The following is a 72,089-nucleotide window of genomic DNA, read 5'->3' as shown; positions in this document are numbered from 1 at the left end:
ATACAGTGGTATCCTATGATGTGACCATCTACAGGAACATACAGTGGTATCCCATGATGTGACCATCTACAGGAACATACAGTGGTATCCCATGATGTGACCATCTACAGGAACATACAGTGGTATCCTATGATGTGACATCTACAGGAACATACAGTGGTATCCCATGATATGACAATCTACAGGAACATACAGTGGTATCCTATGATGTGACATCTACAGGAACATACAGTGGTATCCTATGATGTGACCATCTACAGGAACATACAGTGGTATCCCATGATATGACAATCTACAGGAACATACAGTGGTATCCCATGATGTGACCATCTACAGGAACATACAGTGGTATCCTATGATGTGACTATCTACAGGAACATACAGTGGTATCCCATGATGTGACCATCTACAGGAACATACAGTGGTATCCTATGATGTGACATCTACAGGAACATACAGTGGTATCCTATGATGTGACCATCTACAGGAACATACAGTGGTATCCTATGATATGACAATCTACAGGAACATACAGTGGTATCCCATGATGTGACATCTACAGGAACATACAGTGGTATCCTATGATGTGACCATCTACAGGAACATACAGTGGTATCCCATGATGTGACATCTACAGGAACATACAGTGGTATCCTATGATGTGACCATCTACAGGAACATACAGTGGTATCCCATGATGTGACCATCTACAGGAACATACACTGGTATCCTATGATGTGACCATCTACAGGAACATACAGTGTTCCTGTACTAATTACCTCACATGTATAGGTGTAATGGCGGACAGTCACCAAAGTGAGAGGTTAGATTTGTAGATACCGTAAACAGGAAATAGTTCTCAAAAGACAGAAGAAATTCCTATGAACTCTAAAACTACATTACATTGCCTTATACCTAAACATCGGAATGAATGTGACTTGGTGATATTAAGTCAAGTTTGCATACCACCCTGTACTGGGAACAAAGCATACATACCCCATGACTGGACTCCGTTATGGATCGTACAATGTGTTTTCAGGGAACGAAATTTCAGCTTTAGATACCACAGTGCGGCATGCTTAAAGGATTATCCATTGCCACATGCAAGCTTAACCAACAGTAAGATCGATGAAGGCAACTAGTACAACCTGGAAAAGAAAAAATCATACATAACCAGTGAACATGATTCAATTGAGAGAAAAAAAAGCCTTCACGTTATCTGCCTCGGTGGTGTCGACTTAGGCCGTCAACCGGGGATTACCAGGAGAGCCACACTATCAACGACAGTAACATAACATGTTTCAGAATGCCATGACACTCTTCTGATAACGTCTGTCATTGTTTAAATGTATTTTGTATTTCATACCATAACACATGCCATTATATAACACTTGTTCCAGGTGTGGTGAGGCAGCCTAGTGAGTAAATTGTGTGAAGCCCCTGTGTGGCCCTCCCGCCGTGAACTTGCTGGAATGTTGCTAAAGGCGGCGTTAATTCATATTCATTAACGTGTGTTCGAAATAGTAATACGAGAGGTAGGCAAACATTCCTAATTGTCCAATGGAGTTAACTGAAATGAAACAACCATGGCTTTTCCCGTTACTGTAAGCGTCATATGTACGCCAGGGCGACATTCAGTTTCTGAAGCGTATTGGGTATAGGTTGTATGAAACCACGTGGGATATCCAGGCCAGCGAGGCAATATTCCAGCTGTATGACGGCGGCCTGTAAATAATCGAGTCTGGACCAGACAATCCAGTGATTGACGTCAAACACATCGATCCACGCAATTGGGATCGATGACATGCATCAACCAAGTCAGGTAACCTGACCACCCGATCCCGATAGTCGCCTCTTACGACAAGCAGAGTCGCTTTTACAGCAAGCATAGGTTGCTGAAGAGCTATTCTACCCCGGATGTATTCACGGGTAGGTCTAAAACATCACTTTCCTCCCACATCGAACTTATATGTCACGATATAACTATATAACATGTGAAGGGAACTATCACGACATATGAGGGGAAAATAGGGTGATTTTTAACGCCACACTCAGCAATGTTCCAGCTATATGACACTGATCTGTGAATAATCGATTCTGGACCAGATAAACTAGTGATTGACATCATGAGCATAGATCCACGCTTTTGGGATACGATGAAATGCATCAACTAAGTCAGCGAGCTTGACCACTCGATCCCATTAGTCGCCTTTTACGGAAAGAATGGGTTGTTCACGGGTCTCGAGAGATGTTAATAGGAATATAGCGGCATGTGAAGAGAAATATGGGGACGTTTGAAGGGAAATATAGGAACGTGTGAAGGGAAATATAGGGTCACGTGAAGCGAAATATAGGGACATGTGAAGGGGAATATAGGGACATGTGACGGGGGATAAAGTAACATGTGAGGGGGAAATATGGTCAACTAAATGGGAAATATACGAACATATGAAGGGAAATATAGGGACATGTGAAGGGGAATATAGAATCACATAAAGGGGAATATAAAGACAGGTGAAGGTTAATGTAAGGACATGTGAAGAGAAATATAGGGACATGTGAAGGGGAGTAGAAGGACATGTGAAGGGGAATATAGGTACATGTAAAGTGGAAATATGGACATCTAAATTGGAAATATAAGGACATGTAATGGGAAATATACGGACATGTGAAGGGGAATATAGGAACATGTGAAGGGAAATATAGGGACATGTGAAGGGGAATATAGGAACATGTGAAGGGAAATATAGGGACATGTGAAAAGGAATATAGGGACATGTGAAGGGGGATATAGACAGGTCAGCCTGACAAGCACCATGACGTCGTACAATACCGGTTGACGTTAGTTACACAATCCCGTCAACTCCACCTGCAGTTCAGTGAGGGGATTGTGGGCGAGATTACGTTGTTGGTAATCCAGTCTTTCAATTGACACGTACAACTTGTTATAACTAAGTTATATGGAAGAATATGTTCTCTACCTACAGTGAAATGTATTCATTTGTTGTAAACGTTATTGTCACATGTATCGAACATTGGCCTCAGCTTGTGTCTCTGGGTGAAAGTAGATTCTTTATTGAAGACATAAATGACGAATGGGAGTTTTTTTATCGAACATTAAAACACTGCGCAGCTCCGAGTGTTTTTTCTCCCTGCTGTGTTTTATTTGCGATAAACAACGATCACGAGCCGATTGCCTTATATGAGATGACCAACATTATGTACAGCCTCTTTCAGGATGTTGATAAAATGTACAAGCTCTAAAATTATTACCCAAATTCTACTAGTGATGACTCCCTGATTAGAATCCTACATCGACAATGTCGGACAAGTCAATTTTACGAACTGGTGGGTTAAGTTTGTTATTTTTCGCATATTCTCACAATCCTCACGTCGATTATCTGTACCTTGTCTCCTAACATCGATATCTCTCCCACTTTGGGATGCGATCGTTCAGCCATTGCGTTTATCTGCGCAGCCCAGGTACATCTATGGGGAACAATTTAGTTGCCACTTCCCTCTAAGAAAATAACGCCGTCCAATATATGACGTCATGTGGGCGTGTCGAGGAAGTGGCTGAAACATTCCACGATTTGCTACTGTCATGTTCAAAGGACTTCAAGAAATCGTCAGTATCCACAGTCAACAAGGGACATAACTGTTGGGATGCGGAATGCTACCAAGCCAGGTGTGACGCACGCCGTAAACTTCGTGCATTTCATGCAACTAACTGTACACGTGACCGCCTCACCTATATCGAAGCATGGAAATCATACAAACATTTATGTCACCTGAAATGTACACGTGCTCTCAATATGAAAAAGGAAAAACTTCAGGAGAGCCTTCTTAATAGGGACAACAAACTATTTTGGTCAATTCTAAAGGGAAAACGACAATTCACTAACCCAGTTATTACACCTGCTGAGTGGATAAGACATTTTGAAAGCCACTTTAATAGTATAAGCACTTCACCCGATGAACAATCCTTTATTGAAAGCATAATGGACTTTATTGACTCAATCACCGATGATTTGATAGATACAACTGTAAATACGAATGATTTAGATAGAGATATTAGTTATGATGAAATTACTGCTGCTATTTCAGGTATGAAAAAGGGCAAAGCTCCAGGATATAGTGGTATTGACTTTTACAAAAAGGCTCCATTTGCTTGCGTTAACCTATTACTGACTTTATACAATGCAGTATTGAGAACTGGCATCTATCCAAAACAGTGGTCACTTGGTGCAATACTTCCAATTCATAAAAAAGGAAATGTTAACAATCCTAAAAATTATCGCCCCATAACTTTATTGGAAGTTTCTGGTAAAATATTTGCTAAAATTATGTGTGAAAGACTGACCAAATTTGTTGAAACTAATGATATTCTTATCCCTGAACAAGCTGGTTTTAGACATGGATTTCAAACACTGGACAACATCTTTGTTTTAGATACATTGATCGCTTAATACTTTGCTTTGTATAAAGGTCGATTATATTGTTGTTTTATTGACCTTAAAGCTGCATTTGATTCAATTAATAGAAAAAGTATGTTATATAAGATTTGGTTGTACAACATAAAAGGAAGTGTTTTTCGCCTTATTAGAAATATGTATTCCAATGTTCAGTCATGTATTTCACTGCAGGATGGTTTTACAGATTTTTTCAACTGCTTAAACGGTGTGAAACAGTGATGCCAACTATCTCCACTACTTTTTTCATTGTATATTAATGATGTTATAGATTCTTTGAATGTAGATGAGGACAGATGTATAGAACTGGGTATTTGTAATATTTTTATGTTACTGTTTGCAGATGACATGGCACTCTTCGATAGTACAGTAAAGGGTCTACAAAAAAGACTTGACAAATTATCTGTTTATTGTAAAAAATGGAGCCTCTGTGTTAATGTAGAGAAAACAAAAGTAGTTGTTTTTAGAAAAGGTGGTAGACTTAGGAACTATGAAAAGTTTTATCTTGACAATAGAGCATTAGAAATAGTTCCTTCCTATAAATATTTAGGTGTTCAGTTCTCTAGCAGTGGTTCCTGGTATAAAACACAGAAAACTCTGTCTTTTCAAATGTCCAAGGTTTTGAATACAATGCACTCCCAATGTAATAATTTTAGAAATTTATCATTGCCAGTATTACTGTATATTTTTTATGTTAAATTGTTTCCAGTGTTGACTTATGGATCTGAAATTTGGGGTTTTCATCCATCGCCAGACGCAACGCGTGTTTATGATACTTACTTTAAGCAATTACTCTGTCTTGGTAGAAACACACCAAATGTTGTTGATAGAGGTGAAGTTGGATATTGTTCATTAAAAGCTTAGATGTACATCAAAATAATTAAGTATTGGCTGAGATTAATTTATCAACAAGATAATGTGATTTTACAGCAGGCATATTCTTTTCAATATAGGTTAGCTGAATTATACAAGAGTTGTTGGGCATATAATGTTAAAATGCTTTTATTTAAGTACGGTTTCGGATTTGTTTGGAAAAACTGAAACGTTAATTGTATCACTTCCTTTTTGTCAGAGTTTGAAGAACGTTGTAAAGAGATTGATTACCAAATGTGGTTTGAGGATTTGTCAAAATATTCTAAGTTGAAAATGTACCAGTCTGTTAAGACTTGTCACTTGTCATTGTACATCCTTATAGAAATGCTCTGATTAAATTTAGATGTTCAAACCATAAACTTATGATTGAATACGGACGTACACATGGTATAAGTGCGAATGAAAGATTCTGTCCATTGTGTATCGTACCTTGTGTCGAAACTGAATACCATTTTTGTATGATATGCCCATTCTATAATGATATAAGAAGTATATTACCGAAATACTATGTACAAAACCGAACTCTTTTTAAATTCCAACAACTTCTGTCATCACAAAATGCCTACACTGTAAATGTCTTAGCGAAATATATTTTCCTGTCAATGAAAAAAAGATGTAAACAACTCAATATTAATTAATTGTCACTTTGATTGACCAATGTATAATATTGTATGGCGCTCAATTGAATTGAAAAAAATCAATGAAATATGTATTGTATAATGGGCCGGTGGCCCCTTTACTGCAATAAACTCTCTCTCGCTGTCTATATGACGTCATGAAATTGCAAGCGCATATTCGAATGACCAGAAATGACGTCTTGAAAGAACAATGTTTTATCTTAAAATAATCCACGCTTCGTTCTTCATAACAAGCTATCCTCCACGTTGGTATTCCGGGTTAGATTAGACCCCTAGCAACCTCTGTTTGTCGTAACGCAATGAGTTGGGTGCTACAACACTTTATAATTACACCTTACACAAGCTGATTCTATTCCACTTATAGACATGTGGTTTCGAGGTTTCTCGTGGTTGGTGTTGTCAAATAGTTGAGACAGTGAGACCTAGGCCTGAATCGTCAACGTCGCTTGCGTAATTCCATTTACTGCTTGTGCAAGGTCAAACCTCCGTAGAAATTTAACATATTCACACAAAAGTGTTACCCCCCGCCTTCCATTAAATCCCATGCAACTCTCATGCCTTCTTGTTTCCGAACGGGTTATCAGGCTCGCTGACTTGATTGATACATGTCAATTGTGTGGATCGATGGTCATGATATCAATCACGGGATTGTCTAGTCAAGACTCGATTATTTACAGACCACCGTCATATAGCTGTAATATTGCTGAGTGCGGCGTTCAATAACAACAACAACAAACAAAAATCCTAACGTTAACTGTCCTGAAGGTGTTGCCCTGATGATGCTCTGCAGGTGTTGCCCTGATGATGCTCTGCAGGTGTTGCCCTGATTGTGCTCTGCAGGTGTTGCCATGATGATGCTCTGCAGGTGTTGCCATGATGATGCTCTGAAGGTGTTGCCCTGATGATGCTCTGAAGGTGTTGCCCTGATGATGCTCTGAAGGTGTTGGCCTGATGATGCTCTGCAGGTGTTGCCCTGGTGATGCTCTGAAGATGTGGCCCTGATGATGCTCTGAAGGTGTTGCCCTGATGATGTTCTGAAGGTGTAATCCTGATGATGCTCTGCAGGCGTTGCCCTGATGATGCTCTGAATGTGTTGCCCTGAAGGAGTCTCTAATTGAATACTTCATGGAATGAAACTTCATTGGCAACAATGAGCATAACTTACATGGCAACTGGGAGTCATTACGTTATCAAATGCACCATTTTTCAGAAGCAATTAACAGGCATGCGGCTAAAACCTGAACTAATGTCATATCTGTTTGCTAACATTTTGTTTGAGATAAAACTGAAGCCATACAACGTTACTAACATCGCTTCAAAGGTTTAGACCCAGGAAGTATATGTAGCAGCAACGCTAGAATGTATATAACGTTTGTATTACTACGAATGTCGAATGTAGGTCAGTGTCCTTCATTTTCAGGTCTGTTGATTTGCCTGCCAGGGTTACCGCCTGGGCTCCCGCCTGGGTTACAGTCTGGGTTACAGCCTGGGCTCCCGCCTGGGTTACAGTCTGGGTTACAGTCTGGGTTACAGTCTGGGTTACAGTCTGGGTTACAGTCTGGGTAACAGTCTGGGTAACAGTCTGGGTTACCGCTTGGGTTACCGCCTGGGTTACAGTCTGGGTTACAATCTGGGTTACAGTCTGGGTTACAGTCGGGGTTACAGTCGGGGTTACCGCCTGGGTTACAGTCTGGGTTACAGTCTGGGTTACAGTCTGGGTTACCGCCTGGGTTACAGTCAGGGTTACCGCCTGGGTTACAGTCTGGGTTACAGTCTGGGTTACAGTCTGGGTTACCGCCTGGGTTACAGTCTGGGTTACCGCCTGGGTTACCGTCTGGGTTACCGCCTGGGTTACAGTCTGGGTTACAGTCTGGGTTACCGCTAGGGTTACAGTCTGGGTTTCCGTCTGGGTTACAGTCTGGGTTACAGTCTGGGTTACCGCCTGGGTTACAGTCTGGGTTTCCGTCTGGGTTACAGTCTGGGTTTCCGTCTGGGTTACCGCCTGGGTTACAGTCTGAGTTACCGCCTGGGTTACCGTCTGGGTTACCGCCTGGGTTACAGTCTGGGTTACCGTCTGGGTTACCGCCTGGGTTACCGCCTGGGTTACAGTCTGGGTTACCGTCTGGGTTACCGCCTGGGTTACCGCCTGGGTTACCGTCTGGGTTACCGTCTGGGTTACCGTCTGGCTTACATCCTGGGTTGAAATATATTGGGGAGCGGAGAAGGGGATAAGTATGAATTTATAAAGTTGTGTTCGACACCGCACATAGTTGAGTTCCCGAAATGAAGTGATGTGAAATTTTTAACATATATAAGTCTCCTAAATTACTGACTTCTAGAGACGAGGATGGGACGAGTATAGACTTGTAAAGCGGAAAAAGGGATCAGCATAAAATTATAGAGCGGAGAAGGGGATGAGTATTGATTTGTAGAGCGGTGAATGGGGTGAGTATTGATTTGTAGAGCGGAGAAGGTGATGAGTATTGATTTGTAGAGCGGAGAAGGTGATGAGTATTGATTTGAGAGCGGAGAAATGGGATGAGTATTGATTTGTAGGGCGGTGAATGGGATGAGTATTGATTTGTAGAGCGGAGAATGGGATGAGTATTGATTTGTAGAGCGGTGAATGGGGTGAGTATTGATTTGTAGAGCGGAGAAGGTGATGAGTATTGATTTGTAGAGCGGAGAAGGTGATGAGTATTGATTTGAGAGCGGAGAAATGGGATGAGTATTGATTTGTAGGGCGGTGAATGGGATGAGTATTGATTTGTAGAGCGGAGAAGGGGATGAGTATTGATTTGTAGAGCGGAGAATGGGATGAGTATTGACTTGTAGAGCGGAGAATGGGATGAGTATTGATTTGTAGAGCGGAGAAGGTGATGAGTATTGATTTGTAGAGCGGAGAAATGGGATGAGTATTGATTTGTAGAGCGGAGAATGGGATGAGTATTGATTTGTAGAGCGGAGAATGGGATGAGTATTGATTTGTAGAGCGGAGAATGGGATGAGTATTGACTTTTAGAGCGGAGAATGGGATGAGTATTAATTTGTAGAGCGGAGAAGGTGATGAGTATTGATTTGTAGGGCGGTGAATGGGATGAGTATTGATTTGTAGAGCGGAGAAGGGGATGAGTATTGATTTGTAGAGCGGAGAATGGGATGAGTATTGACTTGTAGAGCGGAGAATGGGATGAGTATTGATTTGTAGAGCGGAGAAGGTGATGAGTATTGATTTGTAGAGCGGAGAAATGGGATGAGTATTGATTTGTAGAGCGGAGAATGGGATGAGTATTGATTTGTAGAGCGGAGAATGGGATGAGTATTGATTTGTAGAGCGGAGAATGGGATGAGTATTGACTTTTAGAGCGGAGAATGGGATGAGTATTGATTTGTAGAGCGGAGAATGGGATGAGTATTGATTTGTAGAGCGGAGAAATGGGATGAGTATTGATTTGTAGAGCGGAGAAGGGGATGAGTATTGACTTGTAGAGCGGGGGAGTAGGATGAGTATTGACTTGTATAGCGGAGAAGGTGATGAGTATTGACTTGTAGAGCGGGGAGTGGGATGAGTATTGACTTGTAGAGCGGGGGAGTGGGATGTGTATTGACTTGTAGAGCGGGGAGTGGGGTGAGTATTGACTTGTAGAGCGGGGGAGTGGGATGAGTATTGACTTTTAGAGCAGAGAATGGGATGAGTATTGAATGTAGAGCGGGGAGTGGGATGAGTATTGACTTGTAGAGCGGGGAATTGATGCGTATTGAGTTGTAGAGCGGAGAATGGGATGAGTATTGACTTGTAGAGCGGGGGAGTGGGATGAGTATTGACTTGTAGAACGGGGAATGGGATGGGTATTGACTTGTAGAGCAGGGAATGGGATGAGTATTGACTTGTAGAACGGGGAATGGGATGGGTATTGACTTGTAGAGCGGGGAATGGAATGAGTATTGACTTGTAGAGCGGGGAGTGGGATGAGTATTGACTTGTAGAGCGGGGGAGTGGGATGAGTATTGACTTGTAGAGCGGGGGAGTGGGATGAGTATTGACTTGTAGAGCGGGGAATGGGATGAGTATTGACTTGTAGAGCGGGGGAGTGGGATGAGTATTGACTTGTAGAGCGGGGAATGGGATGAGTATTGACTTGTAGAGCGGGGAGTGGGATGAGTATTGACTTGTAGAGCGGGGGAGTGGGATGAGTATTGACTTGTAGAGCGGGGAATGGGATGGGTATTGACTTGTAGAGCAGGGAATGGGATGAGTATTGAATGTAGAGCGGGGAGTGGGATGAGTATTGATTTGTAGAGCGGGGGAGTGGGATGAGTATTGACTTGTAGAGCGGGGAGTGGGATGAGTATTGACTTGTAGAGCGGGATAGTGGGATGAGTATTGACTTTTAGAGCGGAGAATGGGATGAGTATTGACTTGTATAGCTGGGAGTGGGATGAGTATTGACTTGTAGAGCGGGGGAGTGGGATGGGTATTGACTTGTAGAGCGGGGAGTGGGATGGGTATTGACTTGTAGAGCGGAGAATGGGATGAGTATTGACTTGTAGAGCAGGGAAGGGGATGAGTATTGACTTGTAGAGCGGGGAGTGGGATGAGTATTGACTTGTAGAGTGGGGAGTGGGATGAGTATTGACTTGTAGAGTGGGGAGTGGGATGAGTATTGACTGGTAGAGCGGGGAATGGGATGAGTATTGACTTGTAGAGCAGGGAAGGGGATGAGTATTGACTTGTAGAGCGGGGAGTGGGATGAGTATTGACTTGTAGAGTGGGGAGTGGGATGAGTATTGACTTGTAGAGCGGGGAGTGGGATGAGTACAGATTAAAGCGGAGAAGGGTGAGTGAGTGAGTGAGTTGGGTTTAACACTGCTTCTTGCAATATTCCACCAGTCTCAGGGTGCTTCATACATTGTGCCCCTTTGGGGAATCGATGACAACGTAGCCAAACCAGTCACCGAGTCCGACACCCCGATTCATGCCGGGGAACGTTTCTAACCCGGGATTCTTTTGCATACTAATATACTTAATAACAACTTCTTGGTGATAACGAACAGACGAACTCACTTTCCTGATCCTGAGCATGTAAAGCATATACAAGGGAGACTACTCCGAATGCCTAGTTCGTGAAATGTATAAATAGTGCACTAACCAAGTTTTCCATAGCCAGTCCATGTACATTTATACCTGGCTTTAAAGCTGCAATAAAATCACTAAATTTATCAACCTCAGCCAGCGCCATTTCCGAGTACAGGAAGCTAAACACACCAGCCTCAATTCTCCACCAAATGTCACCTGCAACAACATATTTGTGGTCACATTCAGCATAAGTCATCATGTTTAATAAGACAGGACTAAATATATAAAATCATTTTAATTTCTGCTTGGATGTACATTTAAAAAAATGTAATTCTTAAGACACAATGTCATCCACCCACAACTATCTCACTGCACGTTCTGGAAAACGGATTCTACTTTGGTGTAGAAGACCGCTCGCTACACTTGCTGGCGCCTTGTTACAGTTCTGTGATATAATAATGCACCTGCATAGCCTAGCCTCCCAGTGCACACAGCGGCGCTTACAGAAAGACATGGAAAATACAGGCACTGAAAAGTCACTGAGAAAAAGATTAAAGTTGACGTCAGAAGGTATCAGGAGGATGTCCTTGCTTCAGCTCGAGTGGTATACAGTTCCTGGACTGGTGGTGGCAACAGAGACAGAGCGTTCAGCCAATGTGTTTGGTAGGTGTCTGGCATGGCCAGTTGCTGTTCCTGTGCTGATCGTAACCGTCTCACGATGGCGGTTGACACATTTGAATCAGTAGACTGGTGAGCAGTCTGCATTTAAAGCTGAAATGACAGAATCTTGATCTGAATTCTCTTGTTGATCAGTAACCAGTGCAGCTGATATAACACAGATCATATGTGTTCGTATTTCCTCTTTAGTGTCCCTATATTCCCCTACACATGTCCCAATATTCCCCTTTAAATGTCCCTAAATTCCCCTTCACATGTCTCTATATTCCCCTTCACATGTTCCTATATTCCCCTTCACATGTTCCTATATTCCCCTTCACATGTTCCTATATTCCCCTTCATATATTCCAATATTCCCCTTCAAATGTCCCTAAATTCCCCTTCACATGACCCTATATCCCCCTTCACATGTCTCTATATTCCCCTTCACATGTTCCTATATTCCCCTTCACATGTTCCTATATCCCCCTTCACATGACCCTATATCCCCCTTCACATGTCTCTATATTCCCCTTCACATGTTCCTATATTCCCCTTCACATGACTCTATATCCCCCTTCACATGTCTCTATATTCCCCTTCACATGTCTCTATATCCCCCTTCACATGTTCCTATATTCCCCTTCACATGTTCCTATATTCCCCTTCACATGTTCCTATATTCCCCTTCACATGTTCCTATATTCCCCTTCACATGTTCCTATATTCCCCTTCATATATTCCAATATTCCCCTTCAAATGTCCCTAAATTCCCCTTCACATGTTCCTATATCCCCCTTCACATGACCCTATATCCCCCTTCACATGTCTCTATATTCCCCTTCACATGTTCCTATATCCCCCTTCACATGACCCTATATCCCCCTTCACATGTCTCTATATTCCCCTTCACATGTTCCTATATTCCCCTTCACATGACCCTATATCCCCCTTCACATGTCTCTATATTCCCCTTCACATGTTCCTATATTCCCCTTCACATGACCCTATATCCCCCTTCACATGTCTCTATATTCCCCTTCACATGTTCCTATATTCCCCTTTACATGACTCTATATTCCCCTTCACATGTTCCTATATTCCCCTTCACATGTTCCTATATTCCCCTTCATATATTCCTACAATCCCCTTCACATGTCCTTATAATCCCCTTCACATGTCCCTTTATTCCTTTTCACATGTCCCGTAAAACCCTTTCGCATGTCCCTATAATCCCCTTCAAATGTCAATATATTTCCTTTCACATGTCCCAATATTCCCGTTTATATGTAGCTATATTCCCCTTATATTCTCCTTCACGTGTCCCTGTATTCCCTTTCACATGTCCCTGTAGTTCCCTTCACATGTCCCTGTAGTTCCCTTCACATGTCCCTGTAGTTCCCTTCTCATGTTCCTATATTCCCCTTCACACGTCCCTATATTCCCTTTTACATGTCGCTATGTTCCCCTTCACATGTCCCTATATCTCCCTTCACATGACCCCATATTCCTCTTCATATGTTGCTATATTCCTATTCACATGTCCCTAGACCGTGAAGATCCGGGATAGAATAGGTTTTTTAGCAACCCATTCTTTCCGTAAAAGGTAACTAATGGGGTCGAGTGGTCAGGCTCGCTGACTTAGTTGATGCATGTCATCGTATCCCAATTGCGTGGTTCGATGCTCATGATGTCAATCACTAGATATCTGGTCAAGATTCGATTATTCACAGACCGCCGTCATATAGCTGGAATATTGTTGAGTAATATATAGCTTTAAACAACAAGGAAACAAACAAAACATACCCCTATATTCCCCTCCTATGTCGCAATAGTTCTGAAAAATGGTGCATTTGTTAACGTAATTACTCCCAGTTGCCATGTAAGTGATGCTCATTGTTGCCAATGGAGTTCCTTTCCATGAAGTATTTAATAAGAGATCAGGACAGTTAGGATTTTTGTTTGTTTGTTGTTTTTTAACGCCGCACTCAGCAATATTACAGCTATATGAAGGTGGTCTGTAAATAATCGAGTCTGGACCAGACAATCCAGTGATTGACATCGTGAGCATGGATCCACACAATTGGGATACGATGACATGTGTCAACCAAGTCAGCGAGCCTGATCACCCGATCAAAAACAACAAGGCATGGAAGGCAGAAGTAATACTTTTTTATGAATTTGTTAAATTTCTACGGTTTCAAGGTTTGACCTTGCTCAAGCAGTAAATGGAATTACGCCAGCGACTTTGACGATTCAAGCCTAGATATCGCTGTCTCCACTATTTGACAACACCAACCACAAGAAACTTCGAAACCGAATGTCTATGTCTATGTCTAAGTGGAATAGAATCAGCTTGTGTAAGGTATAATTATAAAGTGTAAAACTCATTTGTTTCTATTACAAGCTGGCAATCAATCAAGTCACCGAGTTGTGCCACCCAACTCATTGAGTTGCGACAAACAGAGGTTGCTAGGGGTCTAATCTAACCCGGAATACCAACATGGACGATAGTTTGCTGTGAAGAACGAAGCGTGGTTTATTTCACGATAAAACATTGTTCTATCAAGGCGTCATTTCTGGTCATTCGAATATGCGCTTGCAACTTCATGACGTCATATATTGGACGACGTTATTTTTTGAGAGGGAAGTGGCAACTAAGATGTTCCCCATCTAGGTGTAGCTGGGCTGCGCAGATAAACGCAATGGCTGAACGATCGCATCCCAAAGTGGGAGAGATATCGATATTAGGAGACAAGGTACAGGTAATCGACGTGAGGATTGTGAGAATATGCGAAAAATAACAAACTTAACCCACCAGTTCGTAAAATTGACTTGTCCGACATTGTCGATGTAGGATTCTATTCAGGGAGCCATCATTATTAAAATTTGGGTAATATATTTAAGGCTTGTACATTTTAACATGTACATCCTGAAAGAGGCTGTACATAATGTTGATCATCTTATATAAGACATAATCGGCTCGTGGTCGTTGTTTATCGTATCGCTGCGCCCCTCATGGTTTATTCTCTCCGCAGTGTTTTATTGTTCGATAAACAACTCCCATTCGTCATTTATGTCTTCAATAAAGAACATACTTTCACCCAGAGATACAAGCTGAGGCCAATGTTCGATACATGTGACAATACAGTTTACAACACATTTATGCATGTCACAGTTACTAAGAACATAATCATTGTTTGCCGATGTGGGTAGAGAACATATTCGTTCATATACCTTGGTTTGTAGTATCAGCACCATGCAAATGTATCGCACATGATTGTAGTACCTATATAGTTTCATGTCAGTATATGTTAAAAGTAGCGAGACAAGTTGTACGTGTAGATTGAGACACTGGATTACCAACAACGTAATCAGGCCCACAATTCTCTCACTGATCTGCAGGTGGAGTTGACGGGATTGTGTAAGTAACGTCAACAGGTATTGCACGACGTCATGATGCTTGTCAGGCTGACCCGTCTTGTTCCGCCCATAATGTCCAAGCAGCCTCGCCGGCCGGGATATCCCACGTGGTTTAATACAACTTCTACCCTATATACTTAATGTCGCCCTGACGTACATACAATGTACGACTCTTTTGGCAATAACCGTCACCAGTTATTGGAGAGTGTGATCACGACAATCTGATCCAGCGTGTCTGTCGAAAGTAAACCGAACGCTTGCACTTGCGGAAAAATCCATGGTTGTTTAATTTCAGTGACTCCATTGTAAAATTAGGAATGTTTACCTACCTCTCGTATTACTATTACGAACATAAAAATGAACACTCGTGACTGAGTATGGTTTTACGCCGCTTTCAACAACATTCCAGCAAGTTCATAGCAGGCGACACCACACATGGCACACAATATACCCACAAGGGGAATCGACCCCGGATTTTCGGACGCTTTTACCACTAGGCTACCTCACCGCACCTGGAACTATTGTTGTATATGTGAAATGTGTTATAGTATGTAATACAACATGCATTTAAACAATGTCAAATGTTATCAGACTGGTGTCTTGGCATTCTGAAACATGTTATGTTACTGTCGTTGATAGCGTTGCTCTGCTGGTAATCGCATGTGTAGTTGACATCTATTGTAGCCGCCAAGGTTGACGGCCTAAGTCGACACCACCGAGGAAGATAACATAGAGGCGTTTTTTTTCTCTCTCAATTGAATCATGTTCACTGTTTATTTATGTTTTTCTTAATCAGGTTGTAATAGTTGCTTTCATCGATTTTACTGTCGGTTAAGCTTGCATGTGTTAATGAATAGTCCTTTAAGCATGCCGTACTGCGTTATCAAAAGCCCTGTAATTTCGTTCCCTGAAAACACATAGTACGATCCATAACGGAGTCCAGTCATGGGGTATGTATGCTTTGTTCCCAGTACAGGGTGGTATGCAAACTTGACTGAATATCACCAAGTCACATTCATTCTGATGGTTAAGTTAAAGGCAGTGTAATGTATAGTTTTAGAGTTCATAGGAAATTCTTCTGTCTTTTGAGAAATACGTCCTGTCTACGATATCTGCCACATCTGACTTTGGTAGCTGTCCGCCATAAACCCTGTACGTCTGAGACAATTGGTACATGTCATCAAATAATCTATTTCTGTTTCTGTTTCTCAAAATGATTATGACACTTTGTAAACAAAAATAAGTGTGCTTTGATTTTAAATGAAAAAAGAGGAATATTTTCAATGGTATTATCTGTCTTTCTTTCTGTATGCTTTTAGACCGTAAGCAGTGCTTAATTTTTCTCATGGTGTATATTTCATGAAAGCAATCAAGAAATATCTTTGTGACCGATTGTATAAGATATGCTGTTTCCTCCGGGTATATTTGAAACCAATGTGTCCCGCACTGTACCAATCAGTTGCGCCCTTGCGCCACCACCACTGGCTGTATATTTACAATGGTCTCCTCAGACAGGTCATGTGTTCTGTCCCCCAGGGTCATGTCTTCAGCAGCCGTGCTGATTGCCCTCCTGCTTCTCCAACTCTCCCCGACTGGAAGCACCCTCCTCAACATCCACAACAACAAATATGACAACCTCGTTGTAGCCATTCACGACAGCGTGCCAGAGAACCTCACCCTCATCTCCGAGATGAAGGTAAGCAAGGTGTTTCTTTTAAGAAAATATTTCGAACATGTCCCGAGGCTAGTGTTTGTCTTGGTTGTCTATTTCCTCAATCCATGCCCATCTGTACGCCTATCTGTACGCCTATCTGTACGCTCACCTCTCTCAGTGTGGCCTTGTTTGTTTGCCTGTCCGTCATCCTACACAGATGCTCATCTGTGCGCCCACCTCTCTCAGGGTGACCTTGTTTATTCTTTTCCGTGGACATATAATCTCTCTGTGTCTGTATTTGTCTATATGCCTACCTACTCGTCTTGATGCCTCCCCGTGTTAGAATCGATCTTCAGCAACCAATTCTTGTCGTAAAAGGCAACTAACGGGATCGGGTGGTGAGGTTCGCTGATTTGGTTAATGCTTATCATCGGATCCCAATTACGTAGATCCATGCGCATGACGGCAATCACTGGATTGTCTGGTCCAAATTTGGTCCACCGTCATACAGTTGACTGCATCGATAAACAAAAAAAACAAGTCTTGATGCCTAATTCCACATTTAAACTCCATCATCCGATCCTTGGTTGATGGGCCAGTAGTCCCCGAACATTGCAATCATCTTGAAAACCAACCAACAGGAAATCAAACAGACTAGCGCCAGTGTCATACGGGCCTGAAAACAAACAATTCCTCTTGGGGGTAAAGGTCACTTAATAAAGACAAATGTCCAGTTGAAAACATAAAACCAACGGGTGGGAGGGTGGGTAAAACCAGTAGACTAAGCGTATTTCTGACCAACTTCGGCATGTCATGAGTCGTGCCCAGGGCGTGTCCCTTGCAACAATAAACTGCTTACAGCATTGTCAGTCTGAGTTGGTTCACCTTGACTGTTACATGGACACTAGAACAGATGGCAGGGCAATGCCTTTTGAATTTAAATAAAATATGGTTTATTTCTTACGTTGTACGAGCTGAACTAGTCTTGTCTGCGGAGAAACATATCCTTATTTTGTCAAAGCTTAACATCTGCAGCTGTCATGCACCGTTCTATGTGTACAGAACGCAGAATAAAATCAAGAACATTTGCAACTTGCAATTTGCACAGTAGAAAAACAAAGTTGGAAGGCACTTCCTATGATATGATCGTCATGTATTTCTTACAGAGCATTATCAGCGATGCGTCCTCCGCGTTGTACCAGGCAACTAGGAAGCGCTCCTACATAGGTAGTGTCACGTTCCTTATCCCGGGCACGTGGTCTAAACAGCCAGCTTGGGCCAATGCGAAGGATGGGACATTTGAAGAGGCAGATATCCGAATCGACCAGGCGTCTCCAGTGTATGGGAACAACCCCTACACGGAGCAGCCCGCTGGGTGTGGCGACCCCGGGAAGTACATCCACCTCACCCCGGAGTATATCCTAAACCCTCACTACAGGCTCACCAACTGGGGCGAGGGAGGTAGGTGGCCATCGGTCTTCATCTCGCGACATTGTCAAAGTTCAAAGTTTAACACTCAATGATGGGCAGAATCTGTTGTATGGATTGATGCTGTTGTTTGGGCGGATGCTGTTGTTTGGGCGGATGCTGTTGTTTGGGCGGATGGTGTTGTATGGACGGATGCTGTTGTTTGGGAGGATGTTGTTGTATGGGCGGATACTGTTGTATGGACGGATGCTGTGTGATGGGCAGATGTTGTTTTATGGACGGATGCTGTTGTTTGCGACTTCATCTCACGACATTGTCGTGGCAAAATTGAACATCAACACTCAATGATGGAAGATGGGCAAGGGCTGTTGTATGGACGGATGCTGTTGTTTGGGCGGATGCTGTTGTTTGGGCAAACGCTGTTTGATGGGCAAACGCTGCTGTATTGCGGATGCTGTTTGGTGGGTGGAAGCTGTTATATGGACGGATGCTGTTGTATTGACGAATGCTGTTGTTTTGGACGAATGCTGTTGTATGGACGAATGCTGTTGTTTTGGACGAATGCTGTTGTAAAGGCGGGTGATGTTGTATGGGCGGATGCTATTGTATGGGCGGATGCTGTTGTTGTGGTCGGTGGCTGTTGTAAAGGCGGGTGCTGTTACATGGGCAAACGTTAATGTATTGCGGATGCTTTTTGGGTGGGCGGATGCTGTAGTATGGACGTATGCTGTTGTATGGACAAATGCTGTTGTATGGACGAATGCTGTTGTTTTGGACGAATGCTATTGTAAAGGCGGGTGATGTTGTATGGGCGGATGCTATTGTATGGGCGGATGCTGTTGTTGTGGTCGGTGGCTGTTGTAAAGGCGGGTGCTGTTACATGGGCAAACGTTAATGTATTGCGGATGCTTTTTGGGTGGGCGGATGCTGTAGTATGGACGTATGCTGCTGTATGGACAAATGCTGTTTTCAGGACGGATGCTGATTTTGGGCGGATACTGTTGATGGATGGATGCTGTTGTTTTGGGCGAATGCTGTTGTTTGGGCTGATGCTGATGGGTGGGCGGATGCTGTTGTGTGGGCGGATGATGTTGTATGGGCGGATACTGTTGGGTGGGCGGATGCTGTTGTTTGGGCGGATGCTGTTGTATGGGCGGATACTGTTGGGTGGGCGGATGATGTTGTATGGGCGGACACTGTTGTATGCACGGATGCCGTTGTATGGACGGACACTGTTGTATGGGCGGATGCTGTTGTTTGGGCGGATGCTGTTGTATGGACGGATGCTGTTGTATGGACGGACACTATTGTATGGGCGGATGCTGTTGTTTGGGCTGATGCTGTTGTATGGGCGGAAGCTGTTGGGTGGGCGGATGCTGTTGTATGGGCGGATGCTGTTGTTTGCGCGGATGCTGTTGTGTGGACGGATGTTGTTGTGTGGACGGATGTTGTTGTGTGGACTGATGTTGTTGAATGGGCGGATGCTGTTTGGGGGGCAAATGCTGTTGATGGGCATATTATGTAGCGTGTAAAATGTTATTACGTACAGGGGGCGGTCGCGTAGCCTAGTGGTTAAAGCTTTCGCTCGTCACGCCGAAGACCCGGGTTCGATTCCCCACATGGGTACAATGTGTGAAGCCCATTTCTGATGTCCCTCGCCGTGATATTGCTGGAATATTGATAAAAGCCGCGTAAAACCATCCTCATTATTACGTACAATTTCTCTTATGCCATGCTGTTTACCATATGGCCAAGTAGACATGTGAATTTGATTGGATAATTAAGGAAATAATGTATTCATAAAATAACAAACAAACACTTGGAATACGTTCTGCAGGTCGGACGCTTGTCCACGAGTTCGCGCATCTCCGTTACGGAGTGTTTGATGAGTATGGACTGAACGCCGCGGAATTCCCCAACTTCTACTTGGATGACGACACCTTGATGGCAACTGGGTGTACAAACTCCATCAAAGGTCACCCTCAAGGGAACTGCACCCTCGATCCGGCGACGCACCTGCCGGGGAGCGACTGCTACTTCCTGGCGGACATAGACGGGAACTCCGCCAGGGCGTCCATCATGAATGACCTCTTTGTCAAATCGGTAAGCGGTAACAAGGCCGGATCCAACAAATTTAAAAGGGAGGGTTCCAAAATTTCAAAATACTCTCTCAAAATACTACATTCTACATACTGTTCTTTGAGTTTCATTATTCAAATGCAAATATAAGTTTTCGTTGCAAGAAAATAACTAGTCTAGATTATTCGCCAAAACAGATTAATATTTGGCGTAAGGGCAAAATAGGTATGAAAATGATATGAATGGATCACTGAAAATCAGAGATGACACCTGCTGTTAGTTGGCTGTTACTGCATACTGTTGATCTTTACATTTCTACTGATGTAATTTATGTCCCAGTGAACGACTGTAGGTATCAGTACCTTCGAGTTGTAAAGGGAAGTCTGTGCTTTACAAATGTCGTGAATTTGTGTACATGTAATAAGCAGCATGCCTGGAAACTGGGTGTCTGGAATCTCTGTGGGTTTATTGCTGCAAGTAATTGGATTGGATACAAGTAGAAACGTCATTCTTATTAACAATCAATGTGTTAGTTTTCATAAGTGTGTTATGGATCGGAACTTTCCAAAATAAACCCTATCTGGCTCTTTAATGTGCAGGTAACTACATTTTGTGAGAGTAATTCCAATGACCCGGATTACCTCCACAACGACCTGGCCCCGAACCAGCATAACAAGATGTGTAGGGGGAGGGGCACCTGGGACATCATCTTGGAGAACCCAGACTTCGCGGGAGGAGCCAACCCGCCCGTCAACAGGACAGAGGCGGAGATAAGACCTACATTCAATGTCCTGTTCAACGATAAGACCACCGCACACATTGGAGGGGAGGTCTGTGGGAGACCCGTTATCCTGGTCCTGGACCTTTCCGGCTCAATGGTATCGGTAAGTTTTAGGTTGAGACGTCAATGCTACAGAGGTGGCTGAACAGTTCGGATGGCGTATAGTACACCCTAACAGTTTACTTGTGTTAAGTACACCACTTTCTATGCTTACAAGATACACTGGGACTACATACATCTGGCTGTACAATTCTGCAGGCATCAAAGCGAATAGGTATTCTCTGTTGATGAAAATGGAGAAAATTGGCTACCGTACTGTCATCAAGTCAGTGAAAGGACTATCTCCAACGGCCATCCATGCAGACATGATGTCAACTTTCGGGGTTGATGCTCTTTCCTTTACCACTCACCATATGTCACATAGCAATTAGAGTAGGCATCTCTCATGAGAGGAGAGTTGAGGAATGAACTGGGCATTCAAAGGTTTCAGCACACTGGGTTCCACGGCTTCTGACTCCTGATTAGAAACATTCCAGCTTTTCTCTCGTGAAAATTGAAGCAGAGACTCTTGATCTTTCCACCTCTTCCCAAACTTGAAGAAAGAACAATCTGTCTTGCATTATGCAGATGATGATGATGATGTCATCAGTGGGGCGTCTAACAGTGGATCTAAAGCCGTCTCTGCTTTCAGCACATATTTTCTCTGACCGTGGAAAGGGTTTTGTTCTACAGAGTAAGATCCTGACATTCCAGCATCGTTGACAGAAATGTGTGGATCTTGGAGTCGATAATGTTGAAAAATTATTAACAACCAACTCTATCAATGCACATGCAGTCCATCATAGTTCGGCTCAGAATGTTTCAGCCACCCCTCTTGGTCTTAACGTACGGTTCGTCAAATATCAATGTTAAAAATACCAGAATCCAAGCTCTGGTACTTGCAGTATCTGTTTCTGGTACGATTGACGCCATAGGCATATGTAGTTCACTGCCATTGTTGTCTTGTATTTATCAATTTTTTTTATGTGAATTACTGTATGGAGATTGTGTTGTCTTTCAGAACAACCGCTACTTCAAACAAAGTCAGACAGCGGACAAACTCATCAGAGACATCCTTCCCGTGGGAACAAAGGTCGGTGTGGTAACGTTTTCTTTCACGGCGTCTACAAAAATATCTCTGACGTCGTTGTTGACAACCTCTGACAGAGACCGAGTGTCCAATCACCTGCCGAAACGGCAGGACTACGGGGGTGGTACCGGGATTGGAAAAGGACTCCTTCTTGCTAAACAGGTAGACAGAACATACGATTATGAAAGTACATGTATGTTTTATCTTATATAGAATTCGTATTCGTCAAACTATTTCTAATAAAAGACGTACCAAATGTTACATTTACTGTTATTGTAAATACGGTTTCGTACATATGGAAAACTAACTGTTACCTCCAGATGCTGCAAGGTATAGGTGCATTAAAGGAAGGCAGGATAGTGCTGATCACAGATGGAGAGGAGAATGTATCCCCTTATGTAGCTGATGTGAAAGGAGAACTGATCCAAGCAGGAGTCCGGGTACATGCAGTGGCATACAGTAGTGCGGCTGCCGTGGCTATAGGGAAACTAGCTAATGAAACAGGTCAGTCAAGTACACCGGGGCAAGTCTGTCTGTCTGTCTGTCTCTCTCTAACTGTCTGTCTGTCTGTCTGTCTGTCTGTCTCCATTGATTGGAAGTTGTTGCTAAGGGATATTTCATTAAGCAACGAAAGGTCTTCTTACTGGCCTGCTTCTGTTTGTCAGGTGGTCAGTACGCCTACTACTCCGAGGGCGCCACCTCCACCGTCCTGGACAGCGTCATCGAGACGTTGATGAAAGACATATCTATCTGTAACCACAGGGTCCGTATTGAGGTACGTTGATGACATCGTTTCAAATCAAGTCATGTAAGTAGTCATACATTCCTCGTCGGTAAATGTCATCCATGATGACAGCATGTCAAGACCACTGTTGGGTCGAATGGTGAAATATAATAAGAAAGTTTACATATAAAGTTTACACAGTTGACTTTTACTAGTCCTGTGTGTTTGTCAGACCGATAGCCTTAAGCAACCCTAATTCCTTTTCGACTTTCTTGCGCTTGGATTGTGTAAGATGCCTAGCTTGGTCGGAGGAAAATTATGCCATGCACTGCATTGACTCACTTGTTTCCTCAAACTCAAGGGGACAGAAACTTAGAATACCCGGATTTTGTTCCTATGGCCTTAACTATGACAGTGTCCCCCTTTCCATTACCTGTTCATTGTGAAGATGTCTGTGTCCAGACACGGGGAGTATATGGAATGGACCGTAATATGTATGATTCATTTTGTAACGATTTAATCCTGTTCTGTCGAGTAAACTAATATAGATTTCTTCGACTTCTTCGACCTCTGCATTCAAGGTACACTTGGAGGATAAGGTTCAAGGCAATGTCCTATGGTTTCCGAACCAGCGTAATTTCAGGTTTATTTTCAGATAATGAGAGTAGCTAAGCCTTTAATTCCCACGACACCCGTTGAAGACGTCATCACTATGGACGCTACAGTTGGGAGTGACACTATGTTTGTCTTTACACTCCCACGTGGAGCATCAGTGATGGTGAGTATGTTTCCTCCTTTGCGGCTTCATACTTCAAGTTATTTAACAAAGCTTGGTTGCCACGAGAAGCTACATGTAGATTGTTGTATTCATTTCCTTATTGTGTTTAGGTAACCTTGACGTCCCCTACTGGCATCAAGTATACCTCAGCTAGTCCTGAATATTCCCTCGACAGCAAACTCAACATTGTCAGATTCAACTTCCAGAAAGCGCAGGTATCATACTTCATTACTTATATAATCATGAGCCGTTTCAGTAATCACCAAGCCAAGCATGACAGCTGCATTTGTTTCTGTATTAAGACAGGAGTATGGCACTATTCGCTGTTGAGCCCGACGCCTGGCACAGTGACACTTGTGGTGAAGGCGCTACCTGGGGATCACACACAACCCTATGAGATCACTTCCTGGTTGTCCTCCACGGGCGCCGACCTCTCCGGACCTAACCCCACTAAACCCGTCGTCTACGTCAGTGTACGAAAAGGATACTCCCCCGTCGTTGATGCTGACGTAACAGTGACGGTGGAACGACCATCTGGGCCTCCCGTGACGTTAAAGCCTAAGGACAAGGGGACGTGTAAGTATAACATAGGTCTTTGTAACAGATTGTGGGTAATAGGGTATGTAAACTGTAGTGTATATGTAATCCGTAGTTATTGAGAGGGTGTGGGTAATATGTTGTTTATGTACTCTGTAGTTGTTGAGAGGGTGTGGGTAATATGTTGTTTATGTACTCTGTAATTATTGAGAGGATGTGGGTAATAGGGTGTGTATGTACAGCATTTGCTTGAAGTTGCACAACGTTCCTATGTGTGTTTCTAACATGGCCGTGTTGTATAGGGCTGTGTTGGGGACCTCAGGGACCTGGCAACATATTCTGACCATGAGGCTTCTGGAGGTGATACAAGTAATAGACACACAGACTCGAGGTGCCTGTATTATTTATACTTTTTATTGCTTTTGTCTTTCCGATGCCATGGAAAATGTTAAGTTACTGCCTATAACAGGACCAGGTTCGATCCGGAGTTCATGAAAGTGTAAGTACATGTTCAGACATGACTCTTGTTTACTGCTTTGGTGGTGTGTACATGGAATGAGTTGCAGATCCTCCAGCTTCATTAATAAACAAGTGAGGCAATGTCACTGCGTACATTTGCTGGCACGGACGTACATATGTCTCTGCATTACTTTATTCACTTGTTCTATCCACAAAATATACATTTCTATAATACATATTAACATATTCCATGCAATCCTATGTCCCTACATTGAGAGAGGCCGTCACATGCTTGTGTTCCAGTGCCGGACAACAAGGCTGATGACGGGGTGTATTCTGTGTACTTCACCCAGTTCACTGGCAACGAGAGGTACTCCCTGGATGTGGACGTGAGAACTATCGCCCACAAAACACGCTACTTCCTTCAGGGGGGTCCTGCCTTCGGGAGAGCCAAATCCAGATACCCCAGTATGTTTGATTCTGTGCCACAATAAGGGCATCATTTCTACATACATTGCGCCTCAATGATCACTTAAATACCCGAGGCGTAAACATTAACATTGAATCCAATGATTTCAGGCATCTACGAGTATCTATTTCGTACACAATACTCACCGCCAAAAGAAATGAGAACTATACAAACATATGGGGAAGTTTGTAAGTTAAGAAGCGATGTTTCCACAGTGTACCAATCAATAACAAAACCAACAGATGTTACAATGGAGTGTCTTTATTCTTATCACGGTATGCTGCATGTGATTTCCAAACTTTACACAGTAATCCTGCACGAGACACATGGGACATCTCGAGTCACGGATCTCTGACGTCACACGTGATGCTTTCATGAGCGTCGGTTTACACAACATACCAGTATGTTCGTTTGTGCGTCAAACCAATCTAATATCTCTTTCATATGGGAAATTCTTCATATATTAACCAATATATGTGGTATTCGCTTTTCTTTTGTCGGTGAGATCTCACAGCATGTCATGGTTCAAATAGAGCATAATGTGTGCACCAATTAATAAGCGCTGAAAGATTGTAACCGAATCAATTGAACTTTGAATATAATGGTAAATTGTCCTTATATCTCAAGGCGTCCTCTGTAAACTTGTAGCCTTGTTGTCTGTGTTTACCAGATACCACAGCCACTGTAAAAACTGTGGAGGCCGGCATCTTCACACGCACCACGTCTCCTGGTGCCATGGACGTTACTGGCTTTGTACCTGGAAAAGACGTGTATGCCCCTGGTATAGTCACCGATCTCAAGGTCGTCACTTTCAATGCAAATATTGGAACAGTGACCTTGACCTGGACTGCCCCCGGGGACGATCTCGACGTTGGCACTGGTGAATATTTTGGTTTGTTGAGTTGACGAAAGGGGAGTGTGTGGGTTAATAGCTTCAGTTACAGCTGCAAAGCCAGCTATGTATTTACTTAAGACTGTGAGCTCAGAAAACCAGCTTTCAGCAATGTTCTTTTTGCGACTGACAATATAATCTTTCAGTCAGGAGCACAGTTATTGCAATTGATGTTGGCGTAGTGTGATTATTATGTGATAACAAGTTCCCCGTCATATATGGTGTTAAAAAACAAATGGATCAACGCTTTATTAGTACTTTTCTAACGTTTGACCCACTATTTCTGTCATAGTGATTGCAATAGGAGGGACCACATTTTACTACATACTTACTGATAACCATTTTCTGAAATATGGGTTTACTATAGATATAGGGATCTGAACCGCTGGGCCCACATTTGTGAATCGCTAGGCTTAGGTTCACCTAGTAGGCCCACATCTTCCCCAGTCAACTGTTAATACAGGTCAACTTTTATAGTCAGTTAACTCCCTTGCTTCGAGAAGATGGTTGACCCACATTTATAGATAATTTACATTGATAAAAAGTAACAAAAGCAAGTTCGTAATACTGTGTTTTTGGACGTAGTTCATACTTCAGGTGCAGTTTGTTTGGAATGTGTGCCCACCTCGAATTTTCGATTAGGCAAACAGAGTTAGCTGCCTTCTCGAACCAACGACATTTCTATATTATATTGTCATTCTTGCAGATATAATTCTTTTCGTAAATAAGTATTCTTAATATAATTTTCAGCTTCCAGATACGAAATACGAATCGCAGAAACTGCTAAAGAACTGAGCACAAAATTCTCGACGTGCAAAAAGGTGACACAACCTATGGTATCCGGACTTATGGCGCCTAAACCGGCCAACAGCAGAGAGGAGATGACGATCACGATCCCAGTGGGTTGGACGACCGTCTGTTTTGCCCTGGTGACTTTTGATGAACACAATCACACATCTGATAAATCCAACATAGCTGTGGCAACTTTCAAACAAGTAACGATGAATAGCCTAAAAACTGCCGAAACCACACGTCCAACACGCCTAATGACTGGACAGTCGGTGACGCCACGACCTAAGACAACGAAGGGCGGCACGTTAGGCGGTGTGGCTCCGGCTCCGGCTCCGGCTCCGGCTCCGGCTCCAAGCGCAAGTATGATCGTCGCCATTGTGGGCGGCACGTTAGGCGGTGTTGCTATTGCTGCTGTAACTGCTGTTGTTATAGCTAAGATGTTCATCAGCAAGAAGGTTCTCCATATGCCGTCAGACCCGCTGGATGCCCCAATGACCGAGCCAGCTGTTCCTAACGAGTCGGTTTTCTTACAAATGAAATATTGAAATACTGAACGATGACTGCAGGGGAAATTGACATGTAATCACGATCAGTTCGTGGTTAAAACTTCGTGTTTATCAACTGACCACAAATGACATTATCTGACAAAGCTTATACAGAGATCATCGCTGAACCAGAACAGAGACAGAAAATACACTGACACAATGGTGTTTCTGACAGTGAATATAGATTGTTGTCGTAAGTCTAGACTAGGCATATGATCAATGACGTATACAAAACAAAGACATTTCTTCGTACTTCTAATTCACAATGATATGTATAGATGAAGTAAAATACATTTTCACGATGTCAATTATTAATGTATCATATATGTATGTGTCTTTGTGTGTGATTTATAAGCAATACATACATTTATAACTTCACCCTGTGGCGAAAAATACCACTTAGGTCCTCGTCACCCGGTGGCGAACATTACCACTAAGGTCCACGTCACCTGGTGGCGAACAATACCACTTAGGGCCTCGTCACCCTGTAGTGAACAATACCACTTAGGTCCTCGTCACCCGGTGGCGAAAAATAGCACTTACGTCCTCGTCACCCTTTGGCAAACAATACTACATAGATCCTCTTCACCCGGTGGCGAAAAATTCCACTTAGGTCCACGTCAGCCGGTGGCGAACAATACCACTTAGGTCCACGTCCCCTTGTGGTGAACAATACCACATACGTCCTCGTCATGTAGTGGCGAAAAATACCACTTAGGTCCACGTCACCTGATGGTGAACAATACCACTTAGGTCCTCGTCACCCGGTGGCGAAAATACTACTTTGATAACCGTCACCCTGTGGCGAACAATACCACTTAGGTCCTCGTCACCCGGTGGCGAACAATACCACTTAGGTCCTCTTACCCCTGCGGCGAAAAATACCACTTAGGTCCTCTTCTTGTGATGGCGAACAATACCACTTAGGTCCTCGTCACCCTGTGGCGAACAATACCACTTAGGTCATCGTCACCTGGTTGCGAAAAATACATTTAGGTCCTCGTCACCTAGTGGCGAACAATACCACTTAGGTCCTCGTCACCCTGTGGCGAACAATACCACTTAGGTCATCGTCACCTGGTGGCGAACAATACCACGTTGGTCCTCTTACCCCTGCGGCGAACAATACCACTTAGGTCCTCGTCTCCTAGTGGCGAACAATACCACTTAGGTCATCGTCACCTGGTGGCGAACAATACCACTTTGGTCCTCGTCTTCCTGTGGCGAACAATACCACTTAGGTCATCGTCACCTGGTGGCGAACAATACCACTTAGGTCCTCGTCTCCCTGTGGCGAACAATACCACTTAGGTCATCGTCACCTGGTGGCGAACAATACCACTTTGGTCCTCGTCTCCCTGTGGCGAACAATACCACTTAGGTCCTCGTTAGCCTGTGGCGAACAATACCACTTAAGTCCTCGTCACCTGGTGTCGAACAATACCACTTAGGTCATCGTCACCTGGTGGCGAACAATACCACTTTGGTCCTCGTCTTCCTGTGGCGAACAATACCACTTAGGTCATCGTCACCTGGTGGCGAACAATACCACTTAGGTCCTCGTCTCCCTATGGCGAACAATACCACTTAGGTCATCGTCACCTGGTGGCGAACAATACCACTTTGGTCCTCGTCTCCCTGTGGCGAACAATACCACTTAGGTCCTCGTTAGCCTGTGGCGAACAATACCACTTAAGTCCTCGTCACCTGGTGTCGAACAATACCACTTAGGTCCTCGTCACCCGGTGGCGACCAACACAACTTAGGTCCTCATCACCCTGTGGCGAACAATGCTACTTAGGTCCTCTTCACCCTGTGGTGATCAATACCACTTAGGTCCTCTTCACCCGGTGGCGAACAATACCACTTAGGTCCTCGTCACCCGGTGGCGAACAGAGTGAGTGAGTTAATATTTAAGTCACATCGGCAATATTTCAGCCATATCGTGACTATCAAGGGTTACTTTTTTATAAATACAATTAAACTTATATAAAAACCTGCCAACGAAGGACTGTAAAAAGTACTAGACTTATCACAGAAAAAGATTTTAAAAGCAGTATGGGATCATAAAAAAGGATAACACGTATACATAGCAATAACATGATAAAAACGGGCTATAGATCGCCAGGCCCTGAAGGTAGATCACCATACTGGGGACCATCGGGACTTACGGTACCTTAGCTATCTGCATGGACCCCAGCAGGATTTACATCATCCCTTCAAGTGTTGGCGATTATTGTCAGAGTTAGCCTAACATCTTAAAATGACACATATTCCACGATTAAAAACACGGTAGTTCTAAATTTACCTTGAAAGAAGTGGAACTTATGTACCCTCTCAGGAGGACAATAATTTTACAGTACTTTAACCCCCCTCGAGGATACAGCCACTAACATTCCCAGTTGCTAATTTAATATACCAATCATAAAACATTTATATTTCACAAAACACAATCAAAACTTTGCAAACAACTCTATTTCCTTTAAAAAAACAATGATTAAACGAGAATTGATACTGCTAAAAAGATCCTTAATAGATGACGATTTGAAATATTTATCCCTTGTGATGGAAAAATCAAAGCAATCAAGCAGGACATGCTTGACTGATTCTCTCATCACAAGGGATGCAAAATAGAGGATCCTCACCTTTCAATAAATATTCGTGGGTATATCTGCTGTGGCCAATACGACATCGTCGTATAATGACCTCTTCAAATCTGGACTGACAGCCCAAGTAGGTGTAACCGATAGTTGGTTTAATTTCATGTAATTTATTGATACCTACTTGGGTGTCCCACTTCTTCTGCATGAGATCCCTGATGTAACATCTAATAACAGGCCTATAATCAGTGTATGGGATAAGAAGTGGTGTCACAGATTTGTTGAGTGCTGCCTTTGCAGCAGCATCGGCCATTGTGTTACCAATAAAACCAACATGGCTTGGTAATAAAACAAAAGACGATGTCATATTGGCCAGTAGCAAGATCATTATGTAATTCTATTATTTCAAGTAAAAGTGGATGATCACAGGAAATATTCTTAATGGCCTGAAGACAGGAAAGGGAATCAGAAAATATGATGAACTGTTTATGTTTAGATTGTGAATGTATATATTGGAGAGCTGTTAAAATTGCCTTAGATTCTGCAGTAAAAATTGAACTGGTGTCTGGTATTCTTGATGATATGGTGTTGGATCCAATGACAGTGGCACTAGCAACTGCACCACCGTCCTTGGATCCATCGGTGAAAATAGATTTGTAAGTGTTATAGGTGCCTCTTAGTTCATTATAATTTTGTTGATAAAGTAACTGATTTGTATCTGATTTCTTTAGGTTGGTTAACGTCAGATCGACCTGTGGCTTTATAAACTGCCACGGAGGAGAAGACAAAATCTGAGTAGGAGATATAACTGTAAGGTTAATGATAGCATCAGAAATGGCAGGTTTTATTTTTATTCCAAGTGGAGGAATAAGCGCTGTTTTTTCCCCATATAAATCATCATAAGATGGCTGAAAAACACATTCAAATGCAGGATTAGTTGGATTGGAATAAAGTTTTGTAACATATTGCAACGCTAATTTTAAGCGACGGTGTTTCAGGGGTGGCTCGTCAGCCTCCACGTACAGACTACTAATGGGAGAAGTTCTGAAGGCACCAAGGCAAAGCCTCAGACCTTGATGAGAACAATAAGTATTCGGAGATATCAAACCCCGCCCCGGGATCTTTTAAACCGATTGCCTTCCATGGCCAAACGACGACCGCTACTTCAACACCGACTACTACTCCAACATCGACAACTACTCCAACATCGACTACAACTCCAACACCGACTACTACTCCAACACCGACAACTACTCCAACACCGACCACTACTGCAACACCGACTACTACTCCAACACCGACTACTACTCCAACACCGACCACTACTGCAACACCTACTACTACTCCAACACCGACCACTACTGCAACACCGACCACTACTGCAACACCGACTACTACTCCAACACCGACTACTACTCCAACACCGACAACTACTCCAACATCGACTACAACTCCAACACCGACTACTACTCCAAAAACGACAACTACTCCAACACCGACCACTACTGCAACACCTACTACTACTCCAACACCGACCACTACTGCAACACCGACCACTACTGCAACACCGACTACTACTCCAACACCGACTACGTACTCCAACACCGACAACTACTCCAACATCGACTACAACTCCAACACCGACTACTACTCCAACACCGACAACTACTCCAGCACCGACCACTACTGCAACACCGACTACTACTCCAACACCGACTACTACTCCGACACCAACCACTACTGCAACACTTACTACTACTCCAACACCGACCACTACTGCAACACCGACCACTACTGCAACACCGACTACTACTCCAACACCGACTACGTACTCCAACACCGACCACTACTCCAACATCGACTACAACTCCAACACCGACTACTACTCCAACACCGACAACTACTCCAACACCGACCACTACTGCAACACCGACTACTACTGCAACACCGACTACTACTCCAACACCGACCACTACTGCAACACTTACTACTACTCCAACACCAACCACTACTCCAAAAACGACAACTACTGCAACACCGACTACAACTCCAACACCGACCACTACTCCAACACCGACCACTACTGCAACACCGATTACTACTGTTACACCGACTACTACTCCAACACCGACAACTACTCCAACACCTACTACTACTGTTACACCGACAACTACTGCAACACCGACTACTACTGTTACACCGACTACTACTCCAACACCGACCACTACTGCAACACCGACTACTACTCCAACACCGACTACGTACTCCAACACCGACAACTACTCCAACACCTACTACTACTCCAACACCGACCACTACTGCAACATCAACAACTTCTGCAACACTGACAACTACTCCAACACCGACTACTACTCCAACACCGACTACTACTCCAACACCGACTACTCCAACACCGCCGACCACTACTGGAACACCGACAACTTCTCCAACACCGACAACTACTGCAACATCGACTACAACTCCAACACCGACTACTACTGCAATACTGACAAATAATCCAACACCGACTACAACTGCAACACTGACTACTACTGTAACAGCGACTTCACAACCATCAACACCTGCATCCCCAGTGACATCGTTTAGCCTCAAAGAAAAGTTTGTCCCAGTGGTGATATCCGTCAGTGTTGTGGGGACATGTGCTCTTGTTGCTGTTGGTGTTGGTATTGGTTTCTGTGGGAGGAGAATCTTGATTCGGAGGAATTCATCATGCTGATGCGTCGATTCCAGTCATGACATAACCTGTTGACCTATATTAACCTTTGAAGGTTTGTTTGGTCCAGGAAGATTGTTATACCAAGAATTGGATTTGTGGTCGGGGAATTAGCTTAGTTAAAATAACTAAGAGCATCACCTAGTCTTGGCCAATCTTTATGCGCTTTGTCTAATCAATCATTTACATATCATAATAAAACATAACCACAATTAGAACCTAAGTCAATTACTATTTTCAGAGACTTATGAATTAACAGTTACAGCATAAATCTTACAACCAAATGTATACTCAACAACAAAAGTTCCTGTGACACCAATATTTTAGTGTGTTTTTTCAAACAAGTAAAGTTCGGTTTTCAATATTGTAGTACATGTATGGAATCAAGTCACAAAAACGCTACAGAAAAGCATGCAAAGTTTACTTTTATGCAAGCCCCATGGATTTCACTACCCAAGAATGAGTATAAAACATGTCTGTCAAAGGGATTCCATATGCACTACCACTCAAAAAAAAAATTACGTAATAATTCAACGAAATGCTACACCTGTCCGAAAATGAGCGTCTGCGAGCCTTTGGTATACTTGAAGCAGGATCGAGTCAACGTGATGTTGTAAGACAATTTAACGTCCACAGAAATACCATTTGGTGTTTATGGCAACGTTGTCAATAGACGAATGCTGTCAGAGACCATCCTCGGAGTGACAGGCCTATGCGTAACCAATAATCGACAAGACAACTGGATTCGAACAACACACCTACGAAATCGATTCCAGTCAGCAATAGTGAATGCAAGAAGCATCCCTGGCCTTCGACGAATATCTTCACAAACCGTACGTCGTCGCCTCAGATATGCAGGGATTGTCACCAGAAGACCCTCCAGACGTCCCATTTTGACAGGAAACCACCGTCAAGCACGTCTACAGTGGTGCAGACAGCGTCTACGCTGGACGGCCATGCAGTGGGGACAAGTTCTATTCAATGGCGAGTCTCGTTTTCACCTCAGCCACAGCGATGGACGGATTCGAGTGTACCGACGTAGAGGTGAACGTTACGTCAATCGTTGTGTCATGGAAGAAGATCGGTTCGAGGGCGGCAGCGTTATGGTATGGGGTGGGATTACAGCAAGACAGAGGGGACCCGTTTGATAGTGGTAGAGGGAAATCTCAATGGACAGCGCTACCGCGACGAGATCATCGGCCCTGTTGTTCAACCGTTTTTGCGTCGTTATGTCCAAGGCATTACGTATACCTTTCAACATGACAACGCCCTTATATTGCTCGACTTGTTCAGGATCTCATCAACAAAACAACGTAAATGTCATCCCCTGGCCGGCTCGCTCCCCTGATCTCTCACCAATCGAGATCATGTGGGATGAGATGGATCGGCGCCTTCGACGTCAACCACATGTTCCACGGACACTCCAGGAACTTCGAAACATGTTCCAGCAGATATCGACAGATATCCCACAGGACGTTGTGCGACGCCTGGTCCATTCCATGAGACGAAGATGTGTTGTTTGCATCGCAACCAGAGATGGACACACACGACATTTTGGCATGTTCATGTTTTTTTAATGAAATTACGCATTTTCTGAAGTCAGTATGGCAAATTAAACCATTTGAACACTAACAGGATTCTTTTATCTGTTGCAAACCGAAATATTTTCAGATTTGGTAAAAAACACAACTTTGCACTAAATCTTATTCAATGTCACAGGAACTTTTGTTGTTCAGTATGTTATACACTGAACAATTGTATTTCTAGACAATAACGTGAAGATACTTACATTTGGAAACGTAATGAAATGCTTTACTTTAATTCAATATAACAGAATATAACATAAACCGAATAATAATACTAATAATAATAATAATAATAATAATAATAATAATAATAATAATGAATTTAATGAGACTGTCCAACACATTGTCAGTGGATGCCAAGCTGTGGCACATACACAGTATCTTAAGCGAAATGATGGAGTGGCTCGGTCATTTTAATTGCCGTCTTCGCCATGCTTGTGGTTTTGACACAGAGGTCCATCCATGGTATGACCCGGAATATGTACAGGGCGTCATGGAAAATGATACATACAAAAGTCTTATGAATAGGCCCGTTTACAGCCTCAGTCGTATCCAGGCCAACAAACCTGATCTTGTCCTTTTTGATAAATCCAATGAAATCATTTATATCATTGAATTTTCTGTCCCTTTTGACAGTTATCTGATTGACAAGATTGAGGAAAAAGATGGCAAATATGCAGACCTCGCTTTCGAAATGTCACGCTTGAATCCCAAGTCACCAAGTTGTCCGACACCCCATTGTTCTTGGTGCCTTAGGTTTGGTACCTCCCAATCTGTTGACAGACATTGGGAGACTACCTGGGTTTTCTACCAGGAATACAGCCTTTCTGATAATCTGGGTAATGCAGAAGGTTGCAGTGTTTGGGAGTCTTCACATTCTCCGAAAAGTTCTAGGTGGTTTTGACGAGGCAGCGCTTCTTGGGAGAAGTCCCATTCGCTGTCTGGGCTGCTTGAAGAGGGGGGAAGAGCCCTGAGCTGATGATGAGCCTAACCAGGCTGACTGTGCCAGGATAACCCAAACCCTCTTTGCAGCATTTTTTATTTTTATCTGTACTTAAAAATAATATTATTGATAATTCACCACAACGACACAGTGCCTTAAAGTGGCATTCGCGTTTCTCGAACAACTAGTTACTCGATTTGTCTATGCCGATATTACAAGAGTTAACCCCATGACACACAATATTAGTTTCACTGTGGAAATACCAGGCGGTAGGTCGTAGTCCAAATGCTCCAGTGAAGTGGGTAGTGTATATGGTGACGTGGTAGATGTTCCATTTATACGACACTCTTCTCCTTTTGCACTAAAACCGCTCTTTACGACTAAGAACATTGAAACGTCGGCAAACAGGTCCTTCGGTGCAGTTCTTTTCATGGCAACATTCTCAAAGCAGCCGACGATGTAGCCTCGCTCAGCGGATCACATCAACGTCCAAAACAAACTATATGTCATGTGTTTGACAGTTTACGCACGATCTTAACCATGCCTGTATTCTGAATCATGCTACATTTTTATTGAATGTTGTATCTCTACCAGCTCCGCCTTGAAATCATATGCGGATTATTAATACAGGGGAATCTCGTTTATTCGACATTCCGGGAACATGCAAATACTCGAATTATCGAGTTACTGAATTAGCAGTGTAGTGATATGAGACTATATTGATGACAGAAATTTGCTGGTTGCACAAAGTCACGTCGTCTCAGAAGACAACGTATAAACAGCGTTCGAGTAAGCGAGGTTTCGCAAATCTGAAGGGGGTAATTAGGACGGATGAGTAGCTATGCATGTACCTATGGATGTACTGAAACAAGCAAACAGATAAACTGTGCCAAATGTCGGATGTGGGTCGCCGACGTCGAGGATAGAACAAGCGTATGAATGTTGCCATACGCCCAAGGCGCGAGCCGCCCTATGTAACCCATCGAGACGAACCGGTTAAGCGTAGCACGGGCAACGAGCCACACAGTCCAGGCAGCCTGACACACAACCAGGCAGGCTAGCCAGGCACTTCAGTCAGGTGGCATGGCAAGGGGTCTCCAAGTGGAGTAAGGGGTCTGTCTGTGGAGTAGGGGTGTATGGCTGTGTAGTAAGGGGGTATGTCTGTGGAGTAAGGGCGTCTGTTTGTGGAGTAAGGGGGTATGTCTGTGGAGTAAGGGCGTCTGGTGTGGAGTAAGGGGGTCTGTTTGTGGAGTAAGGGCGTCTTTCTGTGGAGTAAGGGCGTCTGTTTGTGGAGTAAGAGCGTCTGTCTGTTGAGTAAGGACGTCTGTCTGTGGAGTAAGGGTGACTGTTTGTGGAGTAAGGGTGTCTGTTTGTGGAGTAAGGGCGTCTGTTTGTGGAGTAAGGTGTCTGTTTGTGGAGTAAGGGTATATGGCTGTGGAGTTAGGGGGTATGTCTGTGGAGTAAGGGGTATGTCTGGGGAGTAAGGGTGTCTGTTTGTGGAGTAAGGGGCCTGTCGGTTGAGTGAGGGTCTGTCTGTTGTGCATGGAGCCTGTCCGTTGAGTAAGGGATCTGTCCACTAATTTCAGTATAGGTTTACTTAGCATGCCTCTGTTTTGCCAGAAATGATGAAACCACACTGCGACATAGAACAGCGAGACTGTATTCGTTTAAACGAAAAGTTTATTGAAATCATTTAAATATACCCAATTGAACAGCACATATCCAAACAGACGACTCGCATTTCAATTTATGTTATCACACAATATGCCATCTTTCCATCTATACACAACGGTACAGTCGTACTACCATGGTAAAAACACTTGGAGATATCAACAGACAGGTTTATTACAAACAAATGAAATCACAATACATTAATGGGTTTAATCCATCAATCTGAGTCGATATGTACATGATATTTACAAGACCTGGAAATCTGTCTCCAAAGCAAGATGGACTTTCCAGTGCTTTCCAGGCAGAATGTATATACAACATACACAGTTTATGAGGTTACACGTGCACATTTTAATCCGGAAGTTACTGTTGGCATTGTCATTGCCCGGTAATTTATGAATCATCACTATGGAGTTACGTCCCTTTGTATATATGATCTGTTCTTTGGCGGAAGGTTTAACCTCCGCAATGGCGAATTCAGAGGGAAGGTCCAGGGGGTACGCTTTCCCCTTGACAAACAGTATGTTGTAGATCACCCCCACCAACTGGGAGGCGATTTTGATATTTTGAACCCCTCCCTTTTAAAAATGCTTGAACCGCCCTTGCTCTTGAGAGTGGAATATGGCGGGGTGTCACTGTGCGGGTATCTTCCGCCTATCACCGTCGATTGGTGTGAGACAACGAGTTCCATACCGCGAGTATGTGGGAACACTTTGTAACGTTTGTCTTCCTTGTACACTGTCTGCGAGCATGCGCACTAGCTAGTGGTGGGAGGGTTACTTCCGGTCGTTCCGATATTGAGACACTGACAGTGGGAGGGTACTTCATGTGCTATCAGCTGAGCCCCGACCCCCGGGGTCCACGCAAGGCTCCAGTGAGCCCGGGTCACCTGCTTACAGCGTGCCCGACCCCCTCCCCCACATGGTGCGTTCTCGTTCCTGAAAGGTGCAAACAACACGATGAACCAGCACTGTTACTGCCATTCTGATCAGTCAGAGTAGGATTAAAATTCGGTATCTAATTCTAAATGCCTCGGATCTAAATTAATATAAGAAGTATCAAATCTACTGTTAGACAACGTCACAGTAGGTTTATCTCCTGATTGTTTTATTGGTAAATTGGCAGAACCAGTGCCACCAGTGTGATACACGCCAACAGGCAGTCTGGTTACAAGTTCAACACATATCAATATCACATTGGCTAGGATATAATGTTAGATTTATATTACTATTAAATATCGTCTGAAAGTATTTATGTTACATGCCTGAATGCGAATAAAAAATATGCGTCAGGTACAGAATTAAATGGTAATGTAGCTAAGATTCAATCATAATTATAATAATAATGATAATAAATGTACATCATCATCATCATCAAAATAATAATAATACCCTGATTGAACATTCTTAATTATACAGTGCATTGTGCATTCTATAAAGATAAGTATCATTCGAAGCTCTGCTATCATCGCATCGCTTGGGAAATGACGTCCTCATCTCCATCTCTCACTCACACAGCTTGGGTCAGCCCAGGGTATGTGGAACAAACAGCCTGGCGATACAGTGCACTTGGTAATCGAGGATGTAATACTGCAGCTTCATTATCCCGCCGCTACATTAGACTACTTACGAGCATCTGCCAGTTGGGATGAACTGGAAGTTATTGTTGAAGTTGATGAGGGTGTGGTTCCTGCCCTGGAAATCAGTCACCGTCTCTATCACCTCGTAACCGATTTCACTGTCAACGTAAGACAAACAGTCTCAGCTAAACAATCACATCTAAAATCATATTAATATAATCTTAACTATGTTTAACCATAGACCAGTGTAGCTTCACAGCTTATAGGAGCGGTAGAGCATTTCCCATTTAGGTAAAATGTGTGAAGCCCATTTCTTGTGTACCTATCGTGATATTACTGTAAAATTGATAAAGAAGAAGTTCATCCCCACTCACTCGATCACTCACTCACTCACTCACTCAGTGGGTACGTACGTTAGACAACAGCCGCAGAGTCCGTCATTGATGTAGCTGACGTTGCCCGTCTTGAAGGGGGAGTTGGAGCTGAACGACCCCACAATCACCCGCCTCAGAGCGGTGAATGTCGGTCTGCGACTGCGTGACAGGATATGAGGTTCCGGCACCATACTCAGCAGGTCATCGTCTGACAGGAAGCGACCTGGGAGCATGCGCAGAACATCACTAGGCCGCTGCATAGAGCACATGTTGTTGAGGTTCATCATTGATTGGCTGAACGGTTGAAATGGTGACCTCATGACCTGCGGGCGCAGAGGTTGCCAGTTGTAGTACATGGAGGCTGCCCCGGGGACGTGTGCAGTGATGCAGAGTAGTGTGGCGAGGAACGAGCATTGTGGTGGCATCTGCAATTGAAATTGTACTCATTTAACACATAGTTGCTTCGAAGAGGGTGTGTTCAGTTCAGCGCCTTGCCAATGACGTGATCAACCTGACAAGTACTCTTCTATAAAAATGGTTATTCCCGGACATTCTAATAACGTGTAATAGTACACTAGATACAGTAACCCAGAAACTAGATACCAGTTATTTGTTTGTAAACTTATTTACATTTATTGTTTCACTATATGTCGAAATACAGAAGCAGCCACAAAGCAGCGGAGATAGTGTATGGGCTGGACAATGACTCTATGGTACCATTAACAGCAAACTGACGACCTCCTTTAAATACTTCTACTTTACTCTAGATCTACTACTTCAAAAGAGAATGAGTCGTTCAACAAGCAGTTTTCTTCAGTGCCGGTTGAATCCTCTGGAAGCTATGATTGGATGATTTTGTGTAAGATTTTGATGTTTATTAAATGTACATCCATCCAGTAATTAAAACTGACCTCGTTTAGAGTTGTCTTTTTTATAACATGATGACTTATGCTGAATATGACCACAGATATTTTCAAGCAAGTGGCATTTGGTGCGGAACTGGGGGTGGTGTGTGAGATTCCTGTACTCGGAAAAGAGCTGTCTAAGCTATTTTCATTATTTTGGTTATTATTGTTGCTCTAAGGCCAAACTGTGCACACACGTACAGGTAATGTCTGTTAGATGCTTAGTTATTTTTAAAAAAAATAAGGTTACCATAGAAGTCTATGGAAAAACATTTGGTTGTGTGTAACCTCTACCGACGTCAGTGGACAACATAAATCTCGGCCATTTAATCTATGGGCGTATATGCTCTATCTCGCCCTAGGCAGTTGCTGACAATAAGGGGCATTGTTGCCGACGTGATGTTGAGGGTGTGACAGTTGATGTGGCAGTAGTTCCTGACGTCCCACTGCCCGGAGGTAGCCCTACTGACACACTCGACCATCTCATAGCGTCATGTCGGTCAGCCGTGTGAGCCCAGGGACGCCCTGGCCTCGTAACACACTCGACCACCCTATAGGGTCATATCGGTCAGCCATGTAAGCCTAGAGTTGTTATGGCCTTGTAACACACTCGACCACCCTATAGGGTCATATCGGTCAGCCATGTAAGCCTAGAGTTGCTATGGCCTTGTAACACACTCGATATAGCGTCATATCGGTCAGCCATGTAAGCCTAGAGTTGCTATGGCCTTGTAACACACTCGATATAGCGTCATATCGGTCAGCCATGTAAGCCTAGAGTTGCTATGGCCTTGTAACACACTCGACCCCATAGGGTCATGTCGGTCAGCCGTGTAAGCCTAGAGTTGCTATGGCCTTGTAACACACTCGACCATCCCATAGGGTCATGTCGGTCAGCCGTGTAAGCCCAGAGCTGCTATGGCCTTGTAACACACTCGACCATCCCATAGGGTCATGTCGGTCAGCCGTGTAAGCCTAGAGCTGCTATGGCCCAGTAAGAGAATGGTTCCGCCTGGTTGTGCGGTGTGCATCTGTCAAGCCATCCGTCAAACAAAGCTACTCTCGGAAGCAAGTGGGCTTGATAATAAACTACATGCTGCCTCATGATGATTAGCAAGAAAATGCTTTGTCATCATGATGATGCAGGTTTACTTCGCGTGCAATTTAGCCACACATCCGTATGTGTGCATAAGCCTTTCTGGGTGAAGTCTACATCATTTAAAGGGACCTTCCCATGCCCCTTTACAGTCTGGTATAAAGTTTAACCGAGCAATATTCATAGTACAGATGTGAGTAAGTGAAGTATTGTTCTACGCCGTATTCGAGGCGGTGTGTCTCGTTGAGATCAGCAATGACCACCGGGCTATCAATGTTGGACGATATGTACAAGCCAGTACATACATGTAGCCACCATGCGGGCTAATATTATAAGCCACTACATTAACATAGCTATAATGCTGATTACAAGAAACTGTACATGCGAAATGCCGTTGCTTCAGGATGCAGTTACCAATGTCAGCTTTTTTATTCAAAAGATCATTTAAATTCAGACGAATAGCTAACAGCCGTAATCCCAGTACTATGGTCGCAATGTTTTCGCGGTGATTTTGACCGCTGTTTTTTTTTAGATAAATATCATTTTACACATATAATATGCACCGTTATATATGGTTCCGAAAAGACTCCAGGTTACCTTAAGTTACAGGGTATTAGAGTATGTACGACTAATATACAATAGTCACGATTCACTAATACACTTATCAGGATCCGGGTTAAAATAGGTCTTCAAAATCCCATGCTTATCTATGGGGCGAATATGCTTGTCTTTAGAGGTGACTAACGGTATCGGGTGGTCAGACGTGCTGACTTGGTTGCATGTCATCGTATCCCAATTGTGCAGATCGATACTCATGATGTCAATCACTAGATTGTCTGGTCCAGACTCGATTATTTACAGACCGCCGTCATATAGCTGGATTATTGCTGGGTGCAGCGTCAAAGAACAAACAAACAAACCATTTCACCTCACCTCGCACCTAACAACAAACAAACATATCAGGAAATACGAGTGATAGTGCGATAGTGTCGTATGAACACGATAGAGAGCTGTTTATGACAGAGTTAAAGTTTTCGCACAACTAAGTTTAGTTAAGAAGTTGAGGTGATGTGGATTGCATTTCGTTCAAAAGAAGTTGAAAGTGCACGTGACATCGTCAAGCATTAGCATTTGTTTGAAGTGTTCGTGTCATTCTAAGAAACACGTTTTGATAAATCTAGAAAATAAAGCTGCTCAGGTTTCAAGAAGAAAGAGATTTGTCAACTACAGGTTTGTAAACTGTCGGCGGACGTGTTGTTATACGCGGCTTCGGAGAGGCTTGGATTACGCTTCAGGACGGCTGGTGGTACAACAGAAATTAGCAGCCACTGGCAGTTGATGGTGGAAGACGTTGGGTATAACTGTGGTTATGAACACCTATATCTGAACAATTCATGAAGTGGGTGAGAACAGTGTTGTGGGGTTCACCATATGAGCAATCTATGGTTAGAAACATTGTCATTTATCCGCGCAGGAACTACACCAAGACAGTCAGGGCAAAGCAAGGGTCTGGTCACTTTATCTTGCTCTGTTTAGAAGTGCCCAAGTTAATATTACACAGTTATATTCGGACATGACTTTGTACCTTTGCGATTTCGTCACGTCTCTTAAATATACAAACATTTTCCTCCAGGGAAATATGGAATTTCATAAATGACAAGCGAGAACACCCTAGACGTGTTCCGGTTGTGGTTATATATTACAAAATGATGGACGTAAACTTGTCACCTGTCTCCGTATCAAGAAGAAACTATTAATCTGGCCATAAAGAGACGGAACTGTTTCTATAAATGCTGCACCAGGGCTGGGTACGAAGTAAAGGTAGCCCTGGTCGAGGAACAAAGTAACTTAACATATGTGACCATCAGATAGGTGACGCACGTCCACAGACAGCTGTAGCGGAGTGACGTCCGTGTTATCGTTTGTCTAAGTACGACACAGGATAACATGGCCGTAATAACAGACGGATAACACACGCCGGGATTGTAGGGATCAGTTAATGCCAATTATTCTGTCGAGCCTGAAATTTGGCGCGCAGTTCATTGCAATGTGCAATGGATCTGATATGGAAACAGATGAAACAGTAAAATTATGAGTTGTTTTTTACAGAATGAAGACACGTGACGGAAGGCAATAACAACCACATTATTTCCTGCTACGTGTATCTGCAACTGGAAGTGGAACTGTTGTCGTTTGACGCTTATTGGAAATACGTACCCAAACACTTACTAATCACAGTCTAACAATGTCTATATCTGAAACTCGCGACACACCATGTATGCCATGTCTTAGGGGACACATGCCACTTCAAGGTTAGGATTACAACGACCACACTCAGGCAATTTGGAAAATTTTAAATGGTTAAATGCATTATAAGAATGAAATAAATCAATCAGATCTACAGTTATATGTCAAAGAAATACCTCCACCGACACAAAACCGACACACCATCGACTACATACCATTGTCCCAGTACTCTTGACTTGTATGTCCCTGGACCTGAGGTTCAGTCTCTTTATAGCGAGTGTCTTGTATGTCCCTGGACCTGAGGTTCAGTCTCTTTATAGAGAGTGTCTTGTCTGGAAGAACCTTCTATTGGCTTGACGATGTACTGATTGAAAACGTTTTATTCCGGGGTGTAAGGCAGGAACGTCCTTGTTACCTCAGAGTATATTCCGCTTAATAAAATCAGCTGACGCAAATCGCATGTTTATCCGTCAACAAAAAATCGCCATACTTCCCCTGTAATGAAAAAGCCTTCTTTAGATGGTTAGGGTTACTCTCGTCAGTTCCGCTGTCTGTTCGGCAACTGTTCCCAAAGGCTCGGCTTGTTTCTTATGTACATTGTGTTCCGCCTACTCCGTGTTACCTGTCACAGGTGTGATTAGCGGAGACAAGGACACATCAATTCAGGGCCTTCTCGCACCGCGGAGGGATATGAGATAACTCGGCACTCTGTTCGCTGATAGGTCGTAAAGCCATTGGCTGTAGAAATTACATCATCCTGAGATTCAATGATATTTTTGTGGCAGGTCGTTTGACGTGTAAGGTTTTTTTCATATATCGTGTTATACGTCATAGGTCTACCTAAACTGTTATATCGCGTAAACCATTATTCAATAACTGCCGTTTACATATGGCATTAAGATGACAATATAGGAGATCAAGATTGTTCTAATTGCCACTTCAACACGAACTTATATTATACGATGTTTTGAAACAACAGAACGCTTTTGACCAAATCATGACTTTGAGTACGGGAACATGAAACTGGTAATTGTGGACATGGGAAGATACTTGCACATTGACATATTCGTCCTAAAGGACCTGGCAAAAGAAGAATAGACCAATGTTTGACGGTGGCTAAAAAAGAAACAATCAAGATATTGTTATTCGATGGCGATGGATCTGATACGGGTATCATAGTTCTGTTTTGGACCTTCATTTTGCACTGGGGGCACGGGCGGCCCAGTCGTCTAAGACGCCGCGATTCGCTGTGCCGAGATGCGTCCCTTGGGCACGCCAGAAACCTATGATTGTGGGTTCGAATCCCGGTTCGCCCCGATGATGTTTCTAGGTTTGTCAGCACCATACCCGTGCTCATGGGTTTCACCGAAGTGGTAAACGTCTGAGACCTGCATCACTTCGGGCTTTCCTCCCACATTAAGCTGACACGCCGCAATATGACTGGAATAATGTTAAAAACGGCGTCAAACCCAACTATCTCACTCACTCACTCACTCACTCATTTTGCACTGTTTCGGCGACTGTTTTGCTAACGTTTGTTATGTTGTGGTCTAGTCATATTTTCACGCGTATACTTTTTTGTCCGTCAGTTTGGTAGAGAGACACACAAACACTGTAGACTACAATACATAACGTTTGTAAACTGACACTATTTTTATTCAGTGCCGTGTAAGGCCGTAATCCTTTGGTTTTCAGGGTCCGCGTGTTGCGAGTTCAAATTTCAAAATCGCTTTTGATAAGTCCTTGTCTCCAACATGATCCACCCGTGTTCGTGGGTGGATCCAAATTACTAAATGCCGATCTGCATCACTTTGGGTTTTCCTTCCTTTGGCTGCCTTAAACATCAACTTACACGATCATTAGTCAATGTTATATTTATTTTTATTAAGTATATTAATGTTTAACGTTATTATCAACGAATTCCGGATGTCTCGAGGATACTGTTCGTAACAAGGGTAAGCATGTCCTGCTCAACCGATAGCAGTAGGAGTACGATAGTGGCGGAGGGAGATGAATGAGAAGTAGGGAAGCCGTATGAGAGATGATGAGAGCGTGAGCAAGCTGTGTGGGAAGTGTGGGGTAACGAGTGTAAGACCGTGGAATATTGAGGAAATTGTTTGAATCTTATTATATTATTATGTGTATAAATCAACCAAGTCACCCGATCCATGACGACTCAGTGGTGTCTGTTGTTGATAACTTTTCAGGTAAATCAAGAAGGCTTTTTCTATGACTATTTCAAAGAATTAAACTGCACATTTGTTTTGACTGTATTCTCGGATGAACCCTAATATTCACTTTAGGTGTGTTTCATTTTTGGGACATGTTTGCTCACAATATTTCGGCCCAGGGGGCATACATGTTCGCAATGGTTCATCTTGGTGACATACATGTTCGCTGTGGTTCACCTTTGTGACATACATGTTCGCAATGGTTCATCTTGGTGACATACATGTTCACAATGGTTCATCTTGGTGACATACATGTTACTAATGGTTCATCTTGGTGACATACATGTTCGCAGTGGTTCACCTTTGTGACATACATGTTACTAATGGTTCATCTTGGTGACATACATGTTCACAATGGTTCATCTTAGTGACATACATGTTACTAACGGTTCATCTTGGTGACATACATGTTAGTAATGGTTCATCTTGTTGACATATATGTTACTAATGGTTCATCTTGGTGACCTACATGTAACTAATGGTTCATCTTGGTGACATACATGTTCACAGTGGTTCTTCTTGATGACATACATGTAACTAATGGTTCATCTTGGTGACATACATGTTACTAATGGTTCATCTTGTTCACCTACATGTAACTAATGGTTCATCTTGGTGACATACATGTTACTAATGGTTCATCTTGGTGACATACATGTTACTAATGGTTCATCTTGGTGACATACATGCTACTAATGGTTCATCTTGGTGACATACATGTTACTAATGGTTCATCTTGGTGACATACATGTTACTAATGGTTCATCTTGGTGACATACATGTTACTAATGGTTCATCTTGGTGACATACATGTTACTAATGGTTCATCTTGGTGACATACATGTTACTAATGGTTCATCTTGGTGACATACATGTAACTAATGGTTCATCTTGGTGACATACATGTTACTAATGGTTCATCTTGGTGACATACATGTTACTAATGGTTCATCTTGGTGACATACATGTTACTAATGGTTCATCTTGGTGACATACATGTAACTAATGGTTCATCTTGGTGACATACATGTTACTAATGTTTCATCTTGGTGACATACATGTTACTAATGGTTCATCATGTTGACATACATGTTACTAATGGTTCATTTTGATAGCCTACATGTTACTAATGGTTCATCTTGGTGACATACATGTTTCTAATAGTTCATCTTGGTGACATCCATGTTACTAATGGTTCATCTTGGTGACATACATGTTACTAATGGTTCATCTTGGTGACATACATGTTACTAATTGTTCATCTTGGTGACATACATGTTACTAATGGTTCATCTTGGTGACATACATGTTACTAATGGTTCATCTTGGTGACATACATGTTACTAATGGTTCATCTTGGTGACATACATGTTATTTATGGTTCATCTTGGTGACATACATGTTACTAATGGTTCATCTTGGTGACATACATGTTAGTAATGGTTCATCTTGGTGACATACATGTTACTAATGGTTCATCTTGGTGATATACATGTTACTAATGGTTCATCTTGGTGATATACATCTTCACAGTGGCTCATCTTGGTAACATACATGTTCGCAGTGGTTAACTTTGGTTACATACATGTTCGCAATGGTTAACTTTGGTTACATACATGTTCACAATGCTTAATCTTGGTGACATACATGTTTGCAATGGTTCATCTTGGTGACATGCATGTTCACAGTGGTTCATCTTGTTGACATACATGTTACTAATGGTTCATCTTGGTGACATACATGTTCACAATGGTTCATCTTGGTGACATATATGTTACTAATGGTTCATCTTAGTGACATACATGTTAATAATGGTTCATCTTGGTGACATACATGTTACTAATGGTTCATCTTGGTCACCTACATGTTACTAATGGTTCATCTTGGTGACAAACATGTTACTAATGGTTCATCTTGGTGACATACATGTTACTAATGGTTCATCTTGGTGACATACATGTTACTAATGGTTCATCTTGGTGACATACATGTTACTAATGGTTCATCTTGGTGACATACATGTTACTAATGGTTCATCTTGCTGACATACATGTTACTAATGGTTCATCTTGGTGACATACATGTTACTAATGGTTCATCTTGGTGGCATACATGTTACTAATGGTTCATCTTGGTGACATACATGTTACTAATGGTTCATCTTGGTGACATACATGTTACTAATTGTTCATCTTGGTGATATACATGTTACTAATGTTTCATCTTGGTGACATACTTGTTAGTAATGGTTCATCTTGGTGACATACATGTTACTAATGGTTCATCTTGGTGACCAACATGTTACTCATGGTTCATCTTGGTGACATACATGTTAGTAATGGTTCATCTTGGTGACATACATGTTACTAATGGTTCATCTTGGTGATATACATGTTCACAGTGACTCATCTTGGTAACATACATGTTCGCAGTGGTTAACTTTGGTTACATACATGTTCGCAATGGTTAACTTTGGTTACATACATGTTCACAATGGTTAATCTTGGTGACATACATGTTTGCAATGGTTCATCTTGGTGACATGCATGTTCACAGTAGTTCATCTTGTTGACATACATGTTACTAATGGTTCATCTTGGTGACATACATGTTCACAGTGGTTCATCTTGGTGACATACATGTTACTAATGGTTCATCTTGGTCACCTACATGTTACAAATGGTTCATCTTGGTAACATACATGTTACTAATGGTTCATCTTGGTGACATACATGTTACTAATGGTTCATCTTGGTGACATACATGTTACTAATGGTTCATCTTGGTGACATACATGTTACTAATGGTTCATCTTGGTGACATACATGTTACTAGTGGTTTACCTTGGTGACATACATTTTACTAATGGTTCATCTTGGTGATATACATGTTACTAATGATTCATCTTGGTCACATACATGTTACTAATGGTTCATCTTGGTGACATACATGTTCGCAGTGGTTAACTTTGGTTACATACATGTTTGCAATGGTTAACTTTGGTTACATACATGTTACAAATGGTTTACCTTGGTGACATACATGTTCACAATGGTTTACCTTGGTGATATGCATGTTCACAATGGTTAATCTTGTTGGCATACTTGTTCACAATGGTTCATCGAATGGGACATTCCTGTTGACAATGGTTCAATATTTTGGAACAGACTTTCTTACAATTATTCACCTTAAGGGACAGATATGTTTACAATGATTCACCTTAGGGGCCACGTATGCTCAAAATGTTCCCTCCCAGACCCAGAGTTGGTACCGAGTACTAGCTCACCAAGGGATATTCCAGCAATATCACGGAGGGGGACACCAGAAATGGTCTTTCACACATTGTACCCATGTCGGGAATCGAACCGGGGTCTTTGGCGTGACGAGCGAACGCTTCAACCACTAGGCTCCCCGACCTCCCCTCGCTCACCAAGGGCAACACACGGGTCGATAGCTGTGAATGTCCACGGCCTGTGTCACGTAATGCTCAATTTCCTTAACTGTTCATTCAGCTGACACCCCGACTGAACTGTTGTGTAGAGACAATAAACCAATACCACCCACTCACGTTGTTTTCAACCAGGAAACAGATCTGATAGCGTCTCATTACAATCGTAGATTCAAGTTGGATCGAGATGTGCAATAATATGTCTGTTCCTTTCCTACAAAGTACCAGCAAATGTTTGTATTTGGAATACATGTTCAATTTAATATTTCGTAATCTGAGCATTCATTTATTACATTTTTAATATGTCGGCTCTGTCAACCAAATTGAGTCGTAATGTGTATTTTAATTATGCCATAAAAGTGACAAACTATAAATTCATACATCAACTATTTCGTCACCCTAGCTGAACAGTACATTGGCCTTGCTCTGTGTTACATGACATCAGCATGCACTCACCAACTCATGACAGTCATGGAGGTGCTCGTCAAGTGACACACATGACGACTGCCTCCACGAATGAAACGACAGTGGGCTTAACACATAACCACAATCTGGCACTTGTAGGGAATATTTCATTCATCAACTTTTAAGTACGAAGGTGAAATGACTATTTCGTAACATTACGAGAAGACCAACTTCCTGTTGCTGGCTTTGAGGACCTACGCTGATTTTGTATAAATTCTAATTTCTAGCCAAAATTATGCAATGGTTCTGGCAGCTGTATACAAAGAAACTAATCTCGGTATGAAAGTTTGTATATCGGCCTGCATATAAACATCAAATGAGGAAGAAGGTAAAATTTCCTTTACATGATTTCAGCATGTATTAACTAATCTTGTAACTTCTCTAATCTTGCATGCTCCCAATTCAAACAATAACTGAATACGTGCAAACATCAACCAGTAATATCTATGCAATACGTCTTAATCAAGTTAAGAGTGAGTGAGTAAGTATGGCTGCTTACGCCGCTTTTAGCAATATTCCAGCAATACCACGGCAGGGGACACCAGAAATAGGCTTCACGCATTGTACCCATGTGGGAAATCGAACTCGATCGTTGTTTTTTTATTTTTATTTTCCCCAGAATTGTAGAGTAATACATTACCGTCTATGCATATTTCGGATTTCATAGAATGACACAATACACCCTTTAAAATTTAAAGGTTTAGATACAACCATTGTCACATTTCAAACTAATATGTTGAAACTTGGTTGATTCAGTGCATTATTACTGGCTCATCAGCTGGATACTCACTGAAAACCAATTTTCTCCAAAGCATGTCCAAGCATTATACAACAAATAAAATAGGTCATGTCACAACAATTACCCCTGTATATCAATATCAATATCAATATAAAATAACATGTTTTAAAAATTTTAATTTCATAAAAGAAGTAATAGCATGTTTTGGTGCTGCTACAATGCTTTCTGAATTGATTAATCAGCATGTAATTTTAAGAATGAAATGTACGTTAACTCATTTTCTTTCTTAAGGATCTATAACAGAAAGGTTAAACATCGACAGGGATATTAATGAATATAAAACAATATAATAAAGGGGTTTGCTTATTGTTTCCAAAATGTAGGTGAATACGAAAGTAACATCTTCCATGCATACAGCGTTACACAAAGCAGACCATGTGCTTCCTGTCATTTATCCCAAGTTTGCAAACATTTTTTTCAAACATTTTTCTTTGTCATTTGGTTTTACCTCACATCTTGAACACATCTCGGTTTATATATACTGCTATCGCTCACACCTTGGAGAAATCAGTATATGTACATTGCTAAGTCTCACACCTTGGAGAAATCAGTATATGTACATTGCCAAATCTCACACCTTGGAGAAATCAGTATATGTGCATTGCTATCCCTCACACCTTGGAGAAATCAGTATATGTGCATTGCTATCCCTCACACCTTAGAGAAATCAGTATATGTACATTGCGAAGTCTCACACCTCGGAGAAATCAGTATATGTACATTGCTAAGTCTCACACCTCGGAGAAATCAGTATATGTACACTGCTAAATCTCACACCTTGGAGAAATCAGTATATGTACATTGCTATCCCTCACACCTTGGAGACATCAGTATATGTACATTGCCAAGTCTCACACCTCGGAGAAATCAGTATATGTACATTGCTAAGTCTCACACCTCGGAGAAATCAGTATATGTACATTGCTAAATCTCACACCTTGGAGAAATCAGTATATGTACATTGATATCCCTCACACCTTGGGGAAATCAGTATATGTACATTGCTAAATCTCACACCTTGGAGAAATCAGTATATGTACATTGATATCCCTCACACCTTGGAGAAATCAGTATATGTACATTGATATCCCTCACACCTTGGAGAAATCAGTATATGTACATTGATATCCCTCACACCTTGGAGAAATCAGTATATGTACATTGCTATCCCTCACACCTTGGAGAAATCAGTATATGTACATTGATATCCCTCACACCTTGGAGAAATCACACATATGTACATTGCTAAGTCTCACACCTTGGAGAAATCGATATATGTACATTGATATCCCTCACACCTTGGAGAAATCAGTATATGTACATTGCTATCCCTCACACCTTGGGGAAATCAGTATATGTACATTGCTATCCCTCACACCTTGGGGAAATCAGTATATGTACATTGATATCCCTCACACCTTGGGGAAATCAGTATATGTACATTAATATCCCTCACACCTTGGGGAAATCAGTATATGTACATTGATATCCCTCACACCTTGGAGAAATCAGTATATGTACATTGCTAAGTCTCACACATTGAAAACGTCAATCTATGTACATTGTTATACCTCATACATTGAAAGCATTAGTATTATATACTGATGAAAATCACACCTTGAAAAATGACCCAATGACATACTGTACCTACACATCATTATGAATTAGGTAGTACGGTCAAATATCTGCTACATATCTACTGTAACTGATAGGCGTATTGACTGGAACTGTTTGGCGTGTTCAATGTAAGTGGTAGGCGTGTTCACTGTAGCTGATGGGCGTGTTGACTGCAACTGTTAGGCGTGTTCACTGCAACTGGTAGGCGTGTTCACTGCAAGTGGAAGTCGTGTTCACTGTAGCTGATGGGCTAGTTCACTGTTGGGCGTGTTGATTGTAACTGATAGGCATGTTCACTGCATGTGGTAGGCGTGTTCATTGTTACTGGTGGGCGTGTTCTCTATAACTGATATGCGTGTTCAACGTAACTGTTAGGCGTGTTCACTGTTATTATTAGGCGAGTTCACTGCAAGTGGTAGGCGTGTTTACTGCAGCTGATAGGCATGTTGACTGTAACTTTTGGATGTGGTCAATGTAAATGATAGGCGTGTTCACTGCAAGTGGTAGGCGTGATCACTGTAAGTGGTAGGCGTGTTCACTGGTAGGCGTGTCCACTTTAGCGGTTGGGCGTGATAGCCGTCCTAAGAGTAAATGGTAGGCGTGTTCACTCTAAATGATAGACGTGTTTGCTCTAAATGGTAGGCTTGTTGAGAGTCGGGAGGGATCCCAAGCGCGATATTCACGATTTGGGGAATACCACCTGCTTCCATCAGCAGTAGGTTCAACAAGCACAGTGTATCAATAGTTCCTTGACAGTAGTAGGGTTATCTGTCAAAGCGAAGGTTTACAAAATCTCAGATCACGTGATATTGATCAATTTTTTGAAGACTAACACACTCCCTCCATTGCGCTTAACAAATCACTTGGCATTTGGCACCTGGCTTGACGTAAATGTGACACACCTGACGACACGATTGAAATAGAGCACTTCAGCTTACAACTTATTGCTCCTGTCTGATGATAAACTATCAGTGAAGAGAGTCGACCATCCCTACTGCTCAATATACCAGGAAACACTGTTTTGATAGCTTCTGTGAATGAGCTCAGCATCTTATAGACACGTGGCTTGACAGGGCCCTGGGGAGACGCATAAAGCTGTTCATATTTCATTTGATCGATGGAAGAATTTCTAAATATATCCTAAAAAACAACATGTATGAATAATAGGAAAAGCTTCAAGGGTTGTTAAATATTATTATTGACAACTTTGTTTTGATTGTTTTTATTGAATGACAGTTGTTACAGTGGTCGTACTAACAGAGAGAGAAGTGTTATTTTACTGATATTCAGGTGTATTTTCTTCCCTGTGATGACCACTGTCTTTTACACGTTTAAGGAGTGAGTGAGTGAGTTGGGTTTAACGCCGCTTTTAACAGTATTACAGTTATGTCACGGCGTGTGAGCTTAATGTGGGAGAAACTCCCTAAGTGATGCAGGTCTCAGACGTTTACCACGGTGAAACCCACGTGCACGGGTATTGTGCTGACAAACATAGAAACATAATGGGGGCGAACCGTGATTCGAACCCACAATCATAGGTTTCTGGCGCGCCCTGTAGCTCTGCACAGCGAATCACGGCGCCTTAGATGACGCTATCCCCTTGTCCCCGTTTATTTGAACATGATTCATAACGTTTCAGGCAACTGTGACAATGACTGGTTAAAAAATGTTATCTAACGGACACTATAAAACACAAAACAAATGTCATCTTACAAAGTTGAGGGTCGTGACAGTGGTGACGCTTTGCCTGGTTTCACAGAGCCGACTGCCTTGTTCTTCAAGGAAAGCAAGCAAAAGTCAGGGCGTCACAATAGTAATGGGTGCCGAGAATATTCAAAACAGGCAATACAATATTTGTATTGTTTATGTTCAGTCCTGAAATTTGGTAAGGACCACTCACAGCAAGTGTATTTTTTTAGGGGAAAGACGAAGAAATATTACCGGATGTAAAATTTATAAATAAAAGTATTACATGGCTGTGTATGACATATTGATGAATGAAACGATCGTCAGAACTAGTATACAATTTGTAGAATTGTCTTGTCTTGTCTCGTTTCTTAATCTATTTGATACAATAAGATTTGTATACAACTTTTGTTTAGAAGTTACTCAGAAGTTACTTTAGAAGAAATTCACAGTACCCTTGTGACGTCAGCGCTGGCCGACATGGTGTCGCGAGTTGCGTTGTTGCATTGTGCCAGCAAGGGTGCCTGCATTACATCAATAATTATTTCAATATTTCGCCGAAAAGGTCTCGGAATTACGCCAGAACTGTCATTTTGGAAACAATGTTGTGACCGCATTCTTACACATGTTTCGTGTGAATGTTATTACCTCCTTACTAATGCAAGTTACTCTATTTGTCTGCCTGTGTGAAAACAAGTGACAAAATTCAACCCACGGGTGAACTACGTACTGGGCGCGTCACTAGTGGGGTAGAGGAAGGTCATTGACCCCTATGTCGTGGGTGTAGAAGGTGTGTTGTCCTGGCGTCGTCATGCCGGTACCAGGAAGAAGGTTTGTTTGAGGGGATGCTTACTTCTGTGGTCCATGTAGGTAGGGTCTATAGCGTGTACCCACGTATTACATAGCCCCACATGCCACAAGGTCAGATTATGTCGACAGTTTAACGTAGCATTTCCGTCGTTTTGTTCACAGCCATAACCAGTTGAGTGATGATAATAAGGAAATCATATTTAAACGGATACATAAATACGAATATTAATTGAACTTTGCAAGTACATCAACATGTCAAACCTCTGTTTGTCATTTATTTGTAGTATGGACCTTACGGATTTTCCTAACTAAATGATTTCTGTATTATTTTAAAAAAATGTTTTCTCTAGTCCATTTAGGAAAGTAAATTCCAAACTTTGCATAAGGTATCTTAACCTATGCTAAAAATGGGGTTTATTGTTTGTTGCACTTATATGACACTTATATGCGTGCGTGCGTGCGTTAGACCGTGACGTGGGTTCTGGTCCGCATTGAGAACGACGACTTATCGATAAGGTAGTATGAGTTTATGTTGTGTACACAACACAGTCTGACGCCAAGAGGGATAAACCCAACTAACTCACTCACTCATTCATCTAAAGACAGGGTTGAGCCACATTTAATCAGGGATGAGAGTCTCGTTTCATGAAACTCTGAAACATTGACTATATACTGGTTGTGACGATCGCTTTGATTAGATTCATTTAGAAACTTGATAAAACTTCGGAAGTATGTTTTACCTAAATTCCAACTGTCAACCATAGAAGAAAGCAGCAATATAGGGTTCCGAGTGATACTTTTACGTATTGCATTATCCAGTTTGACAAACATGGAGTTAGTGAGTGAGCGAGTATGGTTTTTCTCCGCTTTTAGCAATATTCCAGCAATTTCATGGCGAGAGACACCAGAAATGGGCTTCACACATTGTACCAATGTCGGGAATCGAACCCGGGTCTTAGGCGTCACGAGCGAACGCTTTAACCACTAGGCTACCCGACCGCCCCAATTTTATTAACAAGGCAGTTTGTTGACAATATATGATTTAAGTAAGTACTTTATAGAAATACTGTTAACCTTCTTTTTGTTCAAATGATTAAACCACTAGGCTACCCGACCGCCCCGACAATCATGGAAGTCCAATTGATGCTCGAACATTTGAATATTTAAACAAAAGCACTGCACCGAATTTCATCATGACTCACTAAGAATTCAGATACGTATATACGTCTTTCCTTTTTAAATGTCCTCCAGCTTCGGGAAATGCTGTCAGTTAAAACCAGAAAGTCTAATGGTTCAAGCTGCTGTTTTAAGAAAGTTGGTGGATAAAAAGTCTGCCCAAAGAGTGGAAGGTCGGTGGTTGGATCCCCGACAGCGTTATACCAAAAGATGTTCACAGGTGGTACTTGTGGTTACCTTCACATAGGAAGGTTAACCGTTCTTCCAGTTCAGATAATGCCACGACTGGTTTTAGAAAACACACCCTTGCTGCATTGAACCAAAGTTATTAGAACATCCGGCTTGGAATATCCAACTTCTGTTTTCTGAAAACATTCTTCCTTCATTAAACCAGAATGCCTCATGGTTGTAGCTCAGTTTGAAAGCGAAGTAGTTGATACTTCAAGTTATATATGCCTTCCTGCTTGGAAACTAGATGCATCAACTAAAACATAATTAACAACAACAAAATTGGAAACCGAGAAAACATCTTTTGTCTAAAACTCCTAAACAGCACTGGAAAAGAAATTAAATTTCAAAAATTCTTATATACCACAAAAACACCAGTTCAAAGTCAGACAGATAGCTATTTGTGTAGAATTTGGTCCAGATATATTGAGTTATGGTCCAGAACCAAACGCTTCGGACCGACAGCATCCTTCCCTCTTTAATTCGAAATGAAAGACAGAAAATCGATTATTGCACTAAATCTTTACTCATATGACAAAGACTATGTGACAAAATGAGTGCAAAGAAGATTTTCTAAACACAGAACAACTTAATTTGATTGTTGTGGCCATTTTGACAAATAATTAAGAAAATCAAATTTGCGTTTTCCATGTGTCAGTATATACAGTTATGTGTCAAAGTATATCGTCAGTTTATTTCTGATGATTGTTAGTGCCAGCAAACTAAATACTCAGAACGTCGTTAGCTGTTGTGGCCAGGTTTGTTTTTAGTGGCCTGACCACGACCGCTCGAAAAATAGAGTGACCTCCCTTTTTACAGTCCAAACTCAAGCTCCTACCCAGCGCGTGATACCATCGTTAAACTCTCGGTCACATCGCTGCCACCATTGTGGGCGCTGCCATTACAAGAACCTTGAAATTTGCCCTTATTTCATTTTGAAAAGGTTTACGACTGACCATGTTTTCCAGATGAATTTACTTTGTTGTTTTAATAATCAGATTGGTTCGAGATTGCAGACTAACGGAAAATCAACCAACTTCTCCCTTACATTCTTACTATATCAATAACACGATAGTTTTAATGAAACAAAAATTCAAATTGACAAACGAAGAAAGTAATTAAGCAGCGATAAGTGTATTCGGCGTCACGACAGTCGTCGCTTGTTTGTAAACATAACGGTCATTCGGTTGCGAGTTCAACTCCGAGCATGGTTGTGGCCACCTATTCACATAACAGTGGGGAGTTTTGACTGGAGGCAGTGATAGAGCTCCGCGAACGGGCTATCGCTGTGAGGAGCTTGAGTCCAAACTCTGTCACAGCCCTTGACACCTTCTCTGGCCTTTCGGTGTGGAGAGCTCCTCTGCGAGGACCTTGTCCACAGTTGTCGATTTTGTTTCTTATTCGAAGTGTTTCCTGAGGTTAAGAGGTTGGCTGTACCTTTAGAAGAGCGAGACGTGGCCGAGTTGGCGCCTACTACGGCCTGACTAGCGTGTGATGGACCTGCCCACTGCGGACGGGATACCGAGCGTGAAACATCCACGTGTTGCCTGCTTCAAGTTGCTTCCTGGATACAAGAACGGAGCACGTGCCTCATTTTAATGCTGCAGGATTGTCTTCATTCCTCTAATACAACATGAACTGGCTTTGTACATACATCATGCGCTTGTGTTACGAAGTGAATTGTTACCTTGACTGCGTAATGTAACCCCGTTGTATATGGACCTGTGGCTTTTCATACAATAAAGAATTGTTTTGAACTGTAACAAGTTTTGGACAATTGTGAGTGCACTGTACACAGACTTATGTAGGGTACACTGTATATTGCTGTTGCCACACATCTGACGCATTGTATCGCCCTTTATGCTTATTAATCATGTGTGTTTCTGTATACTACGTGTGTGTTTATTTACTGATTTCACAATTTGGTCCGAACCGTTTTCTTGGTTAACCTTCGCGTTTCAACTTGGGAATTGAAGACGTAACACTACCTACGATACAAGACCTTCAAGACATGGTTGTTCATTGCTGACACGGTTTGATGTATAACGCATTTGGATAATGTATTCTTAGAACGTTTGGAAGAATTTCAACCAGTAGTTTCAGAGAAGGGTCTTGAAGACATGTACCCAAAACAAAGTAAAACACTCTGAAACGTACGCCAAGTTCCGTTTGTCATGCAGCCAATCAAATAAGACGTGAAACGTGGCATCCAAAATTGCATACTTTTTAATATTTTGTATGAAAAACCTTTAATGCAAGATCTGCTTTATGAAGTCAAATGTATGAGACAAAATCGATGACTGTGATCAGTGAGCACCTTCTGTATAAATTGGAATGTTGGTGGATATTTATTATTTCTAAAGTTGAAAATAATTCGTTTAGACAAAATACTTAATTATTTTGGGGGATATTGTTACAGGTTTTTTTTGGTTTTGTGCGGTATCCAAATTTCCATGTCTCGCCAGATGGAGCTCACTTTCTTACATTCCCAAAATATATGTTTAAGATCTTCTGCTTCATTAGAACAGTAGCTAAAACTTGCACTGTCTACGTATCCGATTTCATTAAGAGTTAGTGAGTGAGTGAGTATGGCTTTACGCCGCTCTTAGCAATATTCCAGCAATATCACGGCGGGAGACACCAGAAATGGGCTTCACACATTGTACCAATGTCGGGAATCGAACCCAGGTCTTCGGCGTCACGAGCGAACGCTTTAACCACTAGGCTACCCGACCGCCCCAATTTTATTAACAAGGCAGTTTGTTGACAATATATGATTTAAGTAAGTACTTTATAGAAATACTGTTAACCTTCTTTTTGTTCAAATGATATATATGAAATGGTAAGACGGAAGATTGTAGGTGAATGGCAATTTTTGATAATCGTTGGGTTCTAATTCACTCGTTGGAAACTAATTTGAACGAAGCAATAATAGATATCTAAAAAACGGCGAGTGTGATAGTATTACGTAGGGGTAACAGCGACGAAACCCTTTCCATATTCATAAGAAATACAAATAGAAAGTTTGCATTTAGTATTTCAACCAGTAGGTTCAGAGGAGTAGGATTCTGAAGACAATCAATGATCAATGACGAACGTCAAAACTATAAACTTAAAAGATTCTCAAGGAGCAGAAACATGTTAAGTTTGACAGAAATTGAATGGGCAATGCAATATTGCAAAAGAATGTTTTTAAATATTAATATTTTGGAGTATCTGCCAAGGGGCATTCGGCTTTGGTCACAGCTTAGGTCATTGTCCTTGGACTTTTTGTGACGTCTGTTACTCATCAGTTTATGTACACAAATTGGTGATTGAGTTATCTCTGGTACACAAATACTCGAAGTAATAATAATAAGTAAAGCATTGGACGATTACAATGGCTGCCAACCATTCTGACTTGGATCCCTAATAATAACAATTTCTTTTAAGTAGAGTTGGCTCACGGCGTTTATTCTAATTCACTCAGCAACCCGAGTTAGGCTCTATGTAAGATGATTTCCAGTTGCACAACAGGATCGTGTTTTCCTCTACCTGCCTGTGAGAAGTCGTCGTTCTCTTATTCCAGGACAAAGGACAAGACACTTCGTGCACATATAGCTCGTCATAGCCACAACCTGTCCCGTCGTAAAATACATTGCTGCACTCTTAATGACATTTAGCACTGCAGCGACGCCATAGCACTCGACGCGTCTACCGTTGTGTTACGCAGGCATTCGCTGTCGAATCAAAGCACAACGATGTTTTGGGTTTTACTTCCAGAAAAAAACGCCCCACCTCGTAAATCATGTCCTCTTGTTTTAGTACGTCTCACTGATGTATATCACATTTAAAAAAGACTATTGTTAAACATATGAGTCGTAAATCCCCTGGTATAAAACCTGGCAGTGATACATAGCAACAGAAATAGGAATGTCCTACGTGTTGAGCTGAACGTCAACAGACTAGGATTTTAAGACGTTTCAGTCAGTGATCTGCTTGTGACACTGACGGATGGCGTTGTGTGACGGTTTGTGGTGTACGGTCACCTCTTAAGTCACACGTATTTTCTCCAGCTTAGAAGCATACCAGGCTATGCTCCAGTTATTTATCTACTTATATTGTTGTCAGTTACCCCGTAGGGAGACAGTAGGAGTAGGGTGACTGTGAGAGAATGGTTGTGTTGATTGAACAGTGACAGTACATCTATCAATGTGCTTCTCCGGTTCAAATGGATGTCTCTTATTGGACAAGAGCTTCTACTGCGCACAAATACCACATGGGTGAGTGTGGGCGTATAGATGTAGGGTGTGGGTGACGCGGCATAGATGTGGGGTTGGGTGGAGTGTGAACGTATAGTTGCAGGGTAGGGTGAGAGAGCCAATAGATGTAGGGTGGGGATGACGCGGCATAGATGTAGGGTTGGGGCGAGTGTGAACGTATAGTTGCAGGGTAGGGTGAGAGAGCCAATAGATGTAGGGTGGGGATGACGCGGCATAGATGTAGGGTTGGGGCGAGTGTGAACGTATAGTTGCAGGGTAGGGTGAGAGAGCCAATAGATGTAGGGTGGGGATGACGCGGCATAGATGTAGGGTTGGGGCGAGTGTGAACGTATAGTTCGAGATTTGTATTGTCTATAAGGCAGTATGAACACTTATCCGCTATTCTCCGTGTTCCTTTGTCTACAAATGCATATCCAGGATGTTTTGTAATGCATTCTGGTTGTCAGAAGTGGTGGCCTGTCCAGTGGCGGAATATGCTTCAATTAGATTCGTGTTATTCATTAAATAGTAAGGGCTGCGAGTAGCCTAGTGGCGTTTAATGCGCACATGCACGTACCGCTAATGGCCCGGTTCGCTTTCTAGTATGGGTACTGTGTCAGAAACTCATTTCTGGTCTTCTCGGCCAAATGTTGTTGGAATACTGCTAAAAGCAGCGTGACATTCTCACTCTCTAACTGACTATTATCTGTTTGTATGGTGATTTTGTGTTTAGAAAATTGGAAGCGATTATGCTGAAGATAGATACATTGACACACACACATGGCTGTGGACTGCAGCAGCGATTTAAACAAACTGATACTTGTTTTCACACTGTCGTTGTTGTCATAAGGGCAGATTTGACCGTGCAGAGTACCCCGCTTAGATGGCTGGATCCGCTTGTCGTAGGTTCAAATCCGAAATTCCCAATTGTTTTCCGCGCTCTTGGGCAGGTGGCAAACGTCGACAATCTGTGTCGCTTTATTCCATAATAAAAGGGCGGTAGGGTAGCCCATTGGTTGAGGCGTTTGCTCGTCACGCCGAAAACACGCCGATTCCCCAGTGGGTACAATGTGTGAAGCCAATTTCTGATGTCCCCCGCCGGGATATTGTTGAAATATGGCTAAAAAGAGGCGTAAAAACTCACTCACTCACTCACTATATTATAAAGGGAATATCACTTCAGTATTGTGGCGTTGGAAACCCAATTCACTCACTCTCTCTGCGTTATGCCCCGTGGTGATTCCGGGCTAGAATAGGTCCCCAGCAACCTATATTTGTCTCCCTGTGGGGATTCCGGCCTAGAATAGGTCCCCAGCAACCTATGATTGTCTCCCCATGGGGATTCCGAGCTAGATTAGAGATTCCGGCCTAGAATAGGTACCCAGCAACCTATGATTGTCTCCCCATGGGGATTCCGAGCTAGATTAGAGATTCCGGCCTAGAATAAGTCCTCAGCAACCTATGACTGTCTCCCTGTGGGGATTCCGGCCTAGAATAAATCCCCGGCAACCTGTGATTGTCACCCCGTGGGGATACCGCCCTAGAATAAGTCCGCAGCAACCTATGATTGTCTCCCTGTGCGGATTCCGGCCTAGAATAAATCCCCGGCAACCTGTGATTGTCTCTCCGCGGGGATTCCGGCCTAGATAAATCCCCGGCAACCTATGATTGTCTCCTCCAGGGGGTTCCGAGCTAGATTAGAGATTTCGGGCTAGAATAGGTCCCCAGCAACCTATGGACTATACCATGTGGACGATATGGACCGAGAGGTCGGGCCTTTTGATTTTGTTGATGACGTATCGTTTACTGACGGCGCGCGACGCTGCACCGGTGTGTCTGGTCGAGATTCGATTACATATAGTGATTTATATAGCTGGAATACTGCTGAGAGTGGTGTTAACGTCAAACAAATATCCGCTTAACGAAACAAGTCCCGTTTAGTCAACGTCAAAGTTTTCTGTCGTATCCTGTTAAACATTCATGTGAACTTTCGACCTGACCCAAATCCAGAAGCCCATTAATTCCTAATTAGCCAAGGTCTTCTGTACTCACCGTCTCCAGTGTGTATGCCAACAGGAAGAATGTGTTAGTTATGTAAAACGACTTACTTTCCATGAAATTAATCACTCGATGACGCAGTAATGACGTCAGTGAGGGTTGTTATATAATAATACGGAAGTAGGTTGAGTGTAAACACCATTAGCAGGCATATTTTCACGTTAGATAATAATAATGTAGAAGACATTACAATGACATATCACGCGATATGTATACACCAAGCTGAGCCCAGTTTAGTTCGCGATTGGCTGGAATCAGTTTCTGAAGACCCACACACTCAATCTCCTGACCATATTCACTCATATCCCCGAAAAGACCCTCCGACTCAGGGTTACACACTCACACACTCTCAACTCTCACAAGTACACACACTCTCCCAAGCACACGGACACACATACACACACATTCTCCACTTTCAGATGCACACACACGCGAACGCACACACGCAAATACGCACACAACACTCCCCCCTGTCTCGCACGCACACGCACACGCACATTCTCTCCACTCTCGTACGCACGCACACACACACACACACACTCACTCACTCACTCTCTCACACACACACACACACTCACTCACTCTCTCACACACACACACACACACACACACACACACTCACTCTCTTTCACACACACACAAACACACAGACACACACACACACACTCACTCACTCACTCACTCACTCACTCACTCACTCACTCACTCATTCTCTCACTCACTCACACACACACACACACACACACACACACACACACACACACACACACACACACACACACACACACACACACACTGTTGTGTGTACCAGCACCCTTAGTGCCATCCATTTGTACAAAAATTCAGCGTTCATGTCTCCACGTGCATGTATTTTTTGCTCGACAGTTACAGACAATACTGTTGTGAATCTGGTTTCAGCTGGATTGAATTTCTACTGGTAATTGAAATAGAGCTCAATTACATTTTTATGTAACTAATTTCTTTCGTTGGATTCCCCCGATAACGAGTAGCATCCCTTTGTTCGCCCATAGCGTGGGCAGGTGTTGTACGTTTATCAATCTCTCACACCTTGGTCGTCACGGTACTGAACGTGGCGCTGTCATTAATTAAGAACGGAGACAGCTACAAATGATCTGTTAACACGACCACTAACTGTGACGTCACCAGGTGCCATGCATCTGTCCAGTAACGCGGTGACTGCACCTGTACACACGACAAACAATTAAACATGCACGAGCAGCTGATGTCTGTGTAATAATGTGGTGAGGTGCAGAAGTTTAGGCTTTCATACCTACATAATGATACTATATTTACTACGTAGATAATATGTTGATTTTACTGCAGTCAATATGCATTGCAATATAGTTGACGGACGGGTGGTCATAGTAATATGTTATCCACATGACCGTGACGACGGAGCCACTGGGCCATCCAGCTACACTATGTTGGTCCTTGAGGCGTCGCTTTACACGTGAACCAGTGAGGGTTCGGTGTTGAAAGTGTATTCCACGACTGAAAAGAGTCCGTGTGTTCGTGTATTGCAGTAACTATATGTCAGCTGGTAGGTGGTCGTGAATTGTATTAAAAAATGTATGTCAGCTGTTACGTGGTCGTGTATTAAATAATGTATGTCTGATGGTAGGTGGTCGTGTATTGCAGTAGATGATGTGTGTCTGGTGGTAGGTTGTCGTGTATTGCAGTAGATGATGTGTGTCTGATGGTAGGTTTTCGTGTATTGCAGTAGATGATGTGTGTCTGATGGTAGGTTGTCGTGTATTGCAGTAGATGATGTGTGTCTGATGGTAGGTGGTCGTGTATTGCAGTAGATGATGTGTGTCTGATTGTAGGTGATCATGTATTGCAGTAGATGATGTATGTCTGGTGGAACGTGGTCGTGTATTGCAGTAGATGATGTGTGTCTGATGGTAGATGGTCGTGTATTGCAGTAGATGATGTGTGTCTGATTGTAGGTGGTCGTGTGCTGCAGTAGATAAAGTATGTCTGATGGTAGGTGATCGTGTATTGCAGTAGATGATGTGTGTCTCATTGTAGGTGATCGTGTATTGCAGTAGATAATGTGTGTCTGATTGTAGTTGATCGTGTATTGCAGTAGATGATGAGTGTCTGATGGTAGGTGGTCGTGTATTGCAATAGATGATGTGTGTCTGATGGTAGGTGATCGTGTATTGCAGTAGATGATGTGTGTCTGATTGTAGGTGATCGTGTATTGCAGTAGATGTTGAGTGTCTGATGGTAGGTGATCGTGTGTTGCAGTAGATGATGTGTGTCTGATTGTAGGTGGTCGTGTGTTGCAGTAGATGATGTGTGTCTGATTGTAGGTGATCGTGTATTGCAGTAGATGATGTGTGTCTGGTGGTAGGTTTTCGTGTATTGCAGTAGATGATGTATGTCTGATGGTAGGTTTTCGTGTATTGCAGTAGATGATGTGTGTCTGATGGTAGGTGGTCGTGTATTGCAGTAGATGATGTGTGTCTGATTGTAGGTGATCGTGTATTGCAGTAGATGATGTGTGTCTGATGGTAAGTTGTCGTGTGTTGCAGTAGATGATGTATGTCTGGTGGAACGTGGTCATGTATTGCAGTAGATGATGTGTGTCTGATGGCAGGTTGTCGTGTATTGCAGTAGATGATGTATGTCTGATGGTAAGTGATCGTGTATTGCAGTAGATGATGTATGTCTGGTGGAACGTGGTCGTGTATTGCAGTAGATGATGTGTGTCTGATGGTAGGTGGTCGTGTATTGCAGTAGATGATGTATCTCTGATGTAAAGTTGTCGTGTATTGCAGTAGATGATGTGTGTCTGATGGTAGGTGGTCGTGTATTGCAGTAGATGATGTATGTCTGATGGTAAGGTGTCCTGTATTGCAGTAGATGATGTATGTCTGTTGGTAGGTGGTCGTGTGTTGCAGTAGATGATGTATGTCTGATGGTAGGTGGTCGTGTATTGCAGTAGATGATGTATGTCTGATGGTAGGTTGTCACGTGTTGCAGTAGATGATGTATGTCTGATGGTAGGTTGTCGTGTGTTGCAGTAGATGATGTATGTCTGATGGTAGGTGGTCGTGTATTGCAGTAGATGATGTAGGTCTGGTGTAAAGTTGTCGTGTATTGCAGTAGATGATGTGTGTCTGGTGGTAGGTGGTCGTGTGTTGCAGTAGATGATGTGTGTCTGATGGTAGGTTGTCGTGTATTGCAGTAGATGATGTGTGTCTGATGGTAGGTGGTCGTGTATTGCAGTAGATGATGTGTGTCTGATTGTAGGTGATCATGTATTGCAGTAGATGATGTATGTCTGGTGGAACGTGGTCGTGTATTGCAGTAGATGATGTGTGTCTGATGGTAGATGGTCGTGTATTGCAGTAGATGATGTGTGTCTGATTGTAGATGGTCGTGTGCTGCAGTAGATAAAGTATGTCTGATGGTAGGTGATCGTGTATTGCAGTAGATGATGTGTGTCTGATTGTAGGTGATCGTGTATTGCAGTAGATAATGTGTGTCTGATTGTAGGTGATCGTGTATTGCAGTAGATGATGAGTGTCTGATGGTAGGTGGTCGTGTATTGCAATAGATGATGTGTGTCTGATTGTAGGTGATCGTGTATTGCAGTAGATGATGTGTGTCTGATTGTAGGTGATCGTGTATTGCAGTAGATGATGTGTGTCTGATTGTAGGTGATCGTGTGTTGCAGTAGATGATGTGTGTCTGATTGTAGGTGGTCGTGTGTTGCAGTAGATGATGTGTGTCTGATTATAGGTGATCGTGTATTGCAGTAGATGATGTGTGTCTGGTGGTAGGTTTTCGTGTATTGCAGTAGATGATGTATGTCTGATGGTAGGTTTTCGTGTATTGCAGTAGATGATGTGTGTCTGATGGTAGGTGGTCGTGTATTGCAGTAGATGATGTATGTCTGATTGTAGGTGATCGTGTATTGCAGTAGATGATGTATGTCTGATGGTAAGTTGTCGTGTGTTGCAGTAGATGATGTATGTCTGGTGGAACGTGGTCGTGTATTGCAGTAGATGATGTGTGTCTGATGGCAGGTTGTCGTGTATTGCAGTAGATGATGTATGTCTGATGGTAGGTGATCGTGTATTGCAGTAGATGATGTATGTCTGGTGGAACGTGGTCGTGTATTGCAGTAGATGATGTGTGTCTGATGGTAGGTGGTCGTGTATTGCAGTAGATGATGTATGTCTGATGTAAAGTTGTCGTGTATTGCAGTAGATGATGTGTGTCTGATGGTAGGTGGTCGTGTGTTGCAGTAGATGATGTATGTCTGGTGGTAAGGTGTCCTCTATTGCAGTAGATGATGTATGTCTGTTGGTAGTTGGTCGTGTGTTGCAGTAGATGATGTATGTCTGATGGTAGGTGGTCGTGTATTGCAGTAGATGATGTATGTCTGATGGTAGGTTGTCACGTGTTGCAGTAGATGATGTATGTCTGATGGTAGGTTGTCGTGTGTTGCAGTAGATGATGTATGTCTGATGGTAGGTGGTCGTGTATTGCAGTAGATGATGTAGGTCTGGTGTAAAGTTGTCGTGTATTGCAGTAGATGATGTGTGTCTGGTGGTAGGTGGTCGTGTGTTGCAGTAGATGATGTATGTCTGATGGTAGGTTGTCGTCTGTTGCAGTAGATGATGTATGTCTGATGGTAAGTTGTCGTGTGTTGCAGTAGATGATGTGTGTCTGATGGTAGGTGGTCATGTATTGCAGTAGATGATGTGTGTCTGATGGTAGGTGGTCGTGTATTGCAGTAGATGATGTATGTCTGGTGTAAAGTTGTCGTGTATTGCAGTAGATGATGTGTGTCTGGTGGTAGGTGGTCGTGTGTTGCAGTAGATGATGTGTGTCTGATAGTAGATGGTCGTGTATTGCAGTAGATGATGTATGTCTGATGGTAGGTTGTCGTGTGTTGCAGTAGATGATGTGTGTCTGATGGTAGGTGGTCGTGTATTGCAGTAGATGATGTATGTCTCATTGTAGGTGATCGTGTGTTGCAGTAGATGATGTATGTCTGATGGTAGGTGGTCGTGTATTGCAGTAGATGATGTATATCTGATGGTAGGTTGTCACGTGTTGCAGTAGATGATGTATGTCTGATGGTAGGTTGTCGTGTGTTGCAGTAGATGATGTACGTCTGATGGTAGGTGGTCGTGTATTGCAGTAGATGATGTAGGTCTGGTGCAAAGTTGTCGTGTATTGCAGTAGATGATGTATGTCTGATTGTAGGTGATCGTGTATTGCAGTAGATGATGTGTGTCTGATGGTAGGTTGTCGTGTGTTGCAGTAGATGATGTATGTCTGATGGTAGGTTGTCGTGTGTTGCAGTAGATGATGTGTGTCTGATGGTAGGTGGTCGTGTATTGCAGTAGATGATGTGTGTCTGATTGTAGGTGGTCGTGTGTTGCAGTAGATGATGTATGTCTGATGGTAGGTTGTCGTGTGTTGCAGTAGATGATGTATGTCTGATGGTAGGTTGTCGTGTGTTGCAGTAGATGATGTGTGTCTGATGGTAGGTGGTCGTGTATTGCAGTAGATGATGTATGTCTGATTGTAGGTGATCGTGTATTGCAGTAGATGATGAGTGTCTGATGGTAAGTTGTCGTGTATTGCAGTAGATGATGTGTGTCTGATTGTAGGTGATCGTGTATTGCAGTAGATGATGTGTGTCTGGTGGTAGGTTTTCGTGTATTGCAGTAGATGATGTATGTCTGATGGTAGGTTTTCGTGTATTGCAGTAGATGATGTGTGTCTGATGGTAGGTGGTCGTGTATTGCAGTAGATGATGTGTGTCTGATGGTAGGTGGTCGTGTATTGCAGTAGATGATGTGTGTCTGATTGTAGGTGATCGTGTATTGCAGTAGATGATGTGTGTCTGGAGGAACGTGGTCGTGTATTGCAGTAGATGATGTGTGTCTGATGGTAGATGGTAGTGTATTGCAGTAGATGATGTGTGTCTGATGGTAGGTTGTCGTGTATTGCAGTAGATGATGTGTGTCTGATGGTAGGTGGTCGTGTATTGCAGTAGATGATGTGTGTCTGATGGTAGGTGGTCGTGTATTGCAGTAGATGATGTATGTCTGATGTAAAGTTGTCGTGTATTGCAGTAGATGATGTGTGTCTGATGGTAGGTGGTCGTGTGTTGCAGTAGATGATGTATGTCTGGTGGTAAGGTGTCCTGTATTGCAGTAGATGATGTATGTCTGTTGGTAGGTGGTCGTGTGTTGCAGTAGATGATGTATGTCTGATGGTAGGTGGTCGTGTATTGCAGTAGATGATGTAGGTCTGGTGTAAAGTTGTCGTGTATTGCAGTAGATGATGTGTGTCTGGTGGTAGGTGGTCGTGTGTTGCAGTAGATGATGTATGTCTGTTGGTAGGTTGTCGTGTGTTGCAGTAGATGATGTATGTCTGATGGTAAGTTGTCGTGTGTTGCAGTAGATGATGTGTGTCTGATGGTAGGTGGTCGTGTATTGCAGTAGATTATGTATGTCTGATGGTAGGTGGTCGTGTATTGCAGTAGATGATGTATGTCTGGTGTAAAGTTGTCGTGTATTGCAGTAGATGATGTGTGTCTGGTGGTAGGTGGTCGTGTGTTGCAGTAGATGATGTGTGTCTGATAGTAGATGGTCGTGTATTGCAGTAGATGATGAGTGTCTGATGGTAGGTTGTCGTGTATTGCAGTAGATGATGTGTGTCTGGTGGTAGGTTTTCGTGTATTGCAGTAGATGATGTATGTCTGATGGTAGGTTTTCGTGTATTGCAGTAGATGATGTGTGTCTGATGGTAGGTTGTCGTGTATTGCAGTAGATGATGTGTGTCTGATGGTAGGTAGTCGTGTATTGCAGTAGATGATGTGTGTCTGATTTTAGGTGATTGTGTATTGCAGTAGATGATGTATGTCTGGTGGAACGTGGTCGTGTATTGCAGTAGATGATGTGTATCTGATGGTAGATGATCGTGTATTGCAGTAGATGATGTGTGTGTGATTGTAGGTGGTCGTGTGCTGCAGTAGGTAATGTATGTCTGATGGTAGGTGATCGTGTATTGCAGTAGATGATGTGTGTCTGATTGTAGGTGATCGTGTATTGCAGTAGATGATGTGTGTCTGATTGTAGGTGATCGTGTATTGCAGTAGATGATGAGTGTCTGATGGTAGGTGGTCGTGTATTGCAGTAGATGATGTGTGTCTGACTGTAGGTGGTCGTGTGTTGTAGTAGATGATGTATGTCTGGTGGAACGTGGTCGTGTATTGCAGTAGATGATGTATGTCTGATGGTAGGTTGTCGTGTATTGCAGTAGATGATGTGTGTCTGATTGTAGGTGGTCGTGTGTTGCAGTAGATGATGTGTGTCTGATTGTAGGTGATCGTGTATTGCAGTAGATGATGTGTGTCTGATTGTAGGTGATCGTGTATTGCAGTAGATGATGAGTGTCTGATAGTAGGTGGTCGTGTATTGCAGTAGATGATGTGTGTCTGATTGTAGGTGATCGTGTATTGCAGTAGATGATGTGTGTCTGATTGTAGGTGATCGTGTATTGCAGTAGATGATGTATGTCTGATTGTAGGTGATCGTGTACTGCAGTAGAAGATGTGTGTCTGATGGTAGATGGTCGTGTATTGCAGTAGATGATGTGTGTCTGATTGTAGGTGGTCGTGTGTTGTAGTAGATGATGTATGTCTGGTGGAACGTGGTCGTGTATTGCAGTAGATGATGTATGTCTGATGGTAGGTTGTCTTGTATTGCAGTAGATGACGTGTGTCTGATTGTAGGTGATCGTGTATTGTAGTAGATGGTGTATGTCTGGTGGAACGTGGTCGTGTATTGCAATTGATGATGTGTGTCTGATGGTAGGTTGTCGTGTATTGCAGTAGATGATGTATGTCTGATGGTAGGTGATCGTGTATTGCAGTAGATGATGTATGTCTGGTGGAATGTGGTCGTGTATTGCAGTAGAAGATGTGTGTCTGATGGTAGGTGGTAGTGTATTGCAGTAGATGATGTATGTCTGATGTAAAGTTGTCGTGTATTGCAGTAGATGATGTGTGTCTGATGGTAGGTGGTCGTGTGTTGCAGTAGATGATGTATGTCTGATAGAGGGTATTCGTGTATTACAGTAGATGATGTATGTCTGATGGTAGGTGGTCGTGTATTGCAGTAGATGATGTATGTCTGATGTAAAGTTGTCGTGTATTGCAGTAGATGATGTGTGTCTGATGGTAGGTTGTCGTGTGTTGCAGTAGATGATGTATGTCTGGTGGTAAGGTGTCCTGTATTGCAGTAGATGATGTATGTCTGTTGGTAGGTGGTCGTGTATTGCAGTAGATGATGTATGTCTGATGGTAGGTGGTCGTGTATTGCAGTAGATGATGTATGTCTGATGGTAGGTTGTCACGTGTTGCAGTAGATGATGTATGTCTGATGGTAGGTTGTCGTGTGTTGCAGTAGATGATGTATGTCTGATGGTAGGTTGTCGTGTATTGCAGTAGATGATGTAGGTCTGGTGTAAAGTTGTCGTGTATTGCAGTAGATGATATGTGTCTGGTGGTAGGTGGTCGTGTGTTGCAGTAGATTATGTATGTCTGATGGTAGGTTGTCGTGTGTTGCAGTAGATGATGTGTGTCTGATGGTAGGTGGTCGTGTATTGCAGTAGATGATGTATGTCTGATGGTAGGTGGTCGTGTATTGCAGTAGATGATGTATGTCTGGTGTAAAGTTGTCGTGTATTGCAGTAGATGATGTGTGTCTGGTGGTAGGTGGTCGTGTGTTGCAGTAGATGATGTGTGTCTGATGGTAGGTGGTCGTGTATTGCAGTAGATGATGTGTGTCTGGTGGTAGGTTGTCGTGTGTTGCAGTAGATTATGTATGTCTGATGTAAAGTTGTCGTGTATTGCAGTAGATGATGTGTGTCTGATGGTAGGTGGTCGTGTATTGCAGTAGATGATGTATGTCTGTTGGTAGGTGGTCGTGTGTTGCAGTAGATGATGTATGTCTGATGGTAGGTGGTCGTGTATTGCAGTAGATGATGTATGTCTGATGGTAGGTTGTCACGTGTTGCAGTAGATGATGTATGTCTGATGGTAGGTTGTCGTGTGTTGCAGTAGATGATGTATGTCTGATGGTAGGTGGTCGTGTATTGTGGTAGATGATGTAGGTCTGGTGTAAAGTTGTCGTCTATTGCAGTAGATGATGTGTGTCTGGTGGTAGGTGGTCGTGTGTTGCAGTAGATGATGTATGTCTGATGGTAGGTTGTCGTGTGTTGCAGTAGATGATGTATGTCTGTTGGTAGGTTGTCGTGTGTTGCAGTAGATGATGTGTGTCTGATGGTAGGTGGTCGTGTATTGCAGTAGATGATGTATGTCTGATGGTAGGTTGTCGTGTATTGCAGTAGATGATGTGTGTCTGGTGGTAGGTGGTCGTGTGTTGCAGTAGATGATGTGTGTCTGGTGGTAGGTGGTCGTGTATTGCAGTAGATGATGTATGTCTGATGGTAGGTTGTCACGTGTTGCAGTAGATGATGTATGTCTGATGGTAGGTTGTCGTGTGTTGCAGTAGATGATGTATGTCTGATGGTAGGTGGTCGTGTATTGTGGTAGATGATGTAGGTCTGGTGTAAAGTTGTCGTCTATTGCAGTAGATGATGTGTGTCTGGTGGTAGGTGGTCGTGTGTTGCAGTAGATGATGTATGTCTGATGGTAGGTTGTCGTGTGTTGCAGTAGATGATGTATGTCTGTTGGTAGGTTGTCGTGTGTTGCAGTAGATGATGTGTGTCTGATGGTAGGTGGTCGTGTATTGCAGTAGATGATGTATGTCTGATGGTAGGTTGTCGTGTATTGCAGTAGATGATGTGTGTCTGGTGGTAGGTGGTCGTGTGTTGCAGTAGATGATGTGTGTCTGGTGGTAGGTGGTCGTGTGTTGCAGTAGATGATGTGTGTCTGATGGTAGGTGGTCTTGTATTGCAGTAGATAATGTGTGTCTGGTGGTAGGTTGTCATGTGTTGCAGTAGATGATGTGTGTCTGATGGTAGGTGGTCGTGTATTGCAGTAGATGATGTATGTCTGATGGTCGGTGGTCGTGTATTGCAGTAGATGATGTACACTACTGCCTAGAAGTTCATTCCCCTTACACGCATGGGCAACGCGTTACGCAACCAGTGTGCATCGGGTTG

The 72,089-nt window shown here is 42.7% G+C and overlaps 3 protein-coding genes across 3 annotated transcripts; 2 read left to right on the top strand and 1 right to left on the bottom strand.

Annotated features, from left to right (window-relative positions):
* Positions 1-11,778: 11,778 nt before the first annotated feature.
* Positions 11,779-27,407, top strand: LOC139458869 (calcium-activated chloride channel regulator 3A-1-like). Its single transcript, XM_071240341.1, has 14 exons — positions 11,779-11,810; positions 16,677-16,836; positions 17,961-18,255; positions 20,060-20,325; positions 20,901-21,185; positions 22,143-22,373; positions 22,532-22,715; positions 22,877-22,986; positions 23,591-23,713; positions 23,824-23,928; positions 24,016-24,289; positions 25,013-25,177; positions 25,849-26,058; positions 26,821-27,407. Exons 1-14 carry the CDS (start codon positions 11,779-11,781, stop codon positions 27,405-27,407), a joined length of 3,027 nt encoding a protein of 1,008 aa, XP_071096442.1.
* Positions 27,408-27,566: 159 nt separating this feature from the next.
* LOC139456819 (conserved oligomeric Golgi complex subunit 8-like) lies at positions 27,567-32,997 on the top strand. The gene is made up of 3 exons (XM_071238395.1): positions 27,567-27,600; positions 31,682-32,268; positions 32,983-32,997. The coding sequence occupies exons 1-3, from the start codon at positions 27,567-27,569 to the stop codon at positions 32,995-32,997; spliced, it is 636 nt and encodes a 211-aa protein (XP_071094496.1).
* Positions 32,998-37,247: 4,250 nt separating this feature from the next.
* Positions 37,248-43,758, bottom strand: LOC139458750 (uncharacterized). Its single transcript, XM_071240166.1, has 4 exons — positions 43,358-43,758; positions 38,934-39,319; positions 38,571-38,678; positions 37,248-37,879 (listed from the first exon to the last, which is right to left on the bottom strand). Exons 1-4 carry the CDS (start codon positions 43,358-43,360, stop codon positions 37,699-37,701), a joined length of 678 nt encoding a protein of 225 aa, XP_071096267.1. The 5' UTR covers positions 43,361-43,758; the 3' UTR covers positions 37,248-37,698.
* Positions 43,759-72,089: the final 28,331 nt, after the last annotated feature.

Source organism: Haliotis cracherodii, unplaced genomic scaffold (genome assembly GCF_022045235.1).
Source record: "Haliotis cracherodii isolate W230 unplaced genomic scaffold, xgHalCrac1.p SCAF_1, whole genome shotgun sequence".
NCBI lineage: Eukaryota > Metazoa > Mollusca > Gastropoda > Lepetellida > Haliotidae > Haliotis > Haliotis cracherodii.
This window is presented reverse-complemented; position numbering and strand designations above follow the sequence as displayed.

What these genes read in the sequence shown, in the direction of transcription:
- LOC139458869 (XM_071240341.1), top strand. Translation starts at nt 11,779, where the DNA reads ATGGCGGTTGACACATTTGAATCAGTAGACTG. An exon ending in TCAACTTCCAGAAAGCGCAG is followed by an intron (nt 23,929 to 24,015) that starts GTATCATACTTC and finishes TTCTGTATTAAG; the next exon opens with ACAGGAGTATGGCACTATTC. An exon ending in CGATCTCGACGTTGGCACTG is followed by an intron (nt 26,059 to 26,820) that starts GTGAATATTTTG and finishes TATAATTTTCAG; the next exon opens with CTTCCAGATACGAAATACGA.
- LOC139456819 (XM_071238395.1), top strand. Translation starts at nt 27,567, where the DNA reads ATGGTGTTTCTGACAGTGAATATAGATTGTTGTC. An exon ending in AGTGAATATAGATTGTTGTC is followed by an intron (nt 27,601 to 31,681) that starts GTAAGTCTAGAC and finishes CAACTACTCCAG; the next exon opens with CACCGACCACTACTGCAACA.
- LOC139458750 (XM_071240166.1), bottom strand. An exon ending in CTCTGCGGCTGTTGTCTAAC is followed by an intron (nt 38,679 to 38,933) that starts GTACGTACCCAC and finishes TTACGTTGACAG; the next exon opens with TGAAATCGGTTACGAGGTGA. An exon ending in ATCCCAACTGGCAGATGCTC is followed by an intron (nt 37,880 to 38,570) that starts GTAAGTAGTCTA and finishes TGCACCTTTCAG; the next exon opens with GAACGAGAACGCACCATGTG.